Source organism: Peromyscus eremicus, chromosome 15 (genome assembly GCF_949786415.1).
Source record: "Peromyscus eremicus chromosome 15, PerEre_H2_v1, whole genome shotgun sequence".
Classification (NCBI taxonomy): Eukaryota; Metazoa; Chordata; class Mammalia; order Rodentia; family Cricetidae; genus Peromyscus; species Peromyscus eremicus.
This window is the reverse complement of record NC_081431.1, coordinates 21,246,857-21,311,829: the sequence shown is the minus strand read 5'-3', so window position 1 is coordinate 21,311,829 and position 64,973 is coordinate 21,246,857. Positions and strand designations below refer to the sequence as shown.

At 38.0% G+C, this 64,973-nt stretch overlaps 3 protein-coding genes across 3 annotated transcripts in view; all 3 read right to left on the bottom strand.

Moving 5' to 3' along the window:
* Nucleotides 1-4,796: 4,796 nt before the first annotated feature.
* LOC131925700 (interferon-activable protein 203-like) lies at nt 4,797-18,335 on the bottom strand. The gene is made up of 6 exons (XM_059281054.1): nt 18,165-18,335; nt 12,127-12,411; nt 11,280-11,401; nt 10,096-10,263; nt 7,113-7,388; nt 4,797-5,282 (listed from the first exon to the last, which is right to left on the bottom strand). The coding sequence occupies exons 2-6, from the start codon at nt 12,386-12,388 to the stop codon at nt 4,797-4,799; spliced, it is 1,314 nt and encodes a 437-aa protein (XP_059137037.1). The 5' UTR covers nt 12,389-12,411; nt 18,165-18,335.
* Nucleotides 18,336-30,216: 11,881 nt separating this feature from the next.
* On the bottom strand, nt 30,217-50,049 carry LOC131925761 (myeloid cell nuclear differentiation antigen-like protein). The gene is made up of 8 exons (XM_059281114.1): nt 49,819-50,049; nt 40,333-40,623; nt 39,107-39,228; nt 37,935-38,102; nt 34,798-36,024; nt 33,367-33,783; nt 31,135-31,323; nt 30,217-30,610 (listed from the first exon to the last, which is right to left on the bottom strand). The coding sequence occupies exons 2-8, from the start codon at nt 40,598-40,600 to the stop codon at nt 30,575-30,577; spliced, it is 2,427 nt and encodes an 808-aa protein (XP_059137097.1). The 5' UTR covers nt 40,601-40,623; nt 49,819-50,049; the 3' UTR covers nt 30,217-30,574.
* Nucleotides 50,050-58,058: 8,009 nt separating this feature from the next.
* The window catches only part of LOC131925766 (interferon-activable protein 205-A-like), a 19,216-nt gene continuing 12,301 nt past the window's right edge, over nt 58,059-64,973 (bottom strand). The window contains exons 5-7 of the mRNA XM_059281119.1: nt 61,369-61,791; nt 59,795-59,983; nt 58,059-59,028 (exon numbers count right to left, since the gene is read on the bottom strand). Of these exons, the coding sequence (XP_059137102.1) occupies nt 58,888-59,028; nt 59,795-59,983; nt 61,369-61,791 (753 nt within the window). The 3' untranslated portion in view covers nt 58,059-58,887. The remainder of the gene's footprint in view (nt 59,029-59,794; nt 59,984-61,368; nt 61,792-64,973) is intronic.

Here is a 64,973-nt window from a genome sequence, read left to right as displayed (position 1 = left end):
CACGGCTTACCAGCATCTCCACATGCTGCTTGTCATGGCGGCGGCTGGCAGTGACTCTCCCTGTCTTCCTGTTCCCTCAATTCTCCTCTCTGTTAGTCCCACCTATGCTTCCTGCCTGGCTACTGGCCAATCAGTGTTTTATTTATTGACCAATCAGAGTAATTTAACATACAGACCATCCCACAGCAACCTGATATATGTGGGTGCCCATGTTGCCAATAGTTTTTAGGTATATGTTAGAAGAACATTGTGTACACAAGAGTTGGAGATATTGGTCTCTGGCTGGGAAGTGCAATTTGTTGTTATCAGACAAAAGTGAAGCCTCAAACTGCTAAACTGTGCCCCATGCTAGCCTGTCTCATCCCTATGTGCTGGAAGAGCAAAGTTAAACAAAACAAACAATAAAAGATAAACAAGCAAACAGAATTCCCTTCTATAAATGCTTTTCTACTATCATTGATCTATTGATGGCAAATGACTATGAACTAAACACACTCCATTAAACCCACACTTCCAGGATCCTTAAATGGGAAATAAGATATGGATTTCCAAGCTGAGAGATGCACTCATCCTTAGCTCTTCCCTCTTCCTACCTTTATTTCTTCTTTTTTCACTTTTTCTGTGCTCCTTAATCCATGTCAGATCGCTGCCCCATGTGGCTATTAATACTGATTGTAAACCTGACAGATCTAGTATCACTTATGAGAATCCTTTGAACACATGCACCAGGGGCTTTCTAGACTTGGTTAAGTAATTTGGAATCACTCACCTCAAGTGAGAGTGGTGTTGTTGAATAGGTTCAGGTCCTGAAGTGAATAAAAAGAGAGAGATAGAGAGACAGGGACCAAAACAGAGAGAGAGAGAGAGAGAGAGAGAGAGAGAGAGAGAGAGAGAGAGAGAGATATCAGCTCTAGAACTCTCCTCTTTCTGAGTCCTGCTGTAAATACAGTGTGACCAGCCATCTCACCTTCTCTACCATTAAATCACGAGCAAAACCAAACCCACTCTTTCTCCAGTTGCTTAGGTCAGATATGATTTCACAGCAACGAGAGAAGTAGACAAAACCCCAGCAAGACCTTTCTGGGAATCCTGACAAATTTCTTAATTCCTTTATCATAGGGCTTCCTCATTTTGAAGGTTTCCAGTGACATTATTTCATTCTAGAATTGGAGTTGAGATTCCTTACTGCTGTAGATAGTATTCCTCACTCTTAACACCCAAATTTGTGGATTCTTTCCTCAAATAACGAAACTATATAATACAGTCACAATTACTCAGTGAAAAGCATCTGAAAACTTGTCAGGTCCTCAACACACTAGTTTGGGAAACTGCACTCAAGGCTGAAATTCATCCTTCTCCTTTGTATTATTAAAGTTTGGTTGTTCTGGGTAGTACACTGTCTATTTGTTCTTGAGCAAGCTTTGTCCTTAAACATTACACTTGAAGCCTGTATCCCACAGTTTTATTTGCAGATCACTAATATTTTATTTTAGAGCAACTTCAAAAGGTTTAAAGATATTCCCAAGGAATCACTGCTTTATCGAAAATTGGATTTTTTTAAAAGTGTTTTATATATATATATATATATATATATATATATATATATCACTTATAGATTAAGAATTATAAAAGTTTAGATACCAAATATAAAATTTAGATAATACAGAAATGTATAAAGTATATGAGAAAGCACCATTTCCTAGATATAATAGCAGGCAGTGGTGGCACTGGGATGCCTTTCATCCCAGCACATGGAAGTCAGGGGCAGGGAGATCCTTGAGTTCCAGGACAGCTTGGTCTACAAAGTGATTTCCAGGATAGCAAGGACTAAACAGAGAAATCTCCTCTTGAAAAAACAAACAAACAAACAAACAAACAAACAAACGAACAAAAACCTGGCTTTCATAGGTATGGTATTTCAACAGGTCATATACACATTCACTCTCTGGACTTGTTTCTTTTCTCCATAAACAGTATCCTTGGCATCGAGATTGTCACAAGTATGGTGCTACAGAGGTTTTCATAACTGAATCAGGATTGAGTGCCTCTCCTTCTGGCGTTGATAACCTTAAAGCAGAAAAGATGAGGTCAGAGCAGTTGAAATGCAGATGGTTCACACTTCTCTCTACATTCTTACTCACTGTTTACATTGTAACAGTGGCTGTTTAAGTGTATAATGAATCCTACACAGTGTGTAAGCATGACAAGGATTGTGGATTTTAGCACATTGTGGTCTGATTTGCTCAGGGCATCCTTGGGAACTTAGAGTTTCTGTTCATCATCCTCTGCAACAAAAATATTTGAAAATTAGTGATGAAGACCTCAAGGTTCTTTGTGTTTAGTCTTTGGTCAATTTGGAAAGTCAGTATTCTGTGATAATTTGTTTGTGTTCTGACAAATAAAGCTTGCCTGGAGATCAGAAGGTGAAGCGAGCCACTAGTTAACCATAGAGGCCAGACAGTGATGGCACACAACTTTATTCCCAGCATTTGGGATGAAGAAGCAGGAAGATCAGGAGTTCAAGGCCACCCTGGGCTGCAGGAGATTGAAATATATGATCCTTAGGAAGAATTGTATTTCCCAAAGCACACACCTGCATGTAACTGTGTCTTACAGACTTCAGCTGCCATATACCTTCTCTTGAGGTCAATTCAAAACAGACAAGTCGAAGTTTATTGCCTGGCTCACACTTGATACTGGTCAGTCGTCCATAGACCACCACTTCCATTTTCCCAGTATCATCTTCAATCCCATAGTAAATGAAGTCACCCCTTTCATTTTTCTGAAAAACAAGTTAACATTCATCTTTAGAAATATGTGAAAGCTTATCACTTCTATGAGAAATAAAGAGTGTTAGCATAAACCTGTCCGTGACAAGGCAAGTATGGCTCTTAGGTTTAGAATCACAGGTAAAAGGCCAGTGAGATTGCTGAGTGGGTAAGGGTGCTTGTTGGCAAGCCTGACTACCACTCAATTCCCAGGACTTAGAGTGGAAAGAGAGAACTCATTTGTGGAGCTTCTCTTTTGACTTCCACACTGCTTTCATGGCCTTTGTGTTTCTTTCAACCCTCACAGACAAAATGAAGGAATAACTGACAAAATATAATTACTTGAATGGAAGAGTTTAACATGTTATGGTGAACAAATCTTTTCTTGGAAATCACTCTGGAGGTTTTGTGTGCCTAGCCCTTAATGACTGAGCTATAATTGCAGCCCTTGGAAGCCTCTCTTAAGTTTTACCTACTTGAGGTCTTTATCTGCTGGGTGCCTTTAGAAAAAATGAGTATCTTCCTAAGTACTAGTTGTAACACATCAGAATAGCTGAGATTTCTTAAGGTTCCAAAGTAAGGGATCAAAATGAAAAAAACATAAATACACAGCAAACCCCATTTAGTTACCATCATGTTTCTTAGTTATATCCAGGAGGCTGACAAGAAAAGTCTACTTTTGGCTCATTGTGAGTCTGAGAAACACTATTATAAGTCCTTTTTATTTAATTTATTTTAATATTTATTAAAAATAAAGTTATTTTCATATATCATATTCTAATCACAGTTTCCTCTCCCCTACCTCCTCCAACATAATCCTCTCCTCCCCACTTTTCCAACTCCAACCGTTCTTTCTCTCTCTTTTTTGTCTTTTTTTTTTTTTTTAGGATCTGAGGTCTGAACCCAGAGCCTTGTGCTTGCTAGGCAAGTGCTCTACCACTGAGTTAAATCCCCAACCCATTTTTCTCTCTCTTTTAAGCAAATAGTCAAATAAAGAAGACAAATCAACAAGAATAAAACAATATGAACAAACTAACAGACATAAAAAAGAAATAGCATGAGAAACAAATACACAGTCACACAAATAAGACAGTCACACACACACACACACACACACACACACACACACACACACACACACACGCGCGCGCGCACACACACACACACACACACACACCTCTTCTGTTCAAATGGATCACATTTGCTCAGTGCACACATCAGTTCACTCTACTACTTCCTAATTCCTGAAAGATTAAATACAGCAATATTTCTGGTGTTTTAGTTTGTGTCCCACTTAATTTACTTATTAATTGTGTGACCAATTGTACCAGCACAGTCAGTAACAGCATAGATAAAAGGAAAAAGCCATGCCTAATTCATACACAATGAATTACAAAATCATACATTGAACAAGCAAGCATACTAATGAATTAGTACATCGACACTTAAAGAAACATTCAAAAGTCATAGAATTCCTTAAATTTCTTCACTTTCATTGTGCCTGTTATAAATTGTGAAATTAAACTAGATTATTTAACTCCTCTTTCTCTCATTATTTAAAATAGTATTCACTCAGTCAAAAGATCTTGATAAAAAGTAAAGAATGTGATAATGAGGACACATTAAAGAAATAATCCTGGCTTGTTGGACACGGCTTCATTCTAGGGCAGAATTGTCTATTTGGTTTTTAATTCTCATCAGTGCAAACTGTATCTAGTCTATGAGTTTGACTCTTTATTCACTACTGAGTTGCCAATGAGATGGGTTAGGAAACTATCAAAGAAAAAGAATCTAAAAGGAAAGTGTGCTATAAAATGAACAATATCTGGGAATAGGGTGGCTCTAGATGGATTTTCAGCCAGGAAATTCCAGAGGTTATTGATGAATCTCCTTGTAAAGAATTCTCATGGTGGTACCTTGAGGAGAGGAATGGTAAGAGACTATCCCAATATCCAAAGTGTGGAAACCTTACTCATCTCTTTCTGATATGAAAGGTGATTATTTCCTGTGTTAAGTAAGTTGAGTGAATTACAGTGACAAGTTAAAACTTAAAATATCAGTATGGAAAGTCATTCTACGAATAATATAGTGGCTTACCGTAGTTACCACAAACTCTCCATTCACATATGTTCCTTTTATTTGAGAGAAAAGATCCTTAATTTTAGGAGTTCCATTGGCTGTTCTCTTCAGTTTATATGGAATATCCATTGTTTGGTTAACATCGTCATCAGACACACAGGAAGCTCCATATATCTCCAGAAATCCACTGACACCGATATAATCTGATATGGCAATGATCTTTTGTGGGATGAACTTGTTCTTTAGGGCTGTGTCAAAAACCTTCACTCTGAAGAATTCAGTCTCAGTAGCCACTGTGGCATGGAACATCCTTTTGCCATCAATCAAATCATAAGTAAATGGTTCTGTTACTTTCAACACCATCACTTGTATGGGATCTCGATGGTGACCTTCTACCTTAGAAGGCTCCTTTGGTAAGTTTCCCTTCTTTGGTGTCTACATAAAACATACACAGGATAAACATGCATAATTCAGACAGATCATAAGGCACAGCTCCACTGAATAGAGTGGAGAATATCTAAACAATGATTCCCATACCTTGCCCTAGATAAAGGAAGAAATGGAGATTTACCTATATCACTACTTAGTGGTTCCACTTAATACTAATCATACCTGGTAGATAAATGGATCATACTTGTAGTTATGGGGAATGAACCCAAAGCCTCCATGTTCTAGTCAAGTCTTCTATCTAGGAACATTTTTAAAATTCCAATTACAAAACCTTGTCTAAACCGTCATAGCTTTCTTGTAAAAGAAAGATGCCCTCAAATATTGTTAATCAGGAATGGTTTAGGCTAGCAGCTCTTCTTTTTGCATAATAGCAGGCATGGAGGAGAATCCTGGGACCAGAAAAAGTCCTGAAGTCATTTTACTTTGATAACCTGCTTCCTCACTATCCCATTCCATTTCTGAGCATCAGAAGAGCACTATGAAATGGAGGCAAAACTGTAGGGCTGAAAAGAAGCATGTTGTCAGTCATGGCCAACCTGGGTACCAGCTCAGGGAGGCAGCTATAACTGGTAGCACTTTCTGAAATTTGACTTGGAAACATACAGACTTCACGCTATGGGTGGTAGGGTTTTTCTTCTTTTTTTAAAAAAAATTTTTGTTTTATGTATTTTTTTATTTTATAATTTAATTTAATTTTACATATCAGCCAAGAATTCCCTTGTTCTCCCCCCTCCTGCCCCCCTACATTCCCCCTAACCCACCACCCATTCCCATCTTCTCCAGGGCAAAGACTCCCCTGAGTATTGAGTTCATCCTGGTAGATTCAGTCCAGGCAGGTCCAGTCCCCTCCTCCCAGTCTGAGCCAAGTGTCCCAGTATAAGCCCCAGGTTTCAAACAGCCAACTCATGCACTGAGTACAGGACCCAGTCCCACTGCCTGGATGCCTCCCAGACAGTTCAAGCTAATCAACTGTCTCACTTATCCAGAGGGCTTGATCCAGTTGGGGGCTCCTCAGCTATTGATTCATAGTTCATGTGTTTCCATTCGTTTGGCTATTTGTCTCTGTGCTTTATCCCACCTTGGTCTCAACAATTCTCGCTCATATAAACCCTCCTCTTTCTTGCCAGTTGGACTCCCGGAGCTCCACCCAGGGCCTGGTCATGGATCTCTGCATCCATTTCCCTCATTCATTGGATGGGGTTTCTAGCACGACAATTAGGGTGTTTGGCCATCCCATCACCCAGTAGGTCAGTTCGGGCTGTCTCTCGACCATTACCCGTAGTCTATTGTGGGGGTATCTTTGTGGATTTCTGTGGGCCTCTCTAGCACTTTGCTTCTTCCTATTCTCATGTGGTTTTCATTTATCATGGTCTCCTATTCCTTGTTCTCCCTCTCTGTTCTTGATCCACCTGGGTTCTCCTGTTCCCCTAAGCTCTCTTTCCCCTTTACCTCTGATTCCTGATCGATGTGTTCTAACTTCAGGAAGTACATTTTCATTATAACTGTTTCAGCAGTTCACAATATGAAAAGAATACCTTGACAAAAAGTTCAAAGTGTAAAATTAAATAAGCAAGTGTCTCACTATACTCCTTACAGAATAGGCATGATCAGGTGATCACTGAGTCAGGTATTTCCTTAATGGAATAGAGCATACAAAGTATTTTAAAGTTGAATATAGGGAAGGATCAGTAACTAAACACAATAAAAATGAGTGATTATTTGCATAAAAGATTATGTGTGCATATAGATTAATGAAGAAACCTGCCAAGTTTGTGCTAAGTTCTGTCATTATATTGTGAGAAAAGGAAGCTTTACCCTTGATGGACTGCTGCTTGCCTTTGCTGGAGGCACCAGAGGAGCCTGGGGATCACTGAGTGCCGTCGCTGGAGACACACATGGAACTGGAAGACTGCTGGATGGTGTTGGTGGAGATCCACATGGAGCCAGGAGACTTTCAGATGCTGTTGCTGAAGGCATCTGAGGAGCATGGTCCCTCCTTGATGCTTTTACTTTAGAACAGGGAAGAGCCTGTCCAGTACCATATGATACTCCTTGAGGCCCTTGAGTGGTGCACTCACTTCTGGACTCTGTCTGTAGAGAAGCATGAATAGCCTGAATGAAGTTAGATGCTGTTTCTGATTGTGTTTGAGTGGTCTGGACACTGTTTGTCCATATTGCTCTAGGCACCTGAGGATCTGGAAGACTCATGGATGTTGTTGGTAGAAGTACCTGAGAAGTCTGGAGACTACCAGATGCTGTTGCTGGAGATTCCAATGAAGCCTGGAAATAAACATGTCCTGTTTCTAATGGATCTGGGACATTGGCATTCCTAGGTGCTCTTACTGTAGCAGAGTTAAGAGTCTGAATGCCACTGCATGCTGCTCTTTGAGATACCTGAGTGGTGCTGTCATTTCTGGGTATTGCTTCTGGAAGAGCATAGTGAACCTGAATATTGCTGGATGCTGTTGCTAGAGGCATCATTCTGACCTGGGCTTTGCTTTTCAATGTTGCTGAAGGGCTTTTAAGAGTTTGGGCAGGTGTAAATGTTATTACGTGAGGACTGTGAGGAGACTTTTTGCTATTGGCTACTGCTGCTGTAGGTACGTGAATATTCTGGGCATTGCTGGACATTGATATTAGAGCCATGTGAGGAGTACTGAGGGAGCTGGACACTGTTTTTGAAGGCATGTGAGTGACCCAGCTATTACCAGATGCTGTTGCTGAAGGTACGTGAGGAGCCTGGACACCACTGGACAGTACTAGAGGCACTGGAGAGTTCAGATGGATGCTGGAGTCTGCTGCTGGAGACATTGGAAAATTCTGGTGAGTTGGTGCTGGAGAGCCTGAAGACATTTTAAAAGTGAAGCATGTTCCTAGAGATCTCTGAGAAGTCTGGAGGCTGTTAGAAGCTGCTGAAACTTCCGGAAAAATCTGGAGTTCACTTGCAGCTGAGGAGTTGCTGGTTGCTGAAAATTCTGGACACTGATTTTTTTTCTGGGAAACTTGTATCTCTATGGTACTATGTTTTTTGATGTTTGTGTTTTTCTGTTTTAAAGGAAAATAGGATTGAGATATTCTCTAATACTACTTATTGTTTTTTTAAAACAAGACCAAATGCATCTTTTCACTTTCTCTTTTCAAAAGAGGACTTTTATAATGTCAGCTTTTTCCTGGGCTGAAGGAAGTATTTGAGAACATACTTAGGTATTTCTTACACCTAGCTTCCACTCTTACTAATCAATATTACAACTTCTCTTAAAAGCCAGGTATTTAATTTTCACTGTTCTGGGATAGAATACTAGCTCAAAGTATCTTACAATACTCTTCAACTATTATTTGGTCTGGTTCAGCTTTTAGTGTTATTTTGTGGGAAATGAAGCTTTTACTAAAATTGGCTATTCCTGTACTTTTTCTCAGGTAGACTTTCTAATCCATCAAATATTCAAACCTTATTGTCCACAGAGAGATCACACTCCACACTTTCAAGTGATGTGATTGAAATTGTGAGACAAATACCATAAATAAATGGACCGCATTGATGGGTTTTGGTGGATGGGAATGTAGCTCAGTTGACAACGTGGAATAGCATGGCTGAAGCCCATCCAGACTAATTTAAACCTGTATTTAGGTCTTTAAAATGACTATAAATCCAGTTAAATAAAACTTCTACATATGGGAGAAATACTTGTACATAGGCAGCAGATCTAGTTAGGGTCCTCATTACACTTTTATAATCTTAGAAGTATAAAAATTGAAATACTATAAAACTTGAAATGCTAAGGTAAGTTAGTTGGTTTAACTGTAATGGCCATTTTTACTGTTTTTGATTGTTCAAAGTAAAAATTCTTCTAAACTGCAACAATTGCTATAAAGCTGATTCCTTTCACGCTAAAATTATTACTAACTGTAGCCTATTTTCCAGGCTTGTGTACATTTTGAATTATATTGATGTCATCATTTACAAACATGGTTAATTAGATGTGGCTAAAGAGTTCCCATGCTAAATAACTGGACTCTGCCAGTTAAAAAGATTAAATGCTGGTCACATAGAGTGTTCAACACAATTGTACCATGCAATAAAATAAGGAGATGTGTGTACATTGCAGTAAGGATCTCCAAATATATGCATGATGAATGGATTATATATATATTATATATATATATATATATATATATATATATATATATATATTTAAGTACATGATTAAGAAATTAGATGAGAAGTTCTTATAAGGTTATGATTATTGTAATTATATTAAAAGAGCATCAAAATGGGAACAGGAAGCCATTCCCTTTGATGAGGAATGGCTGGGAGAGTTTGGTGTATGCCTGGGAGGGTCTGAAACTGACACTTACAAAAGCGACCATTACAGTTATACAATATTTGGTCAGTGAATGGACATGCAAAGAACCAGAATGTGTCAAAACACCTGTTAAGAAGAGCATAGAATGGTGAAAATAACCTCTAAAGTTGGGTCACCAGCAAAGGGAAAAGGTCTGAGAAGAAACTAGGCAATGGAGACTGATACATTCTTGTGTTAGTCCTTGTCTGTCTCCCCTCTTTCTTTTCTGAACCCTAAGCAGAAAGTTGGTTGACAATATTAGAAATCATTTCATCAATACTTAACCTTTTCAATACCACAGAGGCTGTGATACATGATTACATAACTTACTAAGCTATTTAATAATAAGAGGAAAATCCTTGCAGTAGGGGATCAGTGAGATGTTTTTCCAAGGTTGTGGTGAGCCCAGAGACATGCTTTGGGAAAGGGCAAGCACTGGAAATAGAAAGTGGTACCTTATTTGAGGAACTGCTGGATGGTGTTGGGGGAGGCTTATGAGGAGTCTGGAGACAACATTCATCTTTTTGTGGGTTGCTTCCTGAAGGCTCTAGAAACTGAGTCTGTTCCTGGGTAAGCTTCATTTTCTTGCCACCTTCAGTTTTTATGGTTTGTTTTCTCTTTTTCTAAAAGAAAAATGTTTGTCTTTCCTTATTGATTTTCCCATGTGTTAGAAATTGAACCCCAGTCTTTGTACATTCTAAGTTGTACTTTTCCATATGGTTTTTATCTCCAGCCTTAGTAATGTCTTTAGTATTAAGTAAAGCATAATATTTCAAGGACTATAAGCATCTTAGTTTTATTACTGGATTTAATTATATTTGCATCATTGTGCACACATCATTCTTAACAGATGGAACATATAGTGTGGTAGTTTGAATAAGATTGATCCCCACAGACACATTGATTTGAATGTTTGGTCATCAGAGAGTCTCAATATTAACAGATGTGTTCATGTTGGAGTTGGTGTGGTTTGTTGGAGGAAGTGTGTCACTGAGGGGTGGGCCTTGAGATTTCAGATGCTCAAGCCCGGCCCAGTGTCACTCTCTTACAGCTGCCTGTGGAGATGTAGAATTCTATACTACCTCTCCAGCACAATGTCTCTTTGCACACTGACATGCTTCCTACTATGACAATAATGGACTAACCCTCTGAATATAAGCAAGCCCCATTTAAATGTGTTTTTAAAATAAGAGTTGCTGTGTACTCACGACATCTCCTCAAAGCAATAGAAACACTAAGTCATATAGAGTTGTCTCATAGAGGAGTAGAAAAATTACGTTTATCTCATCCTACTTATCCCTGACGTGGCAGAATAGTATTAAGTGTAGAATTACAAAGTCCACATTTAATTTAATCTTTTTAAAAGCCACATCCCAAAGCAACTGCTATTTCAGTAAATGGTCTTTTAAAAAGCCACATGATGATTTTTATGTTTTCATCTCTGGGGGTTATACTGCAGGAGTTAAAGACATTGTACATCTGACACTGAAGGAGTGACAGGTCCCTATGAATTTGTTGACTTAGAACCTGTTCTCACTAGAGCCGTGGACTGGATAGATAGAGTACTGAATCTTCCTAAAGAGTTAAGAAGGGGAGGAACCTGGGGAGAAGCTTTTTGGTGGGAGACCAGCCACCTTACCTGTGCAGAGGGTTTGCTCTTGTCTGATTCATTATTGGTGGAAAGAGATTGGGAACTACTGGGTTTTTCTTGCTTTCCTTTTTTCACTGCAGTTTTGTTTTTTCCTTTCTTTTGCTTCTTAACTGTGGGGATAAAGAAAACACAATAAATCCCGGGAAGTGGTTAAGATGGCTGAAGCTCATTCAGAATTATTTATTTTCTGTTTTTAAATTAAATTGATAATTTATTCCGTTTTAATTAATAATTTTATAGAAAGATAATGATTTCATGTTGTTTTTTAAAAAAACCTCAATCATTCCATTTCTAACCAATATTCACAGGTCTCCTTGACTGAGCCTCCTTATGCTAAATTCTCAGGTCAGAGTTGTGTACCAGTATACCCAATATTTTTTAAACGCAGTGACTTTATAAAGAGAAACTTCATATCTCTAAAGTGCAGGCTCTAATTAAATATTAGATCACATTTTCTACCAGAAAAGATATTAATGAATGGGTAAGATTGTTAATTGAGTATTAAATTTACTCTATTTATATACTTTAAGTGATTTTTTTCATTGCTCACTTTATTATTTTATGGTTTTACTACCATGTTGGGTAATCTAATCTGTCTCAACAACTGCTTTTTATTTTACTTACCTCCAATGTAAAAGAAATTTACCCTGAAATATACCATATTTCTTTGTGAGAAAGGGTTTCTTGAAATCAACTTGACATCTGAAATGCTTCAATCCCCATAATGTCTAAGGCACACAGTGGTATAGTGATACATCAGCTCTGATTGCTGCAGGAAGCCAGAAAGTTAGAGGAGGGATGAGAGGGATGAGTGCCCAGGGTGTTCCCATGTTACCTTTTGCCTTCTCTGTTTTAAGTTTTTTAGCAAGGTTTTCAAGATCATTCATGCTTTCACACAAATTTATCAGCAGGTCCAGTCCAGCATCTTTTGGGATTTTTTTCTCCATCAGGTCAGCCATCTGAATTCTGTCATAATTCTCTTGCATCTCTTCAGTTAGATTTAGTTTTTTTCTTAGTAAGGACTTGATTGTCCTAAACTGGTAGTCATTCAGACCCTCTAATCCTTTTAGAAGAACAATTGTCTTGTATTCACTCATTATCTCTAAAATTATGGACAATCCTAAAAGACGAAAATGGACATATGATTACAAACATTTACAGACAATCCCCAAACAAGCATATTCCTTTGTGAGTAGATGACTCCTATTGATAATGTCCATAATTGCATATGAGAGAAAAAGAGTCAAATACAAGCTGTGCCATTGTGCAAAATGTGTGTAGAACTTTTGTTCTTTTGTTGTATTAATAAACAAGCCTAGGATATTCTTCCCTATTAGCCATGTTAGGTGACTTAGGCCAGTGGCAATTGTGGTGGAAGAAAAGAGTTGGAATCAGTAATTGTTGAAGTGTTTAAAGTCTGGGCTATGAGTGTTAATATCTTGGATTCTATTTCCATTCTTATATCCAGCCTGTCCCTGGATATCTGCCTGTGGATTTCTGATTTTTCCCATACTAAAGTGACCTATATGGAAATGGGACTGCATTCTATTACAGTGTACCTGGATGAGCAATGACTTAAGTCACATGACCATGATGAGCCACTGACCCTTGTCCACTAGGCTTTGCCTCAAACACCCCTCATTAGCATCCTGCCTCTCCTGGCCTTGGATTGAGATCTTTGGGCCCTTTGTGCTCATATCACTGTCAATTTCTCAAACATCTACATACTTTTCAGAGCAGCACTTTAGAATTTATTGGATGGAATTGTGTCAGTAGTTTCCTCATTTTGTCATTTCAGGGTTGACTTAGTGATTCTATTTGTTTAGAGACACAATTTTTACTTCCATGTCATGCTTAAATCCTACCTAGATCTTTTAATAGTTTTCCATATTATTAAAAATATTCCTTCCTCCTAAAATATATTGGAAGTCCTTGAATAACCTGTACTCTTCCATTTATGTTTATTTTTATTCCTGAGATCATATGCTTCAAAATATACAAAACATACTCTTATTGTCAAGGTTTATGGTATGTCTATTTTCTTTTTCATTGCTTGGAAGGCCATTTTAACATTTTGTTGTCTGTCTACTTTTCATAAACTTTGAAAACTTAAGAATTAAATAATGTTGGTAATGGGAATGTATGGTAGTAGAAGATGTAGACAAAGGAGTTACTATCACTAATTTATAATTCTAGAACTAAGATGGAAACCTATTGCTGTAGAAACTTACATATACACTATCTAGCCATCCTTACATCAATCCATCCATCCATCCATCCATCCATCCTTCCATCCATCCATCCATCCATCCATCCATCCATCCATCCACCCATCCATCCATCCATCTATGTATCTATGTATCTATGTATGTATGTATGTATGTATGTATGTATGTATCTATCTATCTATCTATCTATCTATCTATCTATCTATCTATCTATCATTTATCTTTCTCTCTAAATACAAATCAATCAAAAATTTACATGAAGTTATTCCAGAATATATCAACAGTATTTCTACTAGACACCTCAGTTTAACAAAAAGCTCAGTGGTAGGAATGAATTTGCTCTCTTGAAGTTATTGACCAGTCAGTTCTCATAGACTCCCAACTGACATTGCCCTTGGGTACACTCCAGAACTTTATGGTAAGATTCTATTGCAGAAGATACCACATCCTTGAGTCACAGAACATGGAGAAATGTGGTGGTATTGTGTTCCCCAAAATATTGTGCACCCTAATAAATTTATCTGGGGTCAGAGACAGAACAGCCACTAGATACAAAGACTAGAAAATGGTGGCACTCACACCTTTAATCCTAGCATTCCAGAGGCAGAAATCCCTCTGGATCTCTGTGAGTTCAAGGCCACATTGGAAATTGCCAGGCATGGTGACACATGTTTTTAATCCCAAGAAGTGAGCCTTTAATCCCAGGGAGTGATGGCAAAAACAGAAAGATATATAAGGCATGGAGACCAGAAACTAGAAGCATTTGGCTGGTTAAACTTTTAGGCTTTTGAGCAACAGTTCAGCTGAGACCCATTCTGGATGAGGACTCAGAGGCTTCCAGTCTGAGGAAACAGGATCAGCTGAGGAACTGGCAAGATGAGGTAGTTGTGGCTTGTTCTGCTTCTCTGATCTTCCAGCTTTCACCCCAATAATTGGCCTCAGGTTTGTTTTTATTAAGAACTTTTAAGATTCGTGCTACAGAGAAATGAACTTGATACTCACTTGGAAGCCTCATTCCCTACTGACTAGATTTTCCAAATCTAGGAAGTACTAGGCACAGTACTGGAGGAGTAAAATAATCATTAACCTTCCTGCAGGTAGAGTAACAACCCGTCTGGCAACATGCTCAACAGTGCAACAGTGCCATAAATGTTGTGGGTTAACCATCTATTTTGTGATTTGACCTAAGGCCAGTATGAGTGGAAACCCATACCTGACACCTTTACTGAGACTGGAAACCTGCGACTAGACTCCTCATAGTTCCTAGTGGAGAACCTCCTAATTTTATGCTGCCAAATATGAGTAGAATTAAATTTATTATTATGTCCATAGGTCTTTCAACTCCCATCATAGAAATTTGTAAGGAACTTTATTAGTTACAAAAATTAGAAAATTAGAAACAACAAAATTTGGCTTTCTGGAAATTCTCAAAATTCCCCAGTGGACCAAGCATCCTGCTTTGTACCTCACTGACATTTTATATACTCCCTTGATGGTCTTCAGAGAATGTATTAAGTCAAACATTCTGATTTAATGTTTGTCATCTCAGTTTGGGAATTATGCCTGTATGGACATCAGTTTAGTTGGGTACTAAATTTCTAGGGCTGTAAACTGCTTCCTTTTTTTGAGAAAAATTGAACATCATCCATGCTCAAAGAAAACCAAGGGTGAATAGAATATTCACACAAGGACACATGATAGGGAAGGTGAAGAATTTAAGAAAAAGACATACTCTGTAAACCATAAGACATAAAAAAATAGATCATTTAGATATTCAAGAGGGAGATTAAAACTGATTCTCAACAGTAAAACTCCCTTCTTCAGAGCAGCATTCTAATTTCTGTACAATACTAATCTCCAGATCCCACAGAAAATTAAAACAGAAAGCTTTTATTTGAGTTGGTATTTCTGAAAACACAACTATTTAAAATACAACCAGATATGTGATGACAGAGCCTTTGAGTAATTTGATGGGTTCCATTTTTATGAGATTATTCATTTTGTTTTTAAAATGTTGTTCCTTTTGAATTTGGACTAATCATCCTAACCTCAGTAGAATTTCTAGTATTATATAACATAGCATACATGCATCAATGCCATCTATGCCCCTAGATTCTGGATATCAATATGTGTTCATCCTCACTGCTAAAAAGCTAAACACTTTAAATTTTCAGTCTCTTTATAACACCCAAGTTCTCTTCCAAATTTCAAAGCTCTCAAAAATATCTAAAGTCTCTAGAATTCCAAAGTTTTTAAAAATTTAAAGTATCTCAACAGTGAGCTCTTACAAAATAAAAAATGAGTTACCAACCTTGTTATCCCAAGAGGGGAAAACATGGTCATAATTATATTCACAACAAAGCAAAATCAAAATTAAAGAATACAAAAGATTCTCTGGTCTGCAAAGGGCCTTGGCATCTCCCTATCTCTTGCTCTCCCATCCAAGTACTCATAGTGGTTCTGCTGTGCTTTAGCTACCTCCCTTGACACCTGCTGCTATTCTTGGTGGCACCCCAATGTACTCACATCTCAAAAATTCTGGGGTGACCATTGACCTGGGTTGTGTCTTCATTAATAGCCTTTCATAGCCTTTCACAGTGACAAGCCTCAGCTATTCCCTATGACCCTCTCATACCTCCAAAACCAGTACCAACTGGGTGAGTCTTTCACCTTACAGAGTTTGGTTGTCAGCACAAGGGACAGCCTTGTCCCCCTCCGGGCCATAGCTTCCACTTCTGTGTGCTGACAAAGAGAAGACACTTCCCAGGTTAAACCTCAACAACTCCGGTTTTTTCTCAATCTCATCCAGTTTCTGAGTCCTAGCTCACCAGAATCACAGATTTGTAATTCAAAATATTGAGTGACCTCAGTAGATTCTTTATCTGACTCTCAAGCTTTCTTCTGAAATTTCCAAGCCCAGCCTCAGTCATCTGCACTGCCCTCTGCATTATCTTGTAACTTTCCAAAATAGTTCATTTTCTCTAAACACTCATTTGCTTTTATGTCCCAAAGCTACAAAGTTCTTTCATAATCATTCCTAAAACACAGTCAGGTGTGTCACAATAATATCCCACAAACCCAGTCCCAATTTCTGTCTTAGTTACAGGTTATATTGCTGGAATAAAACACCATTACCAAAAACAATTTGGGAAGAAAGGGTTCATATCATTTTATACTTCCACATCACACTCCTTTATTGAAAGAAGTTAGAGCAGGAACTCAAGGTTGGAACCTCGAGGCTGGAACTGTAGCAGAAGCCATCAGGAAGAGTGATTTTTCATTTGATCCTCATGGCTTGCTCAGCAGTGAGGACCACCTGCAATGAGTGACACTGGCCCCAATGGGTTACACACTCACATAAATCATTAATCAAGAATATGCCCTACACCATTTCTTTTAGGCAATTTTGAAGGAAGCATTTTCTCAACTCGGGTATTTCAGCCCAGATAATTAGATCTTGAGTCAAGTTGAAAAAAAACCCCACCAGATATCTTTTTAGAATAAGATAATAGTTTAAATGTTGGATTTATATACCAATAATAGTGTATGGTATTTCTTAGTATTTTATGTTTCTTGATAGGACCATAATAAGTAGCAACATGGAACATATTTTGTTCCAAAGGTGCAAATGCACACATATCTTCTTCATATGTATGTGAAAGAGCATAGTCATCTATGAATTTAATAAAACCGACAATATTTCAATATATTCAGCAGTATATTTCTCAATTACTATATTAATGTTATAAACATCTGCAAAAAATTTAGAATGTTTGAGGAACATAAATGATACACCAAGAGAGATATCCTTACATATGGACTTGTCTGAACTTCTAAATCAACTTCTAATCAACTTCTAAAATAGTCTGTTCAAGTACACATTAAGAATTCTAAAGGGTACATGGAAAGCCTTTAAAATATTATAAAAATAGGCAACAGAGATATATTTCTAATTATATTTCTAATTAACTCCCCTTGAGCCCCTCTACATCTTCCAGAGAAAATTATAAACAAGTCAAACAATCTAAAACTACAGAAAACCAATAACTTTCAAGGTGACAGAAACTAACTCACTGCGATTTAGATACTGCTGATGTAAAAAATAATGACAAGTATGTATGTGGATGATTAAAAATGGATGTACTTGAATAACTGAATCTGTAGTGCTTTGTACTATGCATGTCCATTGTTTCACATGCTGTACAATATTGAAATACTAGAGTGAATCTCCATGTCCTGATATGTTTTCACTAAATACTATTTAACAATAATTATTTGATGTCAGTATCCTATTGTTTACCCAGTCATTCAACAAGCCAACAAGTTCCTTCAGCGTCTCCAGCAAAGATAAATAAAGCCTTCTCTTCACTTTCTATATGCTTATATTTATATATAAAGTTACTTTTTTATGCCATAATCAAAATGTACTTTTATTGACTCAGGCCCCAGTAAGGGTGGACTAAAGATGTCTGCCATCTCCTCTAGCAAAACATCAGAACATAGCTGCTGTGGGTTCCCTGCACTGAGAGCAGCTGGCACCAGCCCTGCTCCCTCCACTCTCCTCTGAAAAAGCAGCACTGATTTCCCCTGTGACCTTGTGGGTTCCACAGAGCTCTCAACTCTACATAGCAGGCATAGGACTCACCTGGGAAATTTCTTCAGCAGTGTCCAGATCCTAGTTTGTCTGAAAGGAAAGGAACAGGGCTAGTTCACTTGAGTAAGAAGAAAAATCTCTCAGAGATTGGACAGGGGTGTTGCCATCTCTCAAATGCCAAGAACATGAAGTATTTTTAAAGATGGGAAGAATGACATTGGTCAGAGTCATTTCATTTCTCTTCAAGTTGAGCAATCTTGGATGCCTTGCACTCTCCTATTCCTCAGAGAGGTGGATTGCAAAAGTGAGGCCTCCTCCCATGTTCTTAGCTTTCGATTTCCCCAACTAGTAGATTGGATTGTCTCCTAACTGTAAACACTTTAGTTACCATGAAAATCAAAGGTCTGTTGTGCTCAGTTGTTTTCCTTCCATGTCTTCATAGGTAGATGTTCTAAACTTCACCCTTCATGTCCAACAGCCTTATTTGTGGGTCATGGAGAATCACATTCCTCTGAATAAAGGTAACATCTGAAAAGGCAAGTGTGAGCTACCATGACACTTCTCCATCTTCTCTACTAAGGGTGGAGTTGGAAGGAGGAAATTTCAGTAGGTGACTATTGCCATCAAGAACTGAATGTTTCCTGGGTAGTAAAAGCTATGTACTGCAGTTACTCTTGGTTTAAGCTGGGCGGTGGTGGCGCACGCCTTTAATCCCAGAACTCAGGAGGCAGAGCCAGGTGGATCTCTGTGAGTTCGAGGCCAGCCTGGGCTACGAAGTGAGTTCCAGGAAAGGTGAAATGCTACACAGAGAAACCCTGTCTCGAAAAACCAAAAAAAAAAAAAAAAAAAAAAAAGAAAAAAGAAAAAAGAATTTACTAAAGCATGCAAGTTTCATGATGTCATTGTTTTTCTCTACTAAGTAGTACACCATTGTGTGTATGTACCACATATATTTAATTAATTCTTCAGTTGAGGGGCATCTAGGTCATTTCCAGGTTCTGGCTATTATGAATAATGCTGCTATGAACATAGTTAAGCATGTGTCCCTGTGGTATGATTGAGCATACCTTGGGTATATACCAAAGAGTTGTATAGATGGCTCTTGAGGAAGATTGATTCCCAATTTTTTGAAAAAATGCCGCATTGGTTTCCAAAGGGAGTGTACCAGTTTGCAACCCACCAACAGTGGAGGAGTGTTCCCCTTGCTCGACATCCTCTCCAACATAAACTGTCTGCAGTTCTTTTGATCTGAGCCATTCTCACAGGTGTAAGAAGGTATCTCAGAGTTGTTTTGTTTGCATCTCCCTGATGACTAAGGATACTGAGCAATTCCTTAAATGTCTTTCGGCCATTTAAGATTCTTCAGAGGGATTCTATGAGCAAGTGCATCAAGATCATGGTAGGGAAACCTGCAGAGAGGAACAAATCAAACTAGTGGGAACTTATGAAAGTTGGATTAATGGTTGTGGAGCCTGCATGGGACTGGGCAAGGCCTTCTGCATTGCAAGACAGTTGTATAGCCTGATCTGCTTGTGGGTGGTGGTGGCTGTAGGATCAGAATCTATCCCTGGTGCATGAGTGGGGTTTTTGGAGCCCACTACCTATGATGGGACACCTCTTGCTGCCTTGAGGCAGGGTGAAGGGATTGGAGTTGCCTGAACTGGATGTTCCTTCCCATGGGAGCCCTTGCCTTCTTGTGGGAGGGAGTGGGGAGTGGGTTGGTGCAGGGGCAGGAGCAGGTAAGAGTGGGATCTTTGATTGGTATGTAAAAATGAATTAAAATTTTTTCTTAATAAAAAAATAAAGAAAAAATAAAAAAGAATTTATTAAAGAATTCTCTCAATCAATAGTAGTTAATAGGTCTTCCAGCCACTCCCCCCAAAAAAATCTGAGAATTTCATCACTCACTTTCATATCTAATGAATGATTAATGAGTATTGACTGCCCTCTGGACAAAGGCTAAGCAGCTTTCCTTTAGTGATTAAGTTAATGATTCCTTAGCATTTCTGCACTACGTATGGTATTTATTCATAAACCCAGCAGGTATAGTGGCCTTAAGTATTAACACTCTGGAAGCCTTGTCAACTGTGGCAAAGCTCTTAGTGTTAGTAACATCAGGGACCTGAGATATCCATTATCCTGGTGTTTTTCCGTCAAGGTGAGTGAGGAATCTCTGATGTCTAATGTAATTTGAGACACAAAACAAATGTTGCCAGGCAGTTGATGGTGGTGAGTTCACCCCAGCTGATCTGCAAACAGGATCATGTTCTTGGAGTGTATTCATCCAGTGTGTTAGGATCACATGCTTCACCTGGATGGGTACAGAGGCATAAGAGAAGGTTTTCAAAAGCTGATCTTTGTTAGCTCTTGTGCCCTCAGATTTTGACATAGAGAATGTAGCAGGCAGGCAGGTGCAGCTACAAATCATGCCCTCTTATACTGCCATTTTCTTTCAAGTCTTGGGCATCAGGGCTCTATAGCTCTTGTGTAGACAGATCTATGCCATTCATACCCTTTGCCTTCCAACTGTTACAACTCTTGAAGGCTTAGGAACTCAGCATTCACTTGGCCTGGAATTATAGCTTCATGGAGAGATTAGATTTGGGAGTTTTCAGTCTTTGACAGCAGCCAGTGTTAACAACTGTAGGTTTAGGACACCTGAGAACCTTGGCTCCGAGAGCTCACCAGCCCTCAGGAAGTCTTCCTCTGCCCAGAACCTGCGGTTTCTCTCCTCTAGCTCCCTACGCCTTTGATACCTAATCATCTTCTCCACTGCTGCCATCCTGCTGTTTCCGGTTGAGACCACTGTCCTTACACTGTTTATCTGCCCCTCAGGAAGCCTGCAGCCTGGCCAGGTTCATCTTGCCCTCTGATGTCTACATGTCACTGCTGCTCTGCCGCATGTGCCTTTGCTGTCGTGTTGCCACTTCCCTGATTCCTTTTAAAATTTGGTACTTATTGGCTTTTAAAAACAATATTTCATACAGTAAATCTTTTTCATAGTCTTTTCCCTTCCCAACTCTTCCCAGATCCTCCCCATCTACCTACCTGCTCAACATCATCAAAATGCTCTCTCTCTGTCTCTGTCTCTTTGTCTGTCTGTCTCTCTCTCTCTCTCTCTCTCTCTCTCTCTCTCTCTCTCTCTCTCTCTCTCTGTGTGTGTGTTAGTTATAGAAACACACACTGGAAAATGTGTGTTACAGAAAAACACATTGATAAAAAGATAGCATGTTAAATATTTGGTGTCTGTTGAACTGTCTGCATGGAAAAGAATGCAAGTAGAACTATACTTATCACCCTGAACAAAATTCAACCCTGAATGGATCAAAGACCTCAGCATAAATCCAGATTTCTTTCTCAGACTCTTCATCATTTGAAGGTTCTTGGATTTTGTGTGTTCATTGTATAAAATGATACTTTGATGAGTATATTTATGAGCTCAAAAACTTTCTTGGTAGAATCTTTAGGCTCTTTTGTTTTTAAAGTCTTATTATCTGTTGTAAGGATACTTTTACTTCTTTTTCTATCTGTTTCTCCTTTATTTCCTTCAGTTTTTATATTTCTCTAGCTAAGACTTGATGTACTATATTGACTAGGTATGGAGAGAATTGACATCCTTGTCTGTTCTTAAATTTAGTGGGAATGCTTTGAGTTTCTGTCCTTTTATTCTGATTCTGTAAATTGTGCTATTATTCTGTGACATCTCTTGTTTTGTAGTCTTTCCAGACCTTCTATCATGAAGGGACGTTGGATTTTGTCCAAGGTCTTTTCTGAATATAATGAGATGATCATGTGATTTTTATCTTTTAGTCTGTTCATGTGGTGGATTCTGTTTATTGATTTACATATGTTAAACAATTCATACATCTCTGGGTTGAAGCAAACTTGACCTTGGTCAGTAATCTTTTTTATGTGTTTTTGGATTGTGCTTCCAAGTCTTATGTGGAGAATTTTTTAAACTGTGTTCATAAAGGGTTTTGGACAGTAAATTTCCTTTCCAATTGACTCTTTGTTGGTCTTGATATTTATTTAACAATGGATTCATAAAAAAGATTAAGAGATGTTTTTTGATTTTCTACTTTGCAGAATTATGTGAGGAGTATTAATGATAGCTCTTCTTTGGAGATCTGGTAATATTCTGTACTGATATGACCCTGGGATTATTGGGGGTTGGGAGATTTTTAATTACTGTGTCTATTTTACTTTTATTGATTTTCTATAATGCTTTTATTGCATCTGTTTCATTGAGTTCAATCCTGACTTTGATTATTTCTTCCTGTCTACCCCTTTTGAGTATTATTTATCCTTGTTTGCTTTTCTAGAGCTTTCAAATTATTAATATGATACCTTTCCAGTTTTTGACATACTTACTGGTATGAACTTGGCTCTTAGACCTGCATTCATTGTTTCTCATGGATTTTGTTATACTGTATTTTTATTTTAATTCTATTCTAAAAAATGTTTAATTTCCTTCTTGATTTTTGTTTTTATCCAGTTTTCATTCAATAGAGAGTAGATTAGCTTCCATGAGTTTGTACACTTCCTGTTGTTTTTATTGTTGATATACAGTTTTAATAGATGTGTTACTTGAATTTTCCTCTATCTGATAATACTTGTTTTGTATTCCAATATGTGGTAAATTTTGGAGAAAATTCCAAGAACTTTTGAGAAAAAAGTATATTCTTTAGTGTTTGGATGTAATGTTCTATAGATGTCTGTTAGGTCCATTTGATTTATAAGGCTATTTTACTCCCAAGTTTCTCTGTTTTTGTTTATTTATTTTTGTTTTGTTTTGATGACTTGTCTATCAGTGAGACTGGCATATTGAAGACACTCACTATCACTGTGCTAAGCTCAAAATATGATTTTACCTGAAGTGGTGTTTCTTTTATGAAATAGAATATCATTATGTCTAGTACACACGTTAAGACTTGCAGTATTTTCTTGTTGCTTTGTTTTCCTTTAATGATTATGCAGTATTCTTCCTTTTACTTCTGATTAGTTTTGGGTCAAAGTCTGTTTTATCTAATATTAAAGTAGCTACTCTTCCCTGCTTGCTTCTTGGTTCCATTTACTTAGAATATATCTTTCCATTTTTCTATCCCAAATTGATGTCTGTCATTGATGTTGGAATATGTTTCTTGTATGCAGCAGAAAGATAGATCTTGACTTCTAAAATAATGTTAGTCTGTCTCTTTTTATTGGAGGAATAGAGACTGTTGTGCCCAGATTGGGACCCCAAAGACTTCACCACAGACCTTAGGTTCAGAATGCAACAGCATGGTTTATTTCTGTTTGTTTACAAGCCGCAGGCAGGGAAGCTCTATCCAAAGCACTCACTCCTAGTAAACCTGAGGCCAGGAGGAACTTGCTTTTTCTTTGTGTGGCTAGTTTTTTAAAGGCAAAATCCACAAGCTCTTCAGGGGGGTTGGGGGAGTTTTGCACGGGTGCAACTCGGATTGGTTTATTTTTATCTCTGTTCTCTTTTAATTGGGTGAGGGTATGTAACCTTTGAATTTACTGGTTGGTGGTTACAATTTATTACTTTGGGGGCAGTCCAGCACAAGTCCCAGGCTTTGTCCTTGAGCCACCATGGGGGCTGGCTGGCCAAGGACGTACTGCACATAACTCTAAGTTGGTGAGGGGCCCCAGAGAGTAAACATCTGGCTGAACTTTGAGCAGTCAGAGTACGTGCAGAAAGGGAGCTACTTCAAGGACTATGTCTTTTGTTCATAGCCCTCCCAGAAACTGCTTGCTCAAGTCTCAGGAAACTGAAATTGAGGCCTGATCTCTGAGAGAAGACTGAGCAGCTTGTTATGGCATCTGCTTGGTCCTTTCAGAGACCATTAATATTGACAGTCATTGTCAAAATGTATTTATTAATTCCTGTTATTTTGTTACATTGGATTTTCCCCCATCTTTTGATTAACTGTTCCTGGATTATTTATTTCTTGTTTCCTTTTTGGTGTATTAACCCTTCAAATTTAAGGTTTTCTCATAGTGTCTTCTGTAGAACTGCATGAGTAGAGAGAAATAGTTAAAATGTGTTTTTATCATGAAATGTTTTCTATCTCTGTAGATTGTGATTGATATTTTTGCTGGGAATAGCTGTCTAGCATGACATCTGTGCTTTTCAGAGTTTGTAGAACATTTGCCCAGACACTTCTTTTCAGAGTCTGAATTGAAAAGTAGGTATTATTGTAATAGGTCTGCCTTTATAAGTGACTTCAGTTTTTTGTTTGTTTGTTTTTACCTTGCAGCTTTTAATAGCCTTTCTTTGTTCTGTACATTTAAGTTTGAATTATTATATACCATGGAAATTTTCTTTTCTGGTCCTGTCTATTTGGTGTTCTGTATGCCTCTTGTACCCTGATAAGCATCTCTTTCTTTACAGCAGCAATTTATCTATGATTTTGTTACAATATTTTCTCTGCCTTTGAACTGGATTCTTCTCCTTCCTCATAATGGAAATAAGAATGTTCTCCATACTTGAAGTGGCATTAAGTTTAGGTATGAGAGAAGTTGAGTCCTTATGTAAGCATCAGGGAGACTGTATCTTCCTCCAGATCAAAATCATTCACCTTACAGGAAAGCTTGGTAAGACACAGGGTGTTAACAAAAGGATACATGTGGCAAGCCACAAGAATATGTTATAAGGAGTCCAGCTGTGTATTAAAGCTATAACTTGACCAGGCCAAGGGTGAGTCAAGTGGGAAAGCATTTAGCATGAACTATTTGGTGTCACATAGCTTAATATTCAGCTGTGCCTTGTTATGAATTGCTTGTATTCACAATTCCCATAGAATGTGTGTGTGTGAGCTTCTTTGCTCAGGCCAGTACTTGGATAAGGTAACATAGGCAAAGACAAGCTGGCTGGAGATGCATAGCTTTGTTTGTTGTGCAATGAAACTCAGACCAACCCTTTGCCTTGAGGCCTAGTGGCTCTCCAGAGCAATTGACTGTATCAAAGGAGATTTTTACATATCAAGGTGGAAGGTAGTGTGGAGCAAGATTCCAGAGGAGGGAGAGAACCACATGGCAAGGGGAAGAAGACACAGTGCTGTGGAATGGTCTGTATGTCAAATGTGTTGCTGATTGGTCAATAAATAAATCACTGATTGGCCATTGGCCAGGCAGGAAGTATAGGCGGGACAAAGAGAAGAATTCTGGGAAGTGGAAGGCTGAGAGAGAGACACTGCCAGCCGCCATGAGGACAAACAGCATAAGAAGATGCCGGTAAGCCACGAGCCATGTGGCAAGGTATAGATGAATGGAAATGGATTAATTTAAGCTGTAAGAACAGCTAGGAAGAAGCCTGCCATGGCCATACAGTTTGTAACCAATATAAGTCTCTGTGTTTACTTGGTTGGGTCTGAATGGCTGTGGGACTGGCGGGTGACAGAGATTTGTCCTGAGGCGGGCCAGGCAGGAAAACTCTAGGTACAGCACAGGCATTTTCTGTAGAGGCAGACAGAATGGCATGACCAGGGAGAAGGGAATAACACAGAGGGTTTGTAGATAGTAAGGCAGAAAGCCTTGTAGAGTTCATCGGAGCCAGGAGTTAAGAGCAAGTAGAGATGGAGGATAAAGAAACAGAGGACAAAGATGAGGCTGGAAGCATAAGAGCTTAGTTGTTAGCAGGACTATGAGAGGGCAGTAAATGAGGGGACAAAAAGAAACTGAGTGTCAGGACGGAACTGAAACTATGTAGACAGGATTTCATTCCATAGAAATAAAGCAGATGGATGAAGAGTGTAAGAAACACGTGTAAGGCCTAGGATGAACAACCCTGGTCAGGAGTGATAAGCAATAGAATGACATAAGTAAACCACAAATGGAGTAGTGATAAGCTATAAGCTATGTGTGGAAGTAGGGATAAGACTAGAAACATAGCCAGAAAAGAATATAAAAGATGAAGCCTCAGACCTGACCAACAGAGCTCGTCAGGCCCTTGCGTGAGTTGATTCTCCTCTGCCAGAGGCGTGAGATACTGTCCCAAGTGCAGACATGGCTGATGGGAGGAAGGCTGACCCAATATCCAGAGGAAGGCTGACCCAAGATCCAGAGGAACAGACCTGGTGAGTCCACACCTGTACACCTAAAGAGGTACTCCTGCTTCCATTTGGGAGACAGGATGAGTATTGCTTGTAATCGTACTGTGTAAATAAATGAGTGTTATATGAAGTCTGAATTAAGAGTGATTATTCCTCCCCAGTAACCGGTGTATGTACTTGTTACAAAGAGCTTGGTGTATCTAGATTTATTCCTGCCCTGAATGCCTGACAGAGCTGTAGCTGAATAGATAGAATTTTGTCTTAGAGGAGTGAAGTTAACAGACATAAGAGCATAGTGTACATAGATTTCTTCCCTCAGATATCCAACACTGGACGCGGTGTCTTCCCTGGACTCTGGGCAATCTGTAGATGCAGAATAGCAGGATAGTCTCAGAATGGATGAAATCTCACATCAGGCAAGAAAGATCATTAAGATAAAGAAGTAAACAACTTAGAGGCTTCAGGAAGTCTCTGAAACCAGATATAATAGGGTCCTCCATCCCCAAGAATATACACATTGTAAGGAGCTGTGCTAGGCATTCTCATATAAGCTGATATGCCTGGAAACTGTTGAGACCAGCCATGCTGTCCTGAAGAGGCTCAGACCAACTGGACTACCTAAAAAGGACACTCTCCAATGCATTGTACTGTCTGCACATTGTCAAGGGTGCCCCAGGATTCTTGCTATCATGAGCTGTTACTCATTTTGAATTAACTGGTGACATAGCTGTCTTTGAGTCATTTCTGCTCCTGTAAGTAACACCTCATCAATATTCCTATAATAAACACAACAGTAAATAAATAAATCCCATTGGCTTACCAAATTGGACTTCAGTTGTACCTGAACTTTGGCCTGGGATGAGTAGACCTTTGTTTCCACCTCCCCAGGAATATTGTCATACAAAGTAGAGGATAGATCCAGCCTACTGTATGTAGGTAGATTCCGCACTGTTACTCTCTTCTTTCTTAAAAAGCATTTGTGGATTATATAAATTGAAACCTTAGGTCTATATAAGACAAAATTCTCTGTCTCTGACACATAATTTTCTTCTGTCTTAGTCTATTTTGTATTGTGTCAGGACAGTACAGATACAGTGTTAATTACGGAAAATAAATGTAATACATTTCTGCAAGCTTGGGAATCCAAGAACTAGTCTTTGGCATTTGATGAGATTTCTTTCTGTATCTTTGTTACAGGATGTTGTGGCAGTTAGAGTCAAAGCCAGGTGTTTCCAAACTCTTGCCTTTCATTGAAAGATTTAGGGTAAAGGCTCACACAGATTTTAAAGAAGCAGTGAAACTTTATTCAAAGTAAAGCGACAGTAGAGATCAGGAAGGAATATGTGTGAAGAGCATCCATGGGCCACGTGAGGAAAGGGGCTCAAGGGCCCTGGTTTTTGTTTGGAGCCACTTTCATGGAGTTCAAGAGAAGGAGGAGTTGAGGTGCTGAAGGGAACTGACACTGGTTGATCTTTATTTCAACTAATGGGCTTAGATTAGGTATGCATTTACTTCCTGTGCATGTACCTTTCCACATAGTATTTTATTTTGATTATATTCACACAATTATACATAGGAAGAAGTTGATAAATAGGATATTCATCATAAAAGTTCCCTTTGAGGACACAGGTTGTCTTGTTGTACAAGTCCCCAAACTAGTCCAGGCTGGATTTGATCATCTTTCTTGGTATCAAAAATGTTCTGTGACATATTTGAATATAAATGTTTTATGAAGGTATTTCTAAGGGCAGTAATCATTTTCATTGTTTGCAGCATAGATATTTGCAACCTGATGTAGCTAGAGTTTTCCTGCTTTGCCCACAGTCAAGACAAATCTCTGTCACCCACCAGTCCAACAGCCGCTCAGACCCAACCAAGTAAACACAGAGACTTACATTGCTTACAAACTGTATGGCTGTGGCAGGCTTCTTCCTAACTGTTCTTATAGCTTAAATTAATCCATTTCCATAAATCTATACCTTGCCACGTGGCTCGTGGCTTACTGGCATCTCCACATGCTGCTTGTCATGGCGGCGGCTGGCAGTGACTCTCCCTGTCTTCCTGTACCCTCAATTCTCCTCTCTGTTAGTCCCACCTATGCTTCCTGCCTGGCTACTGGCCAATCAGTGTTTTATTTATTGACCAATCAGAGTAATTTAACATACAGACCATCCCACAGCAACCTGATGTATGTGGGTGTCCATGTTGCCAATAGTTTTCAGGTATATGTTAGAAGAACATTGTGTGTACACAAGAGTTGGAGATATTGGTCTCTGGCTGGGAAGTGCAATTTGTTGTTATCAGACAAAAGTGAAGCCTCAAACTGCTAAATTGTGCCCCATGCTAGCCTGTCTCATCCCTATGTGCTGGAAGAGCAAAGTTAAACAAAACAAACAATAAAAGAAAAACAAGCAAACAGAATTCCCTTCTACAAATGCTTTTCTACTGACATTGATCTATTGATGGCAAATGACTATGAACTAAACACACTCCATTAAACCCACACTTCCAGGATCCTTAAATGGGAAATAAGATATGGATTTCCAAGATGAGAGATGCACTCATCCTTAGCTCTTCCCTCTTCCTACCTTTATTTCTTCTTTTCTCACCTTTTCTGTGCTCCTTAATCCATGTCAGATCACTGCCCCATGTGGCTATTAATACTGATTGTAAACCTGATGGATCTAGTATCACTTATGAGAATCCTTTGAACACATGCACCAGGGGCTTTCTAGACTTGGTTAAGTAATTTGGAATCACTCACCTCAAGTGAGAGTGGTATTGTTGAATAGGTTCAGGTCCTGAAGTGAATAAAAAGAGAGAGACAGAGAGATAGAGAGACAGGGACCAAAACATAGACAGAAAGAGAGAGAGAGAGAGAGAGAGAGAGAGAGAGAGAGAGAGAGAGAGAGAGAGAGAGAGAGCAGCTCTAGAACTCACCTCTTTCTGAGTCCTGCTGTAAATACAGTGTGACCAATCATCTCACCTTCTCTACCATTAAATCATGAGCAAAACCAAACCCACTCTTTCTCTAGTTGCTTAGGTCAGATATGATTTCACAGAAGTGAGAGAAGTAGACAAAACCCCAGCAAGACCTTTCTGGGAATCCTGACTGCTGTGGGATGTTCTGTATGGCAAAGGTGTTGCTAATTAGTCAATAAATAAAACACTGATTGGCTATTGGCTAGGCAGGAAGTGTAGGCGGGACAAGGAGGAGAATAAAGCTGGGAAGTGGAAGACTGAGTCAGAGAGAGACTGCCAGCTGCCACCATGACAAACAGCATATGAAGATGCCGGTAAGCCATGAGCCACGTGGCAAGGTATAGATTTATAGAAATGGATTAATTTAAGCTATAAGAACAGTTAGGAAGAAGCCTGCCACGGCCATACAGTTTGAAAGCAATATAAGTCTCTGTGTTTACTTGGTCAGGTCTGAGCAGCTGTGGGACTGGCAGGTGAGAGAGATTTATCCTGACTGTGGGCCAGACAAGAAAACTCCAGCTACACCTGACAAATTTCTTAATTCCTTTATCATAAGGCTTCCTCATTTTGAAGGTTTCCAGTGACATTATTTCATTCTAGAATTGGAGTCGAGATTCCTTATTGCTGTAGATAGTATTCCTCACTCTTAACACCCCAAATTTGTGGATTCTTTGCTCAAATAATGAAACTGTACAATACAGTCACAATTACTCAGTGAAAAGCATCTGAAAACTTGTCAGGTCCTCAACACACTAGTTTGGGAAACTGCACTCAAGGCTGAATTCAACCTTCTCCTGTGTATTACTAATATTTGGTTTTTCTCGGCAGGACACAGTCTATTTGTTCTTGAACAAGCTTTGTCCTTAAACATCACACTTGAAGCCTGTGCAGATCACTAATATTTTATTTTAGAGCAACTTCAAATGGTTTAAAGATATTCCCAAGGAATCACTGCTTTATCGAAAATTGGATTTTTTTTAAAGTTATATATATATATATATAACTTATATAAGAGAATTATAAAAGTTTAGATACAAAATATGGAATTTTGATAATACAAAAACGTATAAAGAATATGAGAAAGCACCATTTCCTAGATATAATAGCAGGCAGGGCAGTGGTGGCACTGGGATGCCTTTCATCCTGCCACATGGAAGTCAGGGGCAGGCAGATCCTTGAGTTCCAGGACATTTGGTCTACAAAGTGATTTCCAGGATAGCAAGGACTAAACAGAGAAATCCTCTCTTGAAAAAACAAACAAACAAACAAACAAACAAACAAACAAAAAGCTGGCTCTCATAGGTATGGTATTTCAACAGGTCATATATATATTCACTCTCTGGACTTGTTTCTTATCTCCATAAACAGTGTCCTTGGCATCGAGATTGTCACAAGTATGGTTCTACAGAGGTTTTCATAACTGAATCAGGATTGAGTGCCTCTCCTTCTGGTGTTGATAACCTTAAAGAAGAAAATATGAGGTCAGAGCAGTTGAAATGCAGATGGTTCACACTTCTCTCTACATTCCTACTGACTATTTGCATTGTAATAGTGGCTGTTTAAGTGTATAATGAATCCCACACAGTGTGTAAGCATGACAAGGATTGTGGATTTTAGCACATTGTGATCTGATTTGCACAGGGCATCCTTGGGAACTTACCATTTCTGTTCATCATCCTCTGCAACAGACAGTATTTGAAAGTTAGAGATGAAGACCCCAAGGTTCTTTGTGTGTAGTCTTTGGTCAATTTGAAGTCAGTGTTGTGTGATATTTTGTTTGTGTTCTGACAAATAAAGCTTGCCTTCAGATCAGAAGGTGGAACTAGCCACCAGTTAACTGTAGAGGCCGGGCTATGGTGGCACACACCTTTATTCCCAGCATTTGGGAGGAAGAAGCAGGAAGATCAGTAGTTCAAGGCCACCTGGGCTGCAGGAGATTGAAATATATGATCCTTAGGAAGAATTGTATTTCCCAAAGCACACACCTGCATGTAACTGTGTCTTACAGACTTCAGCTGCCATGTATCTTCTCTTGAGGTCAATTCAAAGCAGACAAGTCGAAGTTTATTGCCTGGCTCACAGTTGATACTCGTCAGTCGTCCATAGACCACCACTTCCATTTTCCCAGTATCATCTTCAATCCCATAGTAAATGAAGTCACCCCTTTCATTTTTCTGAAAAACAAGTTAACATTCATCTTTTAAGAAATATGTGAAAGTTTATCACATCTATGAGAAACAAAGAGTGTTAGCATAAACCTGTCCCTGACAAGGCAATTTTGGCTCTTAGGTTTAGAATCACAGGTAAAAGGCCAGTGAGAAGGCTGAGTGGGTAAGGGTGTTTGTTGGCAAGCCTGACTACCACTGAATTCCCAGGACTTATACTGGAAGGAGAGAACTCATTTGTGGAGCTTCTCTTCTGACTTCCACACTGCTTTCATGGTCTTTGTGTTTTTCTCAACCGTCACAGACAAAATGAAGGAATAACTGACAAAATATAATTACTTGAATGGAAGAGTTTAACATGTTATGGTGAACAAATCTTTTCTTGGAAATCACTCTGGAGGTTTTGTGTGCCTAGCCCTTAATAACTGGCCTATAATTGAAGCCCTTGGAAGCCACTCTTAAGTTTTACCTACTTGAGGTCTTTATCTGCCGGGTGTCTTTAGAAAAAATGAGTATCTTCCTAAGTACTAGTTGTAACATATTAGAATAGCTGAGATTTCTTAAGGTTCCGAAGTAAGGGATCAAAATGAAAAAACATAAATACACAGCAAACCCCATTTAGTTACCATCATGTTTCTTAGTTACATCCAGGAGGCCTGAGAAGAAAAAGGCTACTTTTGGCTCATCGTGAGTCTGAGGAACACTGTTATAAGTCATTTTTATTTATTTTACTCTTTATTGAAAATAAAGTTATTTTCCCACATCATATTCTAATCACAGTTTCTTCTCCCCTACCTCCTCCATCATAATCTTCTTCTCCCCACTTTTCCAACTCCAACCCTACTTTTTCTCTCTTTTTTGTCTTTTTTTTTTAGGGTCTGAGGACTGAACCCAGAGCCTTGTGCTTGCTAGGCAAGCGTTCTACCACTGAGTTAAATCCCTAAGCCATCTTTCTCTGTCTTTTAAGCAAATAGTCAAATAAAGAAGACAAACCAACAAGAATAAAACAATATGAACAAACTAACAGACATAAAAAAGAAATATCCTGAGAAACAAATACACAGTCACACAAATAAGACAGTCACACACACACACACACACACACACACACACACACACACACACACACCCCTCCTGTATAAATGGATCACATTTGCTCAGTGCACACATCAATTCACTCTACTACTTCCTAATCCCTTAGAAGTTAAATCTACAGCAATATTTCTGGTGTTTTAGTTTGTGTCCCACTTAGTTTACTTATTAATTGCGTGACCCATTGTACCAGCACAGTCAATAACAGCATAGATAAAAGGGAAAAGTCATTTCTGATTCATGTACTATGAACTACAAAATCATACATTGAACAAGCAAGCATACTAATGAATTAGTACATCGGCACTTAAAGAAACATTCAAAAGTCATAGAATTCCTTAAATTTCCTCACTTTCATTGTGCCTATTATAAATTGTGAAATTAAACTAGATTGTTTTACTCCTCTTTCTCTCATTATTTAAAATATTATTCACTCAGTCAAAAGATCTTGATAAAATAAAAAAAAATGTGATAATGAGAACACATTAAAGAAATAATCCTGGCTTGTTGGACATGGCTTCATTCTAGGGCAGAATTGTCTATTTGGTTTTTAATTCTCATCAGTGAAAACTGTATCTAGTCTATGAGTTTGACTCTTCATTCACAACTGAGTTGCCAATGAGATGGGTTAGGAAACTATCAAAGAAAAAGAATCTAAAAGGAAAGTGTGCTATAAAATGAACAATGTCTGGGAATAGGGTGGCTCTAGATGGATTGTCAGCCAGGAAAATGCCAAAGCTTATTGATGAATCTCCTTGTAAAGAATTCTCATGGTGGTACCTTGAGGAGAGGAATGGTAAGAGACTATCCCCATATCCAAAACGTGGAAGACTTACTGATCTCTTTCTGATATGAAAGGTGATTATTTCCTGTGTTAAGTAAGTTGAGCAACTTCCAGTGCCAGGAAAAACTTAAAATCTCAGAATGCAAATGCATTCCACAAATAATGTAGTGGCTTACCTTAGTTACCACAAACTCTCCATTCACATGTGTCCCTTTTATTTGAGAGAAAAGATCCTTAATTTTAGGAGTTCCATTGGCTCTTCTCCTCAGTGTATTTGAGATAACCATTGTTCGGTCAACATTCACATCAGACACACAGGAGGCTCTATATATCTCCAGGAATCCATTGGCGCCAAAATAATCTGATATGGCAATGATCTTTTGTGGGATGAACTTGTTCTTTAGGGCTGTGTCAAAAACCTTCACTCTGAAGAATTCAGTCTCAGTAGCCACTGTGGCATGGAACATCCTTTTGTTATCAATCAAATCATAAGTAAATGGTTCTGTTACTTTCAACACCATCACTTGTATGGGATCTCGATGGTGACCTTCTACCTTAGAAGGCTCCTTTGGTAAGTTTCCCTTCTTTGGTGTCTACATAAAACATACAGAGGATAAACATGCATAATTCAGACAGATCATAAGGCACAGCTCCACTGAATAGAATGGAGAATATCTAAGCAATGATTCCCATACCTTACCCTAGATAAAGGAAGAAATGGAGATTTACCTATATTACTACTTCAGTGATTCCACTTAATACTAATCATACCTGCTAAATGAGGAGATTATACTTGTAGTTATGGGGAATGAACCCAAAACCTCCATGTTTTAGTCAAGTCTTCTATCTAGGAACATTTTAAAAATTCCAATTACAAAACCTTGTCAAAACAGTCAGAGCTTTCTTGTAAAAGAAAGATGCCCTCAAATATTGTTAATCAGGAATGGTTTAGGCTAGCAGCTCTTCTTTTTGCATAATAGCAGGCATGGAGGAGAATCCTGGGACCAGAAAAAGTCCTGAAGTCATTTTACTTTGATAACCTGCTTCCTCACTATCCCATTCCATTTCTGAACATCAGGAGAGCACTATGAAATGGAGGCAAAACTGTAGGGCTGAAAGAAGAAGCATGTTGTCAGTCATGGCCAACCTGGGTACCAGCTCAGGGAGGCAGCTATAACTGGTAGCACTCTCTGAAATTTTACTTGGAAACATACAGACTTCACACTATGGATGGTAGGGGTTAACTCCGATTCCTGACCGATGTGTTCTAACTTCAGGAAGTACATTTTCATTATAACTGTTTCAGCAATTCACAATATGAAAAGAATACCTTGACAAAAAGTTCAGAGTGTAAAATTAAATAAGCAATTGTCTCACTATACTCCTTACAGAATAGGCATGATCAGGTGATCACTGAGTCAGACATTTTCTTAATTGAATAGAACATACACAGTATTTTAAAGTTGAATGTAGGGAAGATCAGTAACTAAAAACAATAAAAATGAGTTGATTATTTGAATTGGTTATCTGTGCATATAGATTAATGAAGAAACCTTTCAAATTTGTGCTAAGCTCTGTTATTATATTGTGAGAACAGGAAGCTTTACCCTTGATGGACTGCTGATTACTGCTGCTGGAGGCACCAGAGGAGCCTGGAGAGCACTGGATGCTGTTGCTGGGGACACCCAAGGATCCAGGAGAGAGCTAGATGCTGTTGGTGGAGATCCACATGTAGCCAGAAGACTTTTAGACGCTGTTGCTGAAGGCATCTGAGGAGCATGGACACTCCTTGATGCTTTTTCTTTAGAACAGGGAAGAGCCTGTCCAGTACCATATGATACTCCTTGAGGCCCTTGAGTGGTACACACACTTCTGGCCTCTGTCCGTGGAGGAGCATTTAGAGCCTGGATTGCATTGGATGATGCTCCTGGGTGTGTTTGAGTGGTCTGTACTCTGCTTGTTCCTATTGGTATAGAAACCTGAGGAGCTGGAAGACTGTTGGATGTTGTTGGTAGAAGTACTTGAGAAGTCTGGAGACTACTAGATGCTGTTGCTGGAGAAGCTGAAGAAGCCAGGAAATAAACATATCCTGTTTCTAAGGGATGTGGGACATTGGCATTCCTGGGTGCTTTTACTGTAGCAGAGTTAAGAGTCTGAATGCCACTGGTTGTTGCTCTTTGAGATACCTGGGTGGTGCTGTCATTTCTGGACACTGCTTCTGGAAGAGCATTGGGAACCTGAATATTGCTGGATGCTGTTGCTATTCTGACCTGGGCTTCCCTTTTCAATGTTGCTGAAGGCTCTTTAGGGGTTTGGGCAGGCCTGGATGTTATTACTTGAGGACTCTGAGGAGACTGTTTGCTACTGGCTGCTGCTGCTGTAGGTAGGTGAATGTTCTGGGCATTACTGGACACTGATACTGGAGACATCTGAGGGGTACTGAGAAAGCTGGACACTGTTTTTGAAGGCATGTGAGGGACCCAGATATTACCAGATATTGTTGCTGAAGATACATGAGGAGCCTGGATACCACTGGACAGTGTTAGAGGCACTGGAGAGTTCAGATGGATGCTAGAGTCTGATGCTGGATACGCTGGAAAATTCTGGCAAAGTGGTACTGGAGAGCCTAGAGATGTTCTTAAAGTCAAGCATGTTTCTGTTGGAGTCTGAGAAGTGTGGAGGCTCTTAGAAGCTGCTGCTGCTGAAACTTCTGGAAGAGTCTGGAGTTTACTGGCAGCTGAGGAGTTGCTGGTTGCTGCAAATTCTAGAAGCTGATATTTTTTCTGGGAAACCTGTGTCTTTATGGTACTCTGTTTTTTGATGTTTGTGTTTTTCTGTTTTAAAGGAAAATAGGATTGAGATATTTTTTAATACTGCTTATTGGTTTTTGAAAACAAAACCAAGTACATCTTTTTACTTTCTCTTTTCAAAAGAGGACTTTTACAATGTCAGCTTTTTCCTGGGCTGAAGGAAGTACTTGAGAACATACTTAGTTATTTCTAACACCTAGCTTCCACTCATAACTTCTCTTAAAAGTCAGGTATTGAATTTTCTCTAGTCTGGGATGGAATACAAACTCAAAGTATCTTACAGACTGTTCAAATATTACTTGGCCTCATTCAGCTTTTAGTGTTATTTTGTGGGAAATGAAGTTTGTAGTAAAACTGGCTACTTGTGTATTTTTTCTCAGGTAGACTTTCCAATCTATCAGATATTCAATCCTTATTGTACACAGATACAATTCTCCACATTTTCAGGTGATGTGATTGAAATTATGCCACAAATACCCTAAAAAAATGGACAAGATGGATTTTGGTGGATGAGAATGTAGCTCAGTTGACAGCGTGCTGGAATAATATGCCTGAAACCCATCCAGACTCATTTAAACCTGTATTTAGGTCTTTAAAATAAGCATAACTCTAGTTTAATAAAACTTCTCCGTATGTGAGAAATACTGGTACTTAGGCAACAGATAAAGTTAGGGTCCTCATGACACTTTTATAATCTTAGAAGTATAAAAATGTAAATATTATAAAATTTGCTTTAAAAGTGAAGGTAAGTTAGTATGCAAATACTTTGGTTTAGCAGTAATGGCCATTTTTACTGTTTTTGTTTTATGTTTTTGATAGTTCAAGGTAAAAATTCTTCTAAAATGCAACAATTGCTATAAAGCTGATCCCTTTCAAGCCAAAATTATTACTAACTGTAGCCTACTTTCCAGGCTTGTGTACATTTTGAATTATATTGCTGACATCATTTACAAACATGGTTAATTAGATGTGGCTAAGGAGTTCCCATGCTAAATAACTGGACTCTGCCTGTTAAAAAGATTAAATGCTGGTCACATGGAGTGTTCAACACAATTGTACCATGCAATAAAATAAGGAGATGTGTGTACATTGCAGTCAGGATCTCCAAATACATGCATGATGAATGGATGTAATTAAATACATGATTAGGAAGTTAGATGAGAAGTTCTTTCAAGGTTATGATTGTTGTAATTATATTAAAAAGGCATCAAAGTGGAAACAGGAAGCCATTCCCTTTGATGAGGAATGGCTGGGAGAGTTTGGTGTATGCCTGGGAGGGTCTGAAACTGACACTTACAAAAGCGACCATTACAGTTATACAATATTTGGTCAGTGAATGGACATGGATAAAGACTTCCAAGCAAAGAACCAGAATGTGTCAAAACACCTGTTAAGAAGAGCATAGAGAGCCGGGCGGTGGTGGCGCACGCCTTTAATCCCAGCACTCGGGAGGCAGAGGCAGGCGGATCTCTGTGAGTTCGAGGCCAGCCTGGGCTACCAAGTGAGTTCCAGGAAAAGGTGCAAAGCTACACAGAGAAACCCTGTCTCGAAAAACCAAAAAAAAAAAAAAAAAAAAAAGAGCATAGAATGCTGAAAATAAACCTTGAAGTTGGGTCACCAGCAAAGGGAAAAGGTCTGAGAAGAAACTAGGCAGTGGGGACTGATACATTCTTGTGTTAGTCCTTATCTGTCTCCCCTCTTTCTTTGCTGAACCCTAAGCAGAAAGTTGGTTGACATTAGAAATTATTTCATCAATACTTAACCTTTTCAATACCACAGAGGCTGTGATACATGATTACATAACTTACTGAGCTATTTAATAATAAGAGGAAAATCTTTGTAGTAGGGGATCATTGAGATGTTTTTCCAAGGTTGTGGTGAGCCCAGAGACATGCTTTGGGAAAGGGCAAGCATTGGGAATAGGAAAGTGGTACCTTATTTGAGGAACTGCTGGATGGTGTTGGGGGAGGCTTATGAGGAGTCTGGAGACAACATTCATCTTTTTGTGGGTTGCTTCCTGAAGGCTCTAGAAACTGAGTCTGTTCCTGGGTAAGCTTCATTTTCTTGCCACCTTCAGTTTTTATGGTTTGTTTTCTCTTTTTCTAAAAGAAAAATGTTTGTCTTTATTATTGATTTTCCAATATGTTGGAAAGTGAACCCCAAGCTTTGTACATGGTATGTTGTGCTTTCTCATACTGTTTTATCCCCAGCCCTTAGTAATGCCTTTAGTATTAAGTAAAACATAATATTTCAAGGACCATAAGAATCTTAGTTTTATTACTGGATTCTAATTATGTTTGCATCATTGTGACACCTCATTCTTAACAGATGGATCATATGGTGTGGTAGTTTGAATAAAACTGACCCTCATAGATTCATTAATTTGAACGCTTGGTCACCAAAGAGTCTCAGTATTAGCAGGCGTGTCCTTGTTGGAGTAGGTGTGGTTTGTTGGAGGAAGTGTGTCACTGAGAGGTGCGCCTTGAGATTTCAGATGCTCAAGCCAGGCCCAGTGCCACTCTCTCTCATAGCTGCCTGTGGAGATGTAGAACTCTATACTACCTCTTTAGCACAATGTCTGCCTGCACACTGACATGCTTCCCACCATGAAAATAATGGACTAACCCTCTGAATATGCAAGTCCAATAAATGTGTTTTTTAGTAAGAGTTGCTATAATCATGACATCTCTTCAAGTAATAGAAACCCTAACTAAGTGATATAAGGGTTGTCTCATAGAGGAGTAGAAAAATTACCTTTATCTCATCCTACTTATCCCTGTGGTGGCAAAAGAGCATGAGGTGTAGAATTATAAAGTTTGTATTTAGTATAACTATTTAAAAAGCCACATCCCAAACAACTTCTGTTTCAGTAAATGGTCTTTAAAAAGCCATGTGGTAATTTTTTGTTTGCATCCCTGTTTTTTGTTTGCAAGAGACATTGTATATCCGACACTGAAGGAGTGACAGGTCCCTATGAATTTGTTGATTAGATCCCTGTTCTCACTAGAGCCGTGGACTGGATAGATAGAGTACTGAATCTTCCTAAAGAGCTAAGAAGGAAAGGAACCTGGGGAGAAGCTTTTTGGTGGGAGACCAGCCACCTTACCTGTGCAGAGGGTTTGCTCTTGTCTGATTCATTATCGGTGGAAAGAGATTGGGAACTACTGGGTTCTTCTTGCTTTCCTTTTTTCACTGCAGTTTTGTTTTTTCTTTTCTTTTGCTTCTTAACTGTGGGGATAAAGAAAACACAATAAATCCAGGGAAGTGGTTAAGATTACTGAAGTTCATTCAGAAGTATTTATTTTCTGATTTTCAAATGAAAATGACAATTTATTCCATTTTGGTTAATAATTTTACAGAAACACAATGATTTCACGTTGTTTTTATCAAAACCTCAATCATTCAATTTTACCAATAAAGACTTAGGAACCAGATGTTGGTGTGAAAGCCTGCTAGCTCAAGAGGCGGAGAAAGCACCCAGCTGACCTTCATATTCCACTATTGTCCCATAACCTCCCTTTTCCTATGCCAATCTAACCAAAACCTCTTACATTCAGTGTCTCTCACTTCTACTTCCTGTGCTTCTCTCAAACCATCCTCTTGACCTCAACTTAGTTTTTCCTAAACAATCAATTGTTCACTTCCATTTGCTTGTTTTGCCTCTTGACCTATACATGATTTTTATTTAATAATGTTTATGATTTGATATTTGATGTAAGAAAATAGTAACATTGGATTTTGACATCTATATTGGGGATATACTTTTCCTATGTAACTCATATATTCTCAATCTGCAGGTCTCCTTGACTGGGCCTTCTTATGGTAAATTCTCAGGTCAGAGTTGTGTACCAGTATATGCAATATTTTTTATCCCAGTGACTTTGTAAAGAAAAAATTCTTCACATCTCTAAAATGCAGGATTCTACATAAATATTAGATCATATTTCTTACCGGACAGGGTACTAAAGAATGTGTAAGACTCTTAATCAAGTATTAAATTTATTCTATTTAAATGTTTTAAATGACTTTTTCAATTTTTACTTCATCATTTTCTAGTTTTTCTACATGTTTGGATGTTTTAAAGTATCTCAACAACTGCCTTTTATATTATTTACCTCCAATGCAAAAGATGTCTACCCTGAAATATATCAAGTTTCTTTGTAAGAAAAGATTTCTTGAAATCATCAACTTGTTGACATCTGAGATGCTTCAACCCCATTGTTTCTAAGGCACACACTGGGAAAGAAACATGTCTGCTCTGATTGCTGCAGGCAGCCAGAAAGTTTAGGGAGGGTAGAGAACGGATGAGTGTCTAGGATGCTCCCATGTTACCTTTTGCTCTCTCTGTTTTAAGCCTTTTAGCAAGGTCTTCAAGTTCTTTAATGCTTTCACACACATTTATCAACAGGTTCAGTCCAGCATCTTTTGGGAATGTGTCCTCCAACTGGTCAGCCATCTGAATTCTGTCATAATCATCTTGCATCTTTTTTGTTAGATTTAGTTTTTTTCTTAGTAAGGACTTGATTTTCCTAAACTGGTAGTCATCCACAGCCACATCCTCTAATCCTTGTTGAAGAACAATTGTCTTGTATTCACTCATTATCTCTACAATTATGGACGATCCTAAAAGATGAAAATGGACATAGGGTTACAAACATATACAGACAATTCCAAAACAGGGTTATTCCTGTGTTAGTGAATGACCCCAATTGATAATGTCCATAATTACATGTAAGACAAAAACAGAGTTAAATACAAGCTGCGTCATTGTGCAAAATGGATGTAGAACTTCTGTATTAATAAACAAGCCTAGGATATTATTCCCCATAAGCCATGTTATGTGACTTAGACCAGTGACTTGTGGTGGAAGAAAAGTGTTGGAATCAATAATTGTTGCAGTGTTTAGAGTATGGGTGTTAATATCCTGGATGCTTTTTCCACTCTTATTTGGTGCTGGAGCCTGTCCCTGGATATCTGCCTGTGGGTTTCTGATTTTTCCCATTCTAAAGCGACCTATGTGCAAATGGACTGCATCCTATTACAGTGTATCTGGATGAACAATGACTGAAGTCACATGACCATGCTGAGCCACTGACCATTGTCCACTCAGCTTTGCCTCAAACACACCTCATTAGCATCGTGTCTTTCCTGGCCTTGGATTGTGATCTTTGGGTCCTTTGTGCTCATATTACTGTCAATTTCTCCAACATCTGCATAGTTTTCAGAGCAGCACCTTAGAATTTACTTGATGGAATTTTGTCTGTTTCTTGATTTTATCCTTTCAATTTACTTAGTGGTTCATATTTGTTCATAGATAAAATTTTCCACCTACTAATGCTTAAATCCCACCTAGATCTTTTAATAGTTTCCTAGTTTACTAACAATATTCCTTCTTCCTAAAATATATTGGAAGAACTTGAAAAATCTGAACTCTTTCATTTATGCTTATTTTTACTCCTGAGATCATATGCTTCAAAATATACTTTAAGGTATGTATAATTTCTTTTTCATTGCTTGGAAAGTCATTCTCACATTTCTTTCTCTGTCTACTTTTCATAAATTTAGAAAACTTAAGAGTTAAATGGGGTGTGTGATGGGAGGGTAAGATAGTAGAATAAATGAAAGAGGAGTAACTAACACTAAGTATATTTCCAAAACTAAGATGGAAACCTATTGCTGTAGAAGCTTCTTATATACTCTATCTCTCATCTCTCATCTATCTTCTCTTTTCCTAGACTGAAAAATTTATCAATAAAGAATTCACATGGAGTTACTGTATAATGGGGCAACAATATTTCTACTAGACACCACAGGTTAACAAAAAGCTCAGTGCCAGGAATGAATTTGCTCTCTTGAAGTTATTGGCCAGTCTGTTCTCATAGACTCCCAACATACAGCCTATTGACAATGCTCTTCGGTACAAGCCAGAACTTTATGGTAAGACTCTATTGTAGAGACACCACACTTTGAGTTACAGAACATGGAGAAATTAAGTTGATATTCCCCTGAAGCCTCATCCCTACTGGCTAGATTTTTCAATCTGGAAAGTACTGTGCACAGTAATGGAGGACCAAAATAATTATTAACCTTACTCAGTTGTGGATCCTTGCAGGTACAGTAACAACCAGTCTGGCAAAACATGCTCACTGGTCCAATGGTGGCATGAATGTTGTGGGATTAACCATCCATTTTGTGATTTGACCTAAGGCCTGTATGAGTTGAAACCCATACCTGGCACCATTCTAAGGCTGAAAACCTGTGACTAAACTACTCATAGTCCCTAGTTGAGAACCTATTAATTTTACACTGATAAATAGGAGTAGAATTAAACTTATTATTTTGCCCACAAGTCTTTTAACTCTCATCAGAGACATTTATAAGAAACTAATAACAAAAATTAGAAAATTTGAAACATCAAAAGATTGGCTCTCTGGAAATTCTCAAATTCCCCAATGAACTGAGTTTTCCTCTTCATAGCTCATTCACATTTTATATACTTCCTTGATTATCTTTAGATAATGGAATGAGTTCAACATTCTAATTCAATTTATGGTATTTTAATTTGGGAATCATACCTGTATGGACCTCAGCTTAATTGGAAATACATTTCTAGGGCTTTAATTCCTTCCATTTTTTGGAGAAAAATTCAACATTCTCCATGCTCAAAAAAATCCAAGGCTGAATAGAATATCCACACAAGGACACATGACAGGGAAGAGGAAGAGTATTAAGAAAAAGACATACTCTGTAAGCCATAAGACGTTAAAAGCAGATCACCTATACATTCAAGGAGAAGATTAAAGCTGATTCTCAATAATGAAACTCCCTTCTTCAGAGCAATATTCCAATTTTCATACAATACTAATCTCCAGATGCCAGGAAAAATTAAAGTACAAAGCATTTCTTTGGGTTGGTACTTGTGAAAACACAACTATGTCAAATACAATACAATACAGTCTTTGTAATGACAAAGACTATTTGTAATTTTTATGGTTTCCATTTATATGAGAACATTTATTGTGTTATTGAAGTATTATTGCTTTTGAATTTGGACTAATCATTCCAACCTCAGTAGACTTTCCTGTATTACACAATATAGTATACATGCATCATGGCACTCTATGCCCACTAGATTCTGGACATCAATGTGTTCCTCCTCACTGATAAAAAGCTAAGTACTTTAAATGTTCAGTCTCTTTAAAACACCTAAAGTCTCTTCCAAATTTCAAAGCCTCTGTAAAATATCCAAAGTCTCTCTAAAATTCTAAAGTCTTTAAAAATTCAAAGTATCTCAACTGTGAGCTCTTATAAAATAAAAAATAAGTTATCTACATTTTTTTCCAAGATGGAAAGGCCAGGTCATCATTACATTCGATTCAAAGCAAAATCAAATTCTACAGTGTGAAAAGATTCTCTGGTATGCTAAGGGCCATGGCAGCTCCATTTCTCTTGCTCTTCCATCCAAGCACACATAGTCTTTTTCCTGTGCTTAGATTACCTCTCTCCACACCTGCTGCTATCCTTGGTGTCATCCCATGGTACTGACATCTCAAAAAGGCTGGGGTTCCTTTGTACCTGTTTTGTATCGTCACCAATGGTCTTTTACAACTTTTCACAGTGGCAAGCTTCAGCTATTTCTTATGTCCTCACTATGCCTCCAAAAACAGTACCACTAGACGAGTCTTTTAAATTATAAAGTTTGGATGTCAGCACAAGGTACACCCTAGACTCCTGTGGATCACAACTTCAACTTCTGTGTACTGACAGTGAAAAGACACTTCCCAGATTATAACTCAATAATGCTGTTCTCTTCTTAATCTCAGTCAATTATTGAGTCGCAGGTGAACAGAATCACAGATTTGTAATTCAAATATTGAGTGGCCTCAAAAGATTCTTTAGGAGACTCTGAACCTCTCTTCTCTGAAATTTCCAAGCCATACCTTTATCATTTGCACTGCTTCTGCATTATCTTGTTAGTTCCTACAATAGTTGATTCATCTCCAAACACTCAATAGCTTTTATGTCCCAAAGTTACAATGTTCTTTCATAATCCTTCCTAAAACACAGTCAGGTGTGCCACAATAATATCCCTCAACCCAGTATCAATTTCTCTCTTAGTTACAGGTTCTATTGCTGGGATAAAACACCATGACCAAAAACAACTTGGGAAGAAAGGGGTCATGTCATTTTACACTTCCACATCACAGTCCTTTGGTGAAGGCAGTCAGAGCAGGAACTCAAGGCTGGCTGTGGAGGCAGGAACTGAAGCAGAAGTCATGGGGAGCACTGATTACTTGCTTGATCCACATAGCTTGCTCAGCACTCAGTACTACCTGCACATGGGTGGCACTGCCCTCATTGGATTACACACTCATGGGCTTTGTGGAGCCCACTACCTATGATGGGACACTTTGTGCAACCTTGAGGCAGTGGGAAGGGCTTGGACTTGCCTCTACTGGATGTGCCTCCACATGGGAGGACTTGCCTTCTTGTGGGTGGGAGTGGGGGTTGGGTTGGGAGGGGAGGGTGGGGGTGGGAGGAGGGAAAAGGGGGATCTTTGATTGGTGTATAAAATGAATGAAAAATTTTTCTTAATAAAAAAAGAATATGCCCTACACACTTTCCTATAGGCAGTTTTAAAGGAAGCATTTTCTCAACTAGAGTATCTCTTCCCAGATAATTTTATCTTGGGTTAAGTCGACCAAAAAACAACTGGAACATACCCTTAGAAAGAGATAATACTTTAAATGTTGGTTTTATATACCAATAATAGTGTATGGTATTTCTTAGTATTTTATGTCTCTTATTAGGACCATAATAAGTAGCAACATAGTACATGTCTTATTCCAAATGTTCTGATGCACACATATCCCCTTCATGTGTATATGAAAGATCATGCTCATCTGTGAATTTGAGAAAACCAAAATATTTTGATAGATTCAGCAGTATATTTCTCAATTACTAAATTAACAAGGTATAAACATCTGTAAAAATATTAGAATGTTTCAGAAACATAAATGATACAAGAGAGATACCCTTACATACTTACACATCTGAAATCAACTTCTAAAATACTCTGTTCAAGTACACATTAAGAACTCTAAAGGGTACATGGAAAGCCTTTAAAATATTTTAAAGGTAGGCAATAGAGATATATTTCTAATTAACTCTCACTCAGCCCCCTTCATTTTCCACCAGAAAATAAGAAACAAATTCAAACAATCTAAAACTAAATAAAACAAATGAATTTCAAGATGACAGAAACTAATTCACTGTGATTGAAATACAGCTGATGTAAAAGATAATGATAAGTGTGTTCCTGGATAATTGAAAAAAAGATGTACTTGAGTAACTGTGAATCTGTGAAGCTTTGTACTATGCATGTCCATTGTTTCTCATGCTGTGCAATATCAGAACACTAGAGTGCAGCTCCATGTCCTGATACATTTTCACTTAATACTCTTATTTCACAGCAATTCCTTGATGTCACTATCCTATCATTTACTTAGTCAGTTACCACAGCCAACAAGTTCCTTCGCACTCTCCAGCCAAGGTAACTAAAGCCTTCTTCGTATTTTCCTTTTACTCATACTTAGAAAGTTATTTTATTATCAGCCATGATCAAAATGCACTTCTGTTAGCTCTAGTCCAAATAAAGGTGTACTAAAGATGTCTGTCATCTCCCCTAGCAAAACATCAGAACCTAACTGCTGTGGCTTCCCTGCCCTGAGAGCAGCTGGCACCAGCCCTGCTCCCTCCACTCTCCTCTGAAAAAGCAGCACTGATTTCCCCTGTGACCTTGTGGGTTCCACAGAGCTCTCAACTCTACATAGCAGGGACAGGTCTCACTTTCTTGGAGATTTCTTCAACAGTGTCCAGATCGTAGTTCAACTGAAAGGTTAGGAATAGGGATAGTTTTCTTTGAAGAAGATAAATGAATAAATCCCTCAGACTGGAAAGGGATGTTGCAATCCGCAAACTGCCAGGAACACGAAATAGTTTATAAGATGGGAAGAATGACACTGGTCAGAGTCATTTCAATTTGACTCAAGTGGTGCAACCCTGAGTGTCTTGCACTGTGCTCTCTCTGGAGAGAGAAAGGCTGCAAAAGTGAAGCCTCCTTCCATTGGTTTTCCTGGCTAGTGTGATTGAAGGGTTTCATTCTTGTATACGCTTCCCTACACTGAAAAACAAAGGCCTGCTGTGCTTAGCTGTTCTTCTTACATGTCTTCATCGGTGGATGATCCAAGGTTAACCCTTCATGTCCAGCATACTTACTTTGGGTCACTGAGAATCACATTTCTTTGAATAAAGGTAATTTCTATAAGGAAAAGAGTGAGCCACCCAGACACCTCCTCTCTTCCTCTAAAGGTGGAGGTGGCAGGAGGAGAATTCAGCAGGTTCCATTGCCATAAAGAACAGAATGTGTTTCCTAGATAGAGGATCATCATTGATGCAGGTACTTTTAGTTTAAGCACTTAATAAAGCATTTACTAATTTTTCATTCATTCCTAAGCCAGAAGATTGTTTAAGCAGTATCTTGCACAGTTTGCTTTCAATTAATAGAAAGGAATTTGTCATTGCCTGCTGCTCTATGGACTATAGTGAAGCTATTCTTCCTTAGGCGACTCAGTTAATGAATCCATAGTGTTTCTACGTTATTTATTGATAAAGATAATAGGTAGTGGGCCTATTTAATGACAATATGGAAACCTTGAAAAGGAGAAATTCTGAACTTGTGGTCAGACCAAGGACCTGAAATAACTTTACCCTACTGGCTATTCTGTTGAGGAAATTGGGGAGTCTATGCTGTGTTGTAATTCTGAGACATTGTTTTGTGTTGTGGGAGCCTCCTAATCTACAAGCAGGATTATTGACTACAGAATGTTGATCTACATTGCTGAATTTTGCTTTTATCTATGTATTATTGTTCCTATGCCCAAGTTCTACCCTTTTAAAATTAGAAATATATGAATCACCCTTTATTTTACAGGATTCTATAATTACATTTAGGATACATAGGACTTTTAAAGGGACTTTGGATTTCTATAAAGTGTTGAAAAATTTAAAGACTGTGGGATTTTAAAACATGGAACTATGTCTTATACTGTATTCGCATGAACCCCTGGGGAACAATGAAGGGAAATTAGGATTGAAAAGAAATGCTTTCAAGGGAGAGGGGCCAGAATAAAATGGTGTAAAGGTGTAAAGTGGAATACTGGAACAATATGGTTAAGTGCAGTTGGAGAATGTGGGGGCAGAAGAGTGGAGGGAATTTGTAATTAGAATTACAATTCTAATGACCTTTCAAAAAGTCATATGGAAAATTGTTCCTGTATATACTTCATAAAATATATACATGTTCATATATAAAAAGTGTTTAATGGACTTATAATCCATTTAAAATGAGTAACAATGAACCTAGTAGATACCAGGAGCTAACAAATGAAAATCCTAGTGTCAATAAAATGTTACTTCCTTTGAAGTTGTTGATCAGTGAGATCCCATTACACACCCTCTCAAACACACACACACACACACACACACACACACACACACACACTCACACCACATACTACAAGCTATTGCCAATGCTCTTGATTTTTTTCCAACTCAATAAAGACATCACATATTTAAGTCACAGAGCATGGAGACATCAGCTGGTACTGACCATGGAGGTACATTCCCACTGACTAGCTTTTATAGTGCTGGGAGGTGCTTTTCATTTACCAGCAAAGAAAAGTAGTCACCAGTTTTACCCTTCTTCTCAAGAATCCTTGAAGAAGAGGGGGAAGAAAAAATTAAGAGCCAGAGATGGTAGATGACTACAGGGACACAGAGTTTCCCAAATACAGCTGGGCAGTTACACATATAAACTCAATGTCATTGTAGAACATCATAAGACTTGCGCAAATTTAAGCCAAACAAAATTCCAGCATGAAGTAAAGGGAGATGAACACAAATTCCCATAACCAGCAAAGGAATATTTGTCATTTGATGGCTGCTGGGAGAGGGAGAATCATTCTTATTAAAGGCATGGCCCATGGTTGGCTGATCACAAACTGTACTTGATGGGTTTTAAAAAGAAAAGGAGATACAAAGTTGGGTGGGAAGGGAGTGTGTATTTGGAGGGAGTTGTGGGAGGGGGTGAATATGGGCAATGTACACTGCATGAAATTCTTAAAGAACTAACAAAATGAGAAAGAAACAAAATACAGTTCTTCTAAAATGAAAAATGCAAACTTGCCTAGGCACACATATGCTTCAAAATAAAGACTTGATTTTTTTTAAAAAAAATCATGAAAGAGGAAGTTCATAACATGGTTGAGGGACAGATGAAAGAGAACATACAGTCTGTTGATGTAAGATAGACACATCCCACAGTGAAATGGCGGGAGCAGAAGCAGAACAGAAACCTGCTGGTTACCAGCCCATAAAGAAGGACCTATTCAGTCCAGTGACAACTTCTGTCAATTCTGTCACAATTAAATATGTGATTTAAGATATGTACCCTAGGTTGTTAATAAAACATTCCTTAACAGTGGAAAAATCCAAAATTAGTTAAAACTAAAGACAATCCTGTTTATCTGCATTAGTGGAGCTTTAACAGAACTGGAGGCAAAAACTGTTATCAAATACCAAATATGATAAACCTTCTCATCCTAGAAGGATATAATAGTTTTAATTATGGATTTAGCTACTAGTGATTGTGCCTGCTATTTGTTATTATTATGTTTCTTCACAGCTCTGTAAAATCATGGAATATATTTTCGCACAAGTACACACATCCACACACAGACATACATCATATATATTCAGTGTCTGTGAGAGCACACAAGTCTGTGAATTTGAAAATAATCAGAACGAGAACCAACAGTTTTGTGGTAAATACAACAGTGTATCAATCACTGAATTACTAAGGTTAATTATTAGATCTGTAAAAGATCTAGAACTTTGAGCAATATAACTGGTAAACTTAGCAAGATGGGTCTAATACTTGTACAATACTGAAATCAACATTTAAGTTATGAAGTTCAAGTACACATGGAGTACTATACAAGGGGACACAGGCAACCTTTAAAATGTTCTAAAAATAGACAATAGAAATATGTTTCTATTTAAATCTCTTTTAATCCATACATCTTATGACCAAAAACCAAAACAAATAAAATATAACCAAGCAAAAGGGGTAAGCTCCACAATGACAAAAAGTTTCCCCCAGTGACTAATTACTATTTTTACTACCTTGTGTGAAGGGGAGAATAAGAAATATTAAATATGCCTATGAAAACAGTATGTATTTGAATAACTGTGGTTCTGAATCTTAGAAAAATTTTAATACACACATGTTGACTTTCATGCTGTGTACTATTAGTATTTTATAAGATAATTCATCTCCATGTGCAGATGCATTTACACTCAATATTACTTCATGGTAACTTTCTTAGCACTACCTTGTGCTTTATGTAGTCACGTTCCACAGCCACCAGGATTCCATGTACTCTCCAGCCAAGACAACTAAAGCCTTCTTCTCACTTTCTATTTACTCATACCTACACTTAGAATGTTTATTTTACAATCTCCAGTTAATCAAAATGCATCTTTTCTTGTCCCAATCCCCAGAGATGAAGAAACAAAGATGTCTGCTATCTTCTTGAATGAAGCATTAGACTCCAGCTGCATGATTTCAGTGCCCTTAATGCAGCTGGAACCATCCTTGCTTCCCCCACCTTCCGCTGGAGGAACCACAAGTGATCCCTGTGTTCTTGTGGATTTCACAGAGCTATCTGCTCTTTATATAAGAGAGGCAGCACTTACCTTCTGGAAATGTCTCAGTAATGTCCAGATTGTAGATCCTCAACAGGGCAGGAAATAGGGCTTGTCTATTTCATGTAGGAAGAAAAATCTCTCAAAAGTACACAGCAAGGTGTTGAAATCTCATTAAATGTTGAGAATATGTAGTATTTACAGAATAACAGGGAAGACAAGGGAACTGTTTAAAGTAAGTTCCCAACTTCAGCAGTGCTAGCTGTCCAACCCCTTGCTGTCTCCTTGGGGAGAGTTGTGATGAAATCAGACTTTGCCCAGCAGTGTTCAGAGCTTTCGATTTCCCCAGCTTCTAAACCAGAACAGTTCATTTCCTGTTACTAATGTAGTTTCAAGGAAAAAAAATAACCACAAAAATAGAATTTCTCTTTACTCAGTTATTTTTCTTACAAATATAAGTAGGCACAAAGCCCAACACTGAGCCTTTATATCCAACAGATTCATACGTGGGCCACTGGGAATTTTACACTCATTTTAATGAAGATGAATTCATCAAGAGATAAAAGTGAGTCACTCAGCTATTTCAACCTCCTTTCTTGTCAGATCCTGTTCCTCAAACTTGGTTGAACATTTCCTGGATAGGGAAAGATCTGTGATGAATCACTTTTGTTTAAGCACTTTCCAAAGCATTCATTAATTTATTGATGGTCCCCAGGCCATGATTTCCAGAGCATAAATTTACAAGAAACATGTAAGTCCAAATTCAGCTAAATAGGAAGTAATTTGCCATTACTTGCTGTGTGTATTACAGCTAAGCTGTCTTCTTTCAGAGATTAAGATAATGATCGCTTAGGCATCTTTTATGAAAAAACACATCAGATCATGGGCTATCTCTGTACAACTGAACTGAACTTTCTATACAGCACTGACAATACTGAAGCCTTGAAAACTTATGAAAAGTTCTGAACTTCTGGTAGCTTCAGAGCCTAGAACAATGGTTTTCTGCCACTGGAGAGTTTCTCTCCGGTTCCCGCCATGTCCCGGCAGTCCCGCAGCCCACTTATAAAATAAACACACAGACTCTTATATTATTTAAACTGTTTGGCCTCATGGCTCAGGCTTCTTGCTAACTGTTCTTATATGTTAAATTAACCCATTTCTATTATTCTATAAGTTGCCATATGGCTCGTGGTAACCAGTACCTTACATCTCACTTGTCATGGCAGCAACTGGCAGGGACTCTCAGACTTAGCCTTCCACTTCCCAGAATTCTCCTCTCTGCTTGTCCCGCCTATACTTCCTGCATGGCTACTGGCCAATCAGTGTTTTATTTATTAACCAATCAGAGCAACACATTTAACATACAGAACATCCCATAGCAGTTTTCTGACTGATTTTTTCTGTTAAGGACAGTGGACGTTGTCTGCACTATTGGTACACCAAGGCAGGGAACAAATGACACCAATCAGTGGAGGCTAGTTTGAGAGCTTTAAAGGTGATCCACAAACAGGGTAATGCCATGGATTTCGGTAATAGCAATGGTAATAATCAACAGTAATGCCATCATGTGGCAGGGGTCCACTGATTTGCCTAGATAGATGACATGAATGTATGTTTTCCAAGGGCTGGTGTTTGGCAGTTCTTGTCTCCTTCTGTATGCAACAATCAGGAGACTGGGAAACCTTTCATCTTTCTTAAGTTCTTTCATTGTTTTAATGTTTTCATTGTGGAAACATTTCCCTTCCTTGGTTACTTTCATTCCAAGACAATGTAATTTCTAGGCTGTTGTTTTCTTTGTTTGTTTGTTTGTTTTTCAAGACAGGGTTTCTCTGTGTTGCTTTGCCCCTTTTCTGGAACTCACTCTGTAACCCAGGCTGGCCTCGAACTCACAGAGATCAGCCTGTCTCTGCCTCCTGCGTGCTGAGATTAAAGGAGTGTGCCACCACTGCCCAGCAGACTGTTTTGAACATGATTTTTTTCTTTGATTTTATTCTTGATATGTTTGTCATTTTTATATAGGAAATCAACTAATTTTTTGTGTTACATTTTTATCCTTATATTTGCTAAATATGTTTATCAGCTGTAGGAGATTTCTGATGATGTCTTCAGGGTATTTAATATAGAATATCATATCATCTGAAAATAATGATGCTTTAAGTTCTTTGTTTTCCTTTTATTGAAAATAGTTTTTGTCCTCACTAATTTTGTTTTGTTTTATGACCAGTTTTATTTGGTTGTACTCTAGGTCCCTGGACTATCTAATCTCTGGTTCTTGGTCTTCCAAGCTGTGTCAGATATGGGTTCCAATTTGTGGAGTGGGCCTTAATTCAAATCAGATATTGGTTGGTTACTCCCAAAAGCTTTGTGCCGCCATAGCATTAGTTTATCTTGCAGGGAGGACACCACTGTAGATCATAGGGCTTGTGGATGTTTTGGTGCTTATGTCTCCCTTTGGTAGTGTGCAGAACACCTTCCTGTACCATAAATGCTCAAATGTCAGGGTGAAGATTCTATGTAGGCATCAGAATGACTTCTTCATGCTCAATGAGTTGTGTAGGTGTTGCCTTCAGCAATGGGATCTTGTTGTCACTTTGTGGAGAGCAACTTATCTTGATAACACACTACATTGTTTAGAGATGGGACCCCTTTGGTCAACAAATCAATTAGATGTAACCCAGTCTCAGCACTGGAAGTTTTGTTTGGTGACAAGTGATGGCCAATTGGGACTCTGTCTCTCTCATTATTTAGAAATTGCATTTATATCACTTTCTTATATGTATATTTTTAGAAATTTTCTACTGTTTAGGTTTCCATACTATAGCATGAACAGGTCCTGCACAGGTCTGCACCAGGTTCTCTGCACATATTTTAGATCTTCCTGTTTATTGTTGTTGAAGAATTCTTGAGTGCACTAATGACTGAATCTCTGATTCTTGTGCCTTCTCCTGGGTTCTTTTCCTTCTGTTAATTTATCTTGTCTAACTTTAATGTGATAATTTTTGTTTTATATTATCATATTTTACTTTTTATATTTTAAAAAAGGATGAAAATGGGAAAATAGGTATTTTTCACATTATATATTCTGATTACAGCCATCCTTACTTCTCCAATTCCTTCCTACCCATCCAAATCGATCCCCTCATTTTGTATCTAGTCAGAATACAAACAGGCATCTAAGGAATCATAATAAAATAGAAAGCAATACATTCAAAGGTTTGGGGAATGTCAGATGTTTTGAATGTGGAGAAACTTTGGATGACTCTCCAGGCTGCCAGCTGTCTCTCCCAACAGTTGCTTGCATCCTTCTCCGATTTCTCAGGTAATATTATATCCTTCCAAGGTCTTTGATATATTTGAAGACTAGACAGTTATAATTTCCTTAGTTGTGATAAAAGATAAGTTAGATATAAAAGCTTAGACTCACAAATATAGGATAGATAGGATATCCTCTTTAATTTTGCCAAATACAAATAGACTAGATATTATAACTATAATTCTTGCTTGATAATTGTTTTGCTATATGTAATTTTACTATGTTATAGGTAAAACCTTACCTTTTGAAAAGAAGGAAAGGGGAAGTGCTGTGGATACATTTCTGTATTCTGTGAACATGTGTTGCTATGATTGATTGATAAATAAAATGTTGATTGGCGAGTAGCCAGGCAGGAAGTATCGTATAGGCAGGATAAGCTGAGAAGAGAATTCTGGGAAGTGGAAGCCTGAGTCAGGAGATGCTACCAGCCACCACCATGAGAAGCAAGAAGTACAGTACTGGTGAGCCACAAGCCATGTGGCAACTTATAGATTAATAGAAATGGGTTAATTTAAGATATAAGAACTAGATAGCAAAAAGCCTGCCATGGCCATACAAATTTTTAAGTAATATAAGTCTCTGTGTGTTTACTTGTGTCTGAGCAGGAGCCAGGTAGATACAGAAAAAGTCCAGCTATACTATGACAAAATAACCAAACAAGAAAATGTAAAAGAAACACATACAGACACTGAGACACACACATTCTCTCACACAGGAATCCCCTAAAAAACCTAAACCAAAATCCATAATGTATACAAAAAGGACCTGTAAGACAAAAAGAAAGTCCCTGACTTAAAAATATGAGACAAAAATATCCAATGATCGTGTTGAGTTTGTTTTGTGTTGGCCATTTACTACTGAGCATGGGCACTACCCTTAAGAGTGGTTTGTTTCTCCCTTGGAGAAAACTAATTATTCATTTGTAAATGCCTATCAATTGTGGATAGTTTCTGGGACAGAGCTGGGGGAACTTGTCCACTTCTCCTTTAAGCTCTATGATCCCACCTGGTACAGACCCATCCTGGCCCTGTGCCTGCTGCCACAGTCTCTCTAAGTTCATATGCATGCCAGTCTTGTGTCTAGAAGGCCTTGTATTCTTGGTGTCCTCCATCCTCTCTGGCTCTTACACTCTTTCCACCTCCTCTTCTGCGGGGTTCCCTGAGCCCTGAAGAGAGAGACTTGATGGAGACATCCTATTGATGGTTGAGTGTTTCAAGGCCTCTCACATCTGCATATTGTCTGGTTGTGGGTATTTGTGCCTACCTGCTGCAGGAGGGAGCATCTCTGATAATGTCTGAGCAAAGAACTGATCTATGGGTACAGCAGAATGTGTTTGGAGTCATTTACTTGCCACATCCCTTTTGCCGAAGTGTAGTATTTGGTTTTCTCATAGTTTGCTGGCCGATCTTGTCTGTGGTTCATGGCCAGCTGAGCAGCATTCGATATGGTTCTAGCTTATAGATTTGACCTTAACTCAAATCAGATATTGGTTCCTTACTTTCACAAGTTTTGTGCCAGAGTTACAGTAGCGTATCTTGCAGGCAGACCACTTTTGGAAATGGACTGGCTTATAGGCGGGCTGGTGTTTATCTTTCTACTTTGGTATTGTGTGCAGAGTACATTCCAGTACCTTGAATATTATTAGTAAACTGAGGTGAAGGATCAAGGTAGTTAATTCTCTATTTCTCTGTGTTTATTGAGTTGTGTAAGTGTTTTCTTCAGCAATAAGACTTTACTGTAAGTTTGTGGGGAGCCATCAATATTATTGACAATAACCTGAGTCCTTTTTGGGTTCCTTTGTGATCCCTTTAGCCAGAAACTCAAATAGATACAGCCCATTCTCAGTACTTCATTTGGTAATGAGCATTGTCCAGTTGGGGTGCTACCACCCCCATTATTTGGCGATTTCATTTACATTACATTCCTATTTGTATACACTGAAGGAAGCTTCAACTGTATTAAGTTTCTCTATGACTCCTCTAATGGCCCTTAGTTTTCACTGTCCATCCATGTATTCCATCTTTGCTCCTCTCTTCCTTCCTTTGCTCTGTTTGATCTTCCCATTCCTTTTGCCCCCTCCTTGTCCATTCATAACTATTTATTCTACTCAGCCTTCCTAGGGAGATGCATCCATCCTTCCCTAGTCCCTTACTCTCTAACTAACTTCTGCGGTTATATGGATTGTAGCTTGCTTATCATTGGCTTAAGAGCTGACATTCACATTCACATATAAGTGAACACATACAATGTTTGTCTTTCAGGGTCTGAGTTACCTCCATTTGCCTGTGAATTTCATGATTTCATTTTTTAACAGTTGAGTAACATTCCACTGGGTAAATGTACCACATTTTCTTTATCCATTAATCCATTGATGGACTTCCAATTTCTGGCTATTATGAATAGAGCAGCAATGAACATGGTTAAGCAACTGTCTCTGTGGTAGAATGAAACTTCCTTTATATACCCAAGATTGGTATAGCTCATTCCTGTTGATTTTTCTCTGTTCCACTAACCTGATGCCTTCATATTTATAGCAGTTATTTATTTACACTAGTCTTGATAACTAGTACAATTGGCACTTTCTATGTAATCTTTCCATTTTCTTTAGGTATATTTACTCTTGGTCCTTTATACCAGTTTGTAAGTTATACAATAATTCCTCCAACAAACATTAGAGTTTTTCTTTAAAATTTTTTTTATTTTTCCGTTAATTGTGGAGTTGTTTTAGATTCACAGCAAATAGAGAGCTAAGAATTGAAGGTTCCAGGTTCTTCCTCCTCATACCATCATAGCTCTTCACTAGTCACATCTTGCACTACAGTGGTGATTTTTCTGTCATCTCTAAAGTTTGAATGACATTTGCATATTGTGAGAAAAGTCATCTTATTCATGTTATTGATTAATAAAATTCAAAATTTCACATATGTTCTCATTAATGTAAGTCTTATTTTAACCCTCTCAGTAGTAAAAAATCATTTCTCTGTAATTGCTTTAAAAATCTATTTTGAACTACTAGTATTTAGTTTATGAAATGGAGTGCTTCTCTGTTTTGTGAGTATATATTTCTGACTGTATTGTTTGTTGGTCAGCCTTTTTCTTTAATGATTTTTAAGTCTCTATTGCTTAAGACACGGCATTAATGGGTCATCAAGCATAGAGAAATCAAGCTGGTGTTGATCTGGAAGCTTCATTTTTGCTTGTTAGCTTTCATGGTGCTAGAAGCTGATATGTATGCATGCTGTTAGAGGAGAAAAGTAAACATCAGTTTTATTTAGCTATGAACTCTGAAAGTATCAACCAGAAAAAGCCTGGCAATGTATTCCCAGAAGTACAATAGTGGCATTAATATCGTTGAAGTAACCTACCACTTTCTTCTTGGATTTAAGGCTTACTTCACAAGACAGAATCCATGTATATTACTATTATCAGGTACAAGAACCTGGGGATAGACAGGTCATAGACCAGAGGGGATATGCAACTGTTATTACTTGGCCAAAGTGACATAGTACTAAAGTGACTACTAATGACTTATCATTACTATGGTAATTAACACAAAAATCCACAACTGGTCAAGGTATAGAGACTAAGAGAGTGTGCAGGGCTCATGTCTAAATGGAACATCTATAATGCAAACCCTCTTTCCACATGACAGGGATCACTGTAGAAGAGCAGGCTGGTGTGAAGTATCTCTGTAAACACCATGACCAGTAGAGTGTTGATCTAGGAGAGGCAAGATGTAGATTGAGTTCAGTAAGTCTCAGTGGCCCATGTTGTTTCAAACTTAGAGCCTGACATTGGATAGTTTACTTTGGGCATATTAAGCAGAGCACAATTTGGAGAAATTTTCCTAGTGATAATAAACTTAGTCCCATATGTATAACAAAGCTTAAGACATGATTATATTGAAAGTCTGGTCAAGCACAAGTGAAATCTTCTCTAAAGATAGGTTCTATAGATTTGCTTTGGAAGCAGGATCAAGGTAAACAATGTTCACCATAAGGGTTTCAGGGAGGATAGTGCTATAGATTGAGATAAACGTAAGAGTTTGGGTGAGCTGGTGTCATCTGGCATGCAGATAGCACAGAGGTCACCAGGCTATTAACCATATCCATTTCCAGTGTCTTGGGCAGAAAACAAGTTATACACCTCTTCCTTTGAAGAGACAAAACTGCATGTTTAACATTCCTAGTTTTCCTCATGCTTGTCTGTGAGCACAAGTACCTACATGCTTCCTAGAGGCTAGAATAGCATAGGAGCAAAAGTGGATGGATGAGTATAGGAAACCACTTTACATATAACAGGGAAGTTGCCCTTATACACATCCAATGGTTATGAGAAAACCCACAAGATATGTGTAACTCAAGCCAGACAAAAGCCCAACACGGAGAAAAGAGACTAAGAAAATATTACCCTTAGCTGAGAGAGAGCCATTTTTATTAAGGTGTGGCTTCTGGTAGACTTAATATGCTCCAGTGTATGATAATAGCTAAGAGTATATAGACACACTAACTAGACAGAAATTACTCTTTAATGTAACCTTGGTATGTGAAGGGTATTGATCTCAGAAGAACTGAAGAAGAAGGAAGAGGTGAAATTGATCAAAATTTAAAATGCTATTGCCACATATATTGCAGTTCATTGCACTGGATAATGTTGGAAAATGGTTTTAAAAGCTATTATCTATATGCATGTTTTTAAGGTATGGGAGTGTCAAATATGTTGATTTCCATATCATGAAATATTGAAAACTATAATATTTTGTCTATTATTTTGTAAAGACAATCAATTTTTCAGTATGGTTTTGCATTTAAAATACAGAGGAACTGCTGTTCAAAAACAATAAGTAATCTAGAAAGCTGCTTTTGGACCAAAGTAAGAAGCAAGTAAGTGGAAAAAGGAGAGTTTATTCAAGCATATTTTTCCAAGAAAAATCATTTTAATGGGACAAATTCTATATTCATAGTACTATAAATCCCATTTCACATCTTAAAAATAAGGAAAAAATCAGATAACAGGCTAAAAAGAAAAGAGCTAAACCACAAACTTTCTAAAGAGAGCGAAACGTACAATCTTATGGTGTTGAGCCTGGAAAAAGCTTCTTAGATAAAATCAGAAAAAAAAGTGAACTGCATTTACAATGCTTCAAGGAGACTGGCAGAAGCTGTACGAGTTGGCACTCCAGCAGCAATGGGTGCCTGTTCTCTTTCCTCCACAGCCTCACCAGCATGGGCTGTTCCTTGTTCTCCCGATCTTAGCTGTTCAGACAGGTTTCAGATGAAATCTCAAAATAGTTTTGATTTGCATTCCCTGATGACTGAGGATGTTGAACATTTCTTTAAGTGTTTCTCAGTCATTTGAGTGTCCTCTTTTGAGTGTTCTCTGCTTTGTTCTTCACCCCATTTCCCGATTGGGCTATTTGTTTTCTTGGTTTTCTAGATTTTTGAGTTCTTTATAGGTTTGGGATATTAGCCCTCCACCAGCAGTGCAGTTGGCAAAAGTCTTTCCCCATACTGTGGACAGCTTCTTTGTCTGAATGATGGTATCATTTTTTCTTCTTTTTTTTATTAAGAAATTTTCTATTCATTTTACATACCAGCTACAGACACCCTCCCCTCCCTTCTCCCACAACCCAGCCTTTCCCCCATCCTTTTAAAAAAATTATTATTTCTACACTTGAGAATTTAAGATCAAGTGTTACTTTCATAGCAAAAGAGAACAATAAGAAATTTTGAAAATGAAAATACGTAATCACAAATCAGATATGGAAACTGTTAAATGCTTGGATGTACTACTAAAGCTGTTGTTTATTACCAATTGCTTGGTGTCTCTATTTTAAAAAATTCACTGTTAGAAGCACTGAATTGATTTAGTGGGTAGCTGCTTTCTTCTTCATCTTTTGGGTTCAAATGGGTAGTGGGTATTTTCTTTTTTCTCCTAGCCTTGGTGACCTGGAAGGAGACAGAGAGAGATACTATAAGATCCTAGCAATTGAGCTAAAGCATTGTTTATATCTCTCCAGTCACCCATCCTTGCCTATTGCCCTCAAGGGCCTTACATGACCTTTTGCCCTCTCAAAGGCTATTGATCTTCTCTGCTTCATCTTCTTCATTGTATTACCTTATTTTGAGCTACCCTTTTCCAACTATGTGTTCCTTGAAGAGAAGGCTCTTCATACTCAACATGACTTTGAGTAGGTTGGATATTTCCATATGTAGTGAAATTAATAGTGTTGATCCATTCTTAAGTATGTTTTTATGCCATTTCTATTTCCTAGACCCATTTAGGAAAGTAGTACCTACTCATTTCCTATGAAGTGCTAAACACTGTGATAACTCATAAATGTATAAGCATTTCTTCCCTTAAAATCCAGTTTAAGAGTTAAACTTTCCCCAATGTCAGCCAACTCCTAATTGTTAAAGCTGGCATTCAAATCAAAACTCTTGCTCTTGATCTCTATTCAAATGTATTTCTATGTCAGTCTAACTTCTTTATGCATCTTGTTACTTTACATATATACAATATTCTTTGAATTATTTCTTCAATATCCATTTTTTAAAAAATCTTCCCCATAGAAATGGGTATAAAGACATCATCTGAATTCTGTACTCCACAGACATAATTACCTATGTAACATAATGAAAATTTCATGTTTGGAGTCCTAAAAAAATATGTCAATTTCCTCTTTGGTTAATCTGTTCCCTGTCTTTTTCCTACCTTAATGAAACTGTGATCACCACACATCAACTTCAGTTGCTTGTCAATTGTTTTCAGTTGAAAGCAGAAGAGTTGAAGTTTATCTCCTTCCTCACAGTTGATGTTGTACCATTTTCCATTCCCTACAACTTCTATATTTCCTGAATCATCTTTTACTTCATAGATTGTGTTCTTTGAGTTCACCGTTTTCTGCAAAAGTAAAATTAACATTCCTTTTCTGAAAGTCATCATATTCACAGTTGTTATACATTCAAAAAAGACATTTTATGACAAAAATCACAGGAAAATATGAAATCTGTTACAGACACAGGCATACAGGTATTTTCACTGACGTCTTCCCAAAGAATTTTCTCTTATCCCTGCAATGATTTACTTTTGTTATCTAGATTTGTGCCTGGAAATGTTAGGACAATAAATGCTCTTCCTGTTTTTCACTACTCCCTCTTCCTCACCAGTCTGGATTCTCCATAAACAACCCTGTTTTATCTCAGGAATCAGAACTTCGGGCAACCATCTTTATGTCTTCTGCTTATAAAGGGATGAATGAGAATTTGCTCCCATTTCCATTCATTCAATAGTTTAAAGGGAAATCTACAGACAGGTAAGATCCCAGCAATTCATTCATTTAGGCCTTCTCTATTTACTTACCTCTTTCTAGTGTTGTATTCAAGTAAGTCAATGTCCCCCAATTCGTAGTGTATGAGCTTCACAATTCACTGTATTGTGTTCATAAGCATAGTCTCTAAAGAGCGTGCTATAAAGTAGGTGTTTACAGTGAAGGAGCTTTTAAAAGAAGATTTAAAGAGGCTTAAAGTTGTCAACGTTATAAAATATTTGCTGAGCTCACCAAGGTTGTCATTTTTTTTTAAAAACTGAATCCTACTACCCTGAATTTGGGGATTGATGCACCAATGAGATGTCTGTATATATTTTCACTTGTAAACGAGAAAACTAGATTTACTTTCCTTCCAAAGGTCATTTAATACAGTAGTTCTTAGTTGCTAAGGTCTTCAGAAATAATAAGATAATTGAATAAGATACAAGAGTAATAATTAAGTGGTTAAACAACTATCTGCAGAGATAGTGAATTCATTATACTGAATGTTTTTGGATTTGTGAGGATGCCAGTCAATCTATTTATTACTACAAATGCATATCACAATAAATATTCACCCTTGTTCAGGGAAGCTATAGAAATAGTGTATAGAAAGAAAATAATAAGTATTATATAGTAGTGGTATTGCTTAAAAAATTGAGACAGTTGGCATGCCCCTGACCTGTGTCCTGAACCATTCCTTCTCATTGTGGCTGAGAGTAGGAATTGTAACTAGCAAAATAAAATTTGTTGGTAAGTCATTTTCAGAGAGCTATTTCAGAGATATCTTAAGAAGTAGGCTGTGAAAGGGTCACCCACTCTTATTCTCTAATACATGGTGGAATGATTTCACCTTCTATCCCTAGCCGAGGTAGGGTTCTGTTTTACAGTATTGCCATTAAGCTGTGACTGGAAAGTTATCATATTTGATTCCAGGTGTTTGTGTAGAAAAATTATAAGACAAGTTTTCAGGCATTACCTTGTGTAATGTAAACAACCCATAAAATAGCGTTCCAGCTACACCCTTGTGAATATGACAGATCTTGGGAGTTTCATTTGCTCTTTTGATAAGACGTTTGGGGACTTCAATCTTTTGGTCAGGACCAGCATCACACACAGTTGAAGCTTCATTTATCACCAGGATTCCTTTGAACTTGATGTAATTGGAGATGACAATGATATTTCTTTTTGTGAACTTCTCTTTTAGGTTGATGTTGAAAACTTTCACATGGAAATACTCATTCACAGTGGCCACTGTGGCGTGAAACATTTTCTTTACTTCGTGTTCTGATGACTCATATACAAATGGGTTTATTGCATTGAGCACCATCACTGTCATGGCGTCCTTTTGGAGAACAGCACCTCTGGCAATGCTCTGAGTTTGGATCTGTGTCTTTTGGTTCTGAGTTGGACGAACACAGGGATATAAACATGTAAGTTTACCAGCAAATATAATTTATCCTTCACATAAAATAAATCACAATCTCCAGATTGGTTCTAACAATTTTTATGTATTTATATCACTATGAATAAGCTAAAGAAGAACTCTTTCATTGTCCAAAAGGCTAATGAATGAAAGCAGTGGGCTTCAGCCACAGAAGTTTGAACACTCTCACTAAAATAAGAGGATTTGTTCTAACAGGAAGCAAGATGTTCAGCATGAACACAGAACAAGAATTTGAGAGCAATTTTTGAAGTACTTAAGTGAAATTATAATTAATTCAAATATATCCTTTACTTTTATGGCCAAAGAATATAAAAGGGGAAAGTTAAATATTGTTGATAATATAGAATGGTAAGTATAAATCATACAGATGACATAGGACTCTAGTTACCACTGAACTATCTGGGATTACTCTGAGGGTACAAATTACAGTATATCTCCTCTGGATATACCAATCTGCTATAATTAAATGATCAAAACCAACGTGAGCCTGCCCTCAGGCACCTCTTTTAAATGGGATCAAGTACAGTTAGTTACTATGGTTAGAGCCATGTCCTTACGCATGGATAGAGTGGATGGAGAGTTTTCCTCAACAGCAGGGATTTGGAAATCCAGAGAGATAGTGATAGGCATCTAATCACTTTTCTACACGGTGTTCTGAGCTCAATGGGTTTCAACAGAGTATTTCAATAAAGGGAAGATTGCCTAACTCTAAGACAGAGTATGAAAAGCTATGAACTTCATAGATTTGAGTGTAAGTGTTGTTGTCTCCACAGACCCAAGTGAAAGAAAATAATACAAGTTATCATGTCACAAACAGTCATCACCTATGAGTGATTAGAGTTGACTTGAATCTGATTTTTTCATCAGTGTAACCAAGTAGTACAACATAAAAATCAAAAAGCAATATAGTTAGTGGTAGTGATGGTTGTATAAGTAAACAGTAGCAACGACTAGATTTAAATTAATAATAAAGTTATAGGATATGCATAAGATAAAATAGTGGGTTATTATGAAGTCCTCAAAATGATCCTTAATGCACCCATTTTAAGGATAATCACTGAAAGTGGTACTGAGATTATGGTAGTAGATATTCAATCTAAAATGAATTATTTAAAAAAGAAACATAAATACTGATGTAGTCACTGAATATTCTATTCATTTTAACTTAGGGACTTGAAAGATAGTCCTGATATGTTTAATTGGAAAAACAAGTAATAAAGTAATAGCTATTGTAAGATGTTACACTAGAAATTTTTCCATGTAATTACAAAACTATCTGAAAAATACTAAGAAAAACCTTTAAATTACATGAATGGTAAAGTTTGCAGTGAGTAAAAATTGCTTCTGTTTTTGCCTAACTGGCTGACTATATTTCCTCAAGTGAGAAAAAAAGGAGGAGGGGGTAAGGAAAGAGGGATAGAGAGAGGAAAGGGTGAGTCCAGAGAATGGATGCTGATGTTGTGGTTTTCCTTCTGTGACAAATCATTTATTCTTTCAATGAGAACTCAGAAAAAAAAAGAGGCATCAATCATCTCATTTTTCATGTGTCATGAGAATAACATTGACTTGATACTGGAGAAATACTTGACAGTCCAAAGTGAAAGTAGCCTGACCCAGGAAGAGTAAAGATGAAATAATCAGTTGTAGCTCACTTCCTTTTGCTCTCAGTTTCTCATGAATTGACTCCTCTTGAATTTCCAAAAATTCTTTAATTTTCCTCACTATGTATTTTTCTCCCAGAATTGGTATTTTTCTATTATTTTTACTTAAAACCTTTTTATATAATATGTATTGATCATGATTCCCCTCCCCCTACGCCTCCCAGATCCTCCTCCCTCCCCATTCAACTTTGTGTTCCTTCTCTCACTCTCAAAAACTAAAACAAAATGAAAAGATGGAAAATAAAACCAAGCAAAACAGAAAGAAAATTCCCAAACAATAAAAAGTAAAAACCATCCCCCACCCCGCACCCACACACAGTCTTATTGTGTTGGCCAACCTCTCCCGGGCATGGGGCCTGCTCAGACTGTGGTGGACAGTGTTTATTGGAGAAAACTGATTTTTCCCTTTGTTAGTAGATATCAGCTGAAAATAGCTTCTTGGTTAGGGTTGGGACTTTTTGTCCACTTCCTCCTCTCAGTTCTGGGACCCCAGGTGGCTTGAATCTGTGCTTTTTTAATGTGTGCCGCCATGGTCTCTGAGTTCATATGTGCATCAGTCCTGTTTGTCTGAAAGACACTGTATCCTTGGAGTCAGGCACCAGCTCTGGCCCTTACACTCTTCCATCCTCCCCTTCCACATAGATCCTGAGTCTTGAGGAGAGTGATTTGATGAAGACAACCAACTGAGGGATGAATACTCTAAAGTCACTCACTATCTGCACATTAGCCAGTTGTGGGTCTCTGTGTTAATTTCCATCTATGGCAAGAAGAAGCTTGTCTAATGAAAGGTGAATGAGGCACCGCTCTATAAATATGACAGCATGTCATTAAGAGTCATAGTATTACTATGTTCCTTTAACAGAATAATAAAGAGTAGTAGGTTTCTCACAGGCCCATGGCCTACCTAGTCTCAGATTCTTGGCTGCCTTGGTAATGTCAGTTATGGGTTCCATCTCATGGAGTGAGCCTTAAATTCAGTCAAAAAGTGGTTGATTACCCCCTTTTCACCTATGTTATCACTTTGTTTTGTGACATCTCAGTCTCACAAGACACCTATCAGAGCCTTAACTGATATGGACAGCTCTCATCTTTCCTTCTTAGTTGTGCTGATTCTCACTTCTACACTTCTGGAAATTTCAGGTCTGTAAGTATCTATAGAAAAATAGGACAACCATAATCTTACAATACACAGTAAAATGGGGGAAAACATTAGTTATGTGTCAAAACTGGTAATAAAACAAGTATCTTTAACTCAAGTAAGCACTATCCATTTTTAACCTAGTGTGGATAGGGCTTCTGGGAGTATGTATTTAGGATAGAGCAAGATACTAACATTAAAATTCAGAAGATGGATGTGTTTGGATACTTACATGCTTTTGAGCTGGAGTGAAAATATAGTGTGACAAAAATTCTGAAGAAAGAAGTAGCCCTGATTGGTGTTGAAGAAAAGTTATTAGCAGGTTAGTCGTATAAAAG

Excerpts from the sequence above, each read along its gene's own strand:
- LOC131925700 (XM_059281054.1), bottom strand. The coding sequence starts at position 12,388 with ATGAGTGAATACAAGACAATTGTTCTTCTAAAAGGATTAGAGGGTCTG. Across the intron at positions 10,264-11,279 it reads AGAGCAAACCCTCTGCACAG|AAAAAGAGAAAACAAACCAT; the intron begins GTAAGGTGGCTG and ends TTTTTCTTTTAG. Across the intron at positions 5,283-7,112 it reads CAAGCAGCAGTCCATCAAGG|ACACCAAAGAAGGGAAACTT; the intron begins GTAAAGCTTCCT and ends TGTTTTATGTAG.
- LOC131925761 (XM_059281114.1), bottom strand. The coding sequence starts at position 40,600 with ATGAGTGAATACAAGACAATTGTTCTTCAACAAGGATTAGAGGATGTG. Across the intron at positions 39,229-40,332 it reads TAAAACAGAGAGAGCAAAAG|TTAAGAAGCAAAAGAAAAGA; the intron begins GTAACATGGGAG and ends TTATCCCCACAG. Across the intron at positions 36,025-37,934 it reads CCAGCAGTTCCTCAAATAAG|AAAAACACAAACATCAAAAA; the intron begins GTACCACTTTCC and ends CCTTTAAAACAG.